Source organism: Carassius auratus, unplaced genomic scaffold (assembly GCF_003368295.1).
Source record: "Carassius auratus strain Wakin unplaced genomic scaffold, ASM336829v1 scaf_tig00013124, whole genome shotgun sequence".
NCBI lineage: Eukaryota > Metazoa > Chordata > Actinopteri > Cypriniformes > Cyprinidae > Carassius > Carassius auratus.
Genome location: NW_020524364.1, coordinates 1 through 72,089, shown reverse-complemented (window position 1 = coordinate 72,089; position 72,089 = coordinate 1). Strand labels below are relative to the sequence as shown.

General features: G+C 35.4%; 4 protein-coding genes, 1 long non-coding RNA gene and 6 pseudogenes across 6 annotated transcripts in view; 5 read left to right on the top strand and 6 right to left on the bottom strand.

Annotated features, from left to right (window-relative positions):
- LOC113073870 (monoacylglycerol lipase ABHD6) overlaps window positions 1–6,036 on the top strand; it is an 8,543-nt gene extending 2,507 nt beyond the window's left edge. Inside the window, exons 3-9 of the mRNA XM_026246615.1 lie at window positions 618–774; window positions 1,075–1,188; window positions 3,061–3,193; window positions 3,931–4,088; window positions 4,172–4,226; window positions 4,309–4,410; window positions 5,168–6,036. Of these exons, the coding sequence (XP_026102400.1) occupies window positions 618–774; window positions 1,075–1,188; window positions 3,061–3,193; window positions 3,931–4,088; window positions 4,172–4,226; window positions 4,309–4,410; window positions 5,168–5,373 (925 nt within the window). The 3' untranslated portion in view covers window positions 5,374–6,036. The remainder of the gene's footprint in view (window positions 1–617; window positions 775–1,074; window positions 1,189–3,060; window positions 3,194–3,930; window positions 4,089–4,171; window positions 4,227–4,308; window positions 4,411–5,167) is intronic.
- A 789-nt stretch (window positions 6,037–6,825) lies between these two features.
- Window positions 6,826–8,152, bottom strand: LOC113073869 (transcription factor HES-5-like; annotated as a pseudogene).
- A 2,715-nt stretch (window positions 8,153–10,867) lies between these two features.
- Window positions 10,868–12,358, bottom strand: LOC113073868 (transcription factor HES-5-like; annotated as a pseudogene).
- A 6,040-nt stretch (window positions 12,359–18,398) lies between these two features.
- Window positions 18,399–20,439, top strand: LOC113073867 (transcription factor HES-5-like; annotated as a pseudogene).
- Window positions 20,440–26,633: 6,194 nt separating this feature from the next.
- LOC113073865 (transcription factor HES-5-like) lies at window positions 26,634–28,373 on the bottom strand (annotated as a pseudogene).
- A 2,294-nt stretch (window positions 28,374–30,667) lies between these two features.
- Window positions 30,668–31,860, bottom strand: LOC113073866 (uncharacterized). Its single transcript, XR_003280556.1, has 2 exons — window positions 31,551–31,860; window positions 30,668–31,437 (listed from the first exon to the last, which is right to left on the bottom strand). It is a non-coding gene; the product is annotated as an uncharacterized LOC113073866 (long non-coding RNA).
- A 3,854-nt stretch (window positions 31,861–35,714) lies between these two features.
- LOC113073863 (transcription factor HES-5-like) lies at window positions 35,715–37,159 on the top strand (annotated as a pseudogene).
- Window positions 37,160–37,282: 123 nt separating this feature from the next.
- LOC113073864 (transcription factor HES-5-like) lies at window positions 37,283–52,127 on the top strand. 2 transcript variants are annotated; one of them, XM_026246611.1, is made up of 4 exons: window positions 37,283–37,980; window positions 46,930–47,100; window positions 51,160–51,336; window positions 51,426–52,127. In XM_026246611.1, exons 3-4 carry the CDS (start codon window positions 51,286–51,288, stop codon window positions 51,792–51,794), a joined length of 420 nt encoding a protein of 139 aa, XP_026102396.1. In that variant the 5' UTR covers window positions 37,283–37,980; window positions 46,930–47,100; window positions 51,160–51,285; the 3' UTR covers window positions 51,795–52,127. The 2 variants fall into 2 exon arrangements, with proteins under 2 accessions (XP_026102396.1, XP_026102397.1); XM_026246612.1 differs by lacking the exons at window positions 37,283–37,980; window positions 46,930–47,100 and having other exon boundaries at window positions 50,752–51,336.
- Window positions 39,446–40,486, top strand: LOC113073862 (transcription factor HES-5-like). The gene is made up of 2 exons (XM_026246610.1): window positions 39,446–39,587; window positions 39,682–40,486. Exons 1-2 carry the CDS (start codon window positions 39,531–39,533, stop codon window positions 40,084–40,086), a joined length of 462 nt encoding a protein of 153 aa, XP_026102395.1. The 5' UTR covers window positions 39,446–39,530; the 3' UTR covers window positions 40,087–40,486.
- LOC113073861 (transcription factor HES-5-like) lies at window positions 43,802–44,813 on the bottom strand. Its single transcript, XM_026246609.1, has 2 exons — window positions 44,672–44,813; window positions 43,802–44,577 (listed from the first exon to the last, which is right to left on the bottom strand). Exons 1-2 carry the CDS (start codon window positions 44,726–44,728, stop codon window positions 44,173–44,175), a joined length of 462 nt encoding a protein of 153 aa, XP_026102394.1. The 5' UTR covers window positions 44,729–44,813; the 3' UTR covers window positions 43,802–44,172.
- Window positions 52,128–56,130: 4,003 nt separating the features above from the next.
- On the bottom strand, window positions 56,131–69,970 carry LOC113073860 (intermediate filament family orphan 2-like; annotated as a pseudogene).
- Between the last annotated feature and the right edge of the window lie 2,119 nt (window positions 69,971–72,089).

Sequence of the window (72,089 nt, the reverse complement as noted above, 5' to 3'; positions counted from 1 at the left end):
AGAGTCCAAACAGCTGATTAAAAACATCACAATAATCCACACCACTCCAGTCCATCAGTTAACATCTGGAGAAGACAAAAGACGCATGTTTATCAGAAATAAGTCTAAACTTTAACGCGTCCACAGTCCATAATAATGCTTCCTCCTGTTGTCTCTCACATCAAAATCCACCCACATATTCGTGTAGGAGTGTTTTGACATGTAAATGGTGCTTGATCTGTGTAGATCTCTCTCCTGATTCAGATTAGATTACCTTTTTCATTGGAGAAAGCAATATCATAGATAGTGGACTCATATTATAGCTGGAAGCTATATTTTATTTGTTTCTTACAAACACACAACTTTTCACTCCACAGATGTTAACTGATGGACTGTGGATTACTTGTGGTTTATTGTGATGTTTTAATCAGCTGTTTGGACTCTCATTCTGACGGCACCCATTCACTGCAGAGCATCCATTGATGAGACACTGATGCAATGCTACATTTCTACAAATCTGATCTGAAGAAACAAACTCATCCTAATCTAGGACAACTCTCATGCTAACATCAAAGCATCAGCATAGTTTTAAAGGTCCTTTATTTGATTTGTTACTCTTTTGGTGGTTTGTTCTTCAGGTATTGGCGCAGAAGGCTGGGAATGCGGGTGGATTATTCCGAATATGAAGGCTATCGCTTCTGTTACTCTCACAGAGGGACTCCAGGCACCCGTCCGTCCGTCCTCTTGTTACACGGCTTCTCCGCACACAAAGACATGTGGCTCGGTGTGGTCAAGGCAAGAAACCACAGTGGAGCAGTTGCTCAACAGTTCAATTCACTATTTAACAAACAAGGATTATTTTTGGTGCATTTAAAGGTCAAATATATAAAATGCTCAAAAATCATTTCACAACAAATCACATGGCCTGGAGAGCACTTTGGGACATGATTTCGAAATCATAAAATACAAGCATAGTTACATAAATCCTGTTGACTCACACTGATACTCAAGAACACATGCTTTTAATATATGAATCAGATCATGCAGTAAAATAATCCTTTGACTGACTGTGCATATTTGTTTTATCTTTTGTAGTTTCTTCCTAAAAATATGCACTTGGTGTGTGTTGACATGCCGGGACATGAGGGTACGACCCGCACCAGTGCTGTGGATTACTCCATCGAGGGCCAAGTCAAACGGATACATCAGGTGGGGGTCATTTCTGGCAAATGTATGTAAATGTAATGCTTATTATTTAAGAATTTTTAATTGCATTTATATTCATGTTAAAATTGCATGTAAAAAAATTTTTTTTACTAAATAATTTACATTTAATTCATTAACTAATTTAACTAATTTGTTAAAAAATTACATGCAATAAGAATAGTAATATAATAGTATTAATCATTTTAATATTCAAATTATAATAACAATTTTCATTTATTACATTTTTCTTTTTCCAAGTAAATGAGAAAAATAACTAATTATATATATTATTATTTTTTAAATTAAATTTAATATTGAAACTGCAATTCAAATTATTTCATTTTAATTTAACAATTAAATTAATTATTAAATTAATTAATTTGTTCATTTGTTCTTTTTATATTTTTATATTTTCTGTTTTTATTTTATTTTAGTTAAAGTTTAACTAATATGTATTTTTTTATATGTATGTTGATAGTTGTTTTTATATATACATTTTTATTTCCATTTTTACTTATTTTAGTATTTTGTTAAATGTTGGGAAATGTTGCCTTGGCATCTGTTTATTTATATTTGATATATATATATATATATATACACGATTATAAACTATTAGAAGTATCAATGGTAATATAACATTAATTTGAATTAATTGTAAAATATTTATTTTTAATTCATACCAAGAAAATCAAGAAAAGCTCCGTTTCTTATCAATCTGACACTTGAGTTGATGTACATCAGCTTGATGAATTCCCAGCCACTGACCCAGTTTTTCTGTTTGGCTAAACCTTTACACGGTGTGTAGACTAATACGTTTCTCTTGATGACACAGTGGATTTATTAGGCTTACATGTTGAGATCTCTCTGAAGCATCTTGAGATCAATGAAAAGCCCTTGTGTCTTCATTTTCTGTATTCTCGGCCCAGAGCTAATCAGCTTTCTTTCAACAGAACAGGCTTGTGCCTAAAATAGATGGCCTTCTTCAAACCCGGGGCACTTTACTCGGTTTCCCAGCCTGAAATACGGCCCTTGTGTGTCAGGTTGATTTTGGCTCAATTAAAGCTGTCTTTCATTTAAAGCAACTTCTGCTAATTGCTGATTTGCTTAGCTGGAGTGATTATGCTGAAAGAGGCGTTTTTGTCATGATGCTGAGAGTGAGCGTTTTGGGGTTTTTAGGTTAAGGATGAATCTGCTTGTTTTGATGGATGCAGATTAAAAATAACTCCCTTTTATCTCTGGAGCACATTAAAGTCTCTGACTTCAGTGTGCATCATCCTTATCTGATGCAACCATTTACAGTCTATCTGAAGACTGATTGTTTGTCCTCACTGAAAACAAAACACTGTATGATGCAGAAGAATTCCAGCCGGATGGACGAACACTGTTAGTGCTGTTTTTCTGGTGCTGGTGTTTGATTCTTAAAACGATCTTTTATGATGTTCATTAATACCCAGCTTACAGGAAAGGCTCTCAACGTTATGAACAAACGGTTTTCCAGTAACGTTTATAGAATGTTCGTTCAATCTTTACAGTATCTGGTCTTTAATCATTCTCAGAACATCAGCACAAAAACATTATTTCATTCATACATCATTCATGGAATGTTTTTTTTTTCTTAAATGTTGCAGATGGATGTACGTCTAATGTGTTTTAAATGTTATAATTTGTTTTAGAATGTTCGGCGAACATTCAAAAGTAACATTTCCTTTTATGTTCCAAAAATGATCAAAAGAAAACACTTTTCAAAACTGGACATTTAGAATGTTCAAAGAAGTAAAGTTTTTTTTTGTAACATTTTCAAAACACTCTCTGAACGTTCTGTATTTTTGTTAGCTGGGGAGCAGATCCAATTTTCTCCATTTTTTCTCTGTTTAGTTTGTGAAGAGTATCGGTTTGACCAGAAAGCCCTTCCACCTGATCGGCACGTCCATGGGAGGAAACGTGGCTGGAGTTTATGCCTCCCGTCACCCGTCTGATCTGTGCGGCGTCACGCTCATCTGTCCAGCTGGTCAGTTCTTGTGTTTCTGATCCTGTAATAGTTCATCAGCAACACTTCAACATTCTCTAGAATCAGTGTATTTCAGAAGGTGATATACAATGTCTGCATTAATATCCCATGACATGTACTTTGTACCAAGGATCAAATGTTGATGAGGCAAGTAAAATACTGATAAAGACGGATGAGGTTATTGTGACTTTCATGATTAGATAAGATGTCAGGTAAATAAAAGCATTATTTAAGTCACAGAACAGGCAATCAGCAACAAGACAAACTCTCTATTTTCCCCTCAAAATACATAAACCATTTTAAAACAAAACTGATAAGAGTTTGCATGACATGACAAAACTATATGACATTGATATATATTGCTGAATAGTGCTTTAAAGGAAATAAAAAGGGTTTTATTCTGTTTATTGCATTAAATGTGCACTTTAGCTAAAATGTGTAAAAAAAACAAAAACAAATTTGACACTAAAAAACTAAAATCTAAAAAATAATCTGTGATTTTATAGATGTTTATTATATCAGTAGTAATCAGTTATTTTAGTATATCTACTATTATACTTTTAATATTTTAAAGTAATCTAATATGAATTTGTAATATTTTAGTAGTAATATTTTGCACTTGTTTTTATTTGTATATCTTTCATTTTAATGTTAGTTTCAGTTTTAGTTAATTTAGTACATCTCCCAGGATGAATAGATGCTTCTGCTGTGTAAAGGAACATTTCTGGGTTTGACAGGTCTCCAGTATCCCACTGAAAGTAAGTTTGTTCAGCGTTTGAGGGAACTGGAGCAAGCTCAGGACAGTGAGGGGATCCCGCTGATACCCTCCACACCAGAAGAGATGGAGGAGATGCTCAAACTGTGCTCATACGTGCGCTTTAAGATCCCTAAACAGGTGTGTTTGCGTGCTTCAATGCTTCTTATGGGAGTCTGAATCGGCTGTGAATGGCTGTTTTGGTTCTTCCTCTGGTTTCCTAGATTCTTCAAGGACTGGTGGACGTTCGTATTCCTAACAATGACTTCTACCGCGAGTGTGAGTGTCTCTGGTGTTGTTCCTACCTCAGTGTCTTCAGAAATAGCAGATCTGTGTTCAGTCTGATCGATATCTTCTGCAGGTTTCATGGAGCTCGTCGGAGAGAAATCCAGACACTCTTTACATGAGAACATGCATCTCATTTCAACTCCTCTTCAGGTTATTTGGGGGAAAAAACGACCAGGTACAGAGACGCTTTATTAGGATTGCAGAATGTGTCTCACAATTGCAAGTTATTCATTGTGAGATTTTTAGAATTCTGAGAAAGTAAAGTCAGAATTCAAATTTTATAGATTTTTTTTTTTCTTAGAATTGGGAGTTATTAATTCTTAGAATTCTGAGAAAAATGTATGACACAATTTATACCTTTTTCCTCAGATTGTGAGTTTTTATCATCAATTTCAGATTTTGTATGACTTTTTCAGCATATTCTCAGAGTTGTATTTCTGTATTTCCTTATTTTTATATTTCTTTATTTGTCAGAATTGTGAGTTTATATTTTGCAGTTGCAAGTCATTAATTGTGAGATTCTCATAGTTCTGAGAAAAAAAAATCAGTATGTGAGATATAAACTTTTTTTTTTTTTTTTTTTTTTTTTCAGAATTTTACATTTTCTGACTGCTTTTCTGACTTTTTCTGACTTCTGATTTTATTTTGCAAATGCAAATTATTGTTTCGGAAAAAGCCAGATTGTGAATTTCTATATCAAAATTCAAACTTTTTTTTTTTTCTTAAAATTGTAAGTTTCTTAAAATCTTGGAATTCTGTCCTTTCCTGACTTCTCCTTGACTTTTTACCCAGCATTTTATTAGTTGTGAGAAAAGAGTCCGTTATAAATCATCATTACAACTTTTCTTCTTTGCAAGAATGTAATGGCATATGTAGAATTCAGCCATTATAAAAAGCGTGCACATTTGACACTTGACCTGAGTAAAGAGCAGATTCTGTGTATTGTGTCCTCCAGGTGTTGGACGTGTCCGGGGCTTCAGTTCTGGCCAAAGCCATCCCAGGATCTCAGGTTCATCTGCTGGACAACTGTGGTCATTCAGTGGTGATGGAGCGGCCCAGGAAATCTGCTCAGCTCATCATGGACTTTATCATCGCACAACAGAACGCAGCGATCAACAGCAACAAGAAACTGTCCTAGAACTGGACTTCATATGGCTTTAATATGTGGCTTGACGGTTAAAGATCTCAGCTGCAAACCTAAAAGTTGCTGGTTTGATCTCTCTCTTGAGAGAAGGAGAAGCAGAGTCCTGCTGTGTAACTGATTACTCTTTATTGTAAGTCAATGCAGTTTGTGCACAGAAAGATGCATTGGATCAAACAACAATATATGATTGGACTATGGAAGCCTGTTTCTGCCTCTGAATAATAAATATAAAAAGGGAATCGAGACTTTTTGTTGCAGGTTTCTATTTCGCAATTCTTTTTTCTTGCAATTCTGTGTTTATATCTCTTGATTCTGACATATTCTCTCAGAGATGTGAGATATAAACTCACAATTGTGCATTAAAGAGTCCAATTCTGAGACCATTTTCTTGTATTTGCAAGTTTATATCTTGCATTTCTGACTTTATTTCTCAGAATTGTTAATTTTTTTGCAGAATTACGAATTTAAATCTCACTCAATTCTGATGTTATTTCTCACAATTGCAACTCTTATTTCTCAAAATTGTGAGTTTATGTAACGCACTTATGAGAAAAAAAGGGAGAATTGTGAGATAAAAATGTGCAATGACATTTTTTATTATTATTCAGTGGCAGAATCTGGCTGCAATATTTAACAGCCTGTAAATGATCCGTAAAAGTAATTTTTTTTAGTGAACGCTCAGGGACGCACACTAACCACTGAGTTGTAAAGCACTTCGATAGCTATGCAGACACAGATCAGTGTCCTGCAGACAGCAATGGTTCCACTTTAACCTGGAACAGACCAAAAACAGTTATTTACTATTAATATATTTCACATTTTCCTCTGATACCATTCCATGTTTGAAGAGACCTACCTAGACAGCTTTTCTGGGCATCACATGCGCTTTCCTTTCCTTTCCTGTTCTTTACCTTTCTATTTTAAGATGATTTAATGTTGGTGGTGAAACGTGCATCATATTCTTTCTTATACTACTGTTCTTACAGTTTAGACCTTGTATAAATAAGACTGTATGTCTTGTAAATGTATCTCGGAAATAATGCAGCTATTTCATGCCTTTGTTAGGATCTGGTTAATAATGCTGTCTTTAGTGAATGCATATTTAGTGAATTCTTACAGTATTTTTGTCAGTTTAGACTCCGTTTACATGGTCTTAAAACACAGGAGACGTAGTGAAGTTTTCATTTTATTTTCATGACTAATATCAACATATATCACAACTTTTGTTTGAAAGATTCTCCAAATCACAAAGGAACTGAACATGGTTCAGATATGACTAAATATCTTTATAAAAGTCATTTAAGTACATTTGCATCATATTACGGCTTGTCCCTTGATGGAAGACAAAATCATAAAGTACTTCATAGTATAGTATAAATATTTTTCCAAGCCGAAAATGTTTATTGTACCTTTTTAATCTAAAAAGAAAAGAAAATAAAACAAATATTTTAAAAGTTGGTTAATTTGTTTTTATTTCCTTCATAGAAGTGGTTTATATTGTATCATTGCTTTTACCAAAGAAGAATTCAGATTACATCTTGATAAGAAAAAGCTAATTAGCATTGATCTAATAATTATTATTACCAATTCATGAGTCAATGACTTTCATAAAATCTTCACTGAAGACAAAATAGAACACATATTCCAGAAAATGGAATTCTAATTCATGTTTGTGGATCAAATCTTGTTACAAAGATAAACAATATTGTTTTGTTTAACCCTGATACAGGACAATAACACAGTTTTTAAAATGCCATGAAAATGTAAAAGTCTAATACAGATGTCAGTAAATGTTCTCATCTGGAACATGAAGTGAAATCTTCACAGAAGATCGAATCATCAGAACACTTAACAGTGCAAATATCTCTTCCAAACTGGAACTCATGAAACACTTTTCTTCGAAAAGAGAAACTAAAAGTATAAAAGTGTCCACTGAATCTAGTGTAGATGTTCAGTCTGAGTCTGTAAGGCTCTCTCAAGGCCTCCAGGTGGCGCTCTTGTTGACATTCATGTCTTTGCTGGAGGTCTTCTGGTCTGGAAGGACACTTTCCCTCCTGTTCTGATCACATGATGTCTGCAGCTTCTGGAAGTGCTTCAGCAGTCTTCTCTGGCTCTGTGTCTTCATCTCATCTTTGGACAGGAAGTGCACAATCTCACAGACACTCCTGAAGAAGCCTTGATTGACAGCATGCGAACTGGAGTTGTGTCGTTGCAGGAAGCTGAGCTTCATCTCCAGGAAATCATCTTGAATCAGTCTGCTGCTCGAGGAACTCTGGAGCCAGAAGACACTTGAGCTGCTCGATGCTGCTGTTGATACCATCTCTGCACATCTTCTCCACCATCGGCTTTCTCAGCTGCAAATGAAGACAGAAAAGCATCAGAGAAGTGTCCTTGGAATAAACCAGTGATTGAGAAGAGCCGTGAAAGCTGCTGCAGTAATGCTGCTGTAAGTAGGATGTGAATGTACCTTGTTGTTGAGAGGGAGAAGCTCCTTTGAGATGATTGTAGCTGTCATGTCTGGATCTCTGTGCTGTAGATCTCTCTGTTCAGACTGAGTCTGGTTTGCACTGGCTGCAGCTCCTCTATTTATACTCCCAAATCTCCATATGAATGTGTGAGGCTTGAGCTTGTTGGAGTTTCTCACCGTTTGGAGCCAATGGAAGAGCTCAGACAGACAATGAGGGATGTGGAGCGCCACATGCTCAATGATCCTCCATCAGGAGCTCAAAGGAGCAGGTGGAGAGTGACTCTGGGAAAGTGCTGAGAGCTCATGTTCACATCAATGACACTGAAGCAATGTCTTAACCAAATCAGGGCCATACTGAGATTTCACTCCTGGATCTGGTGGAGACACAGAGACACACAGCTTCCCACACTTCTGTATCATCATTAAATCACTCACACAATAGAAGTGTGTCGGCCCTCACAGGACTAATTTTGGTTTCCAAACACTGAATCACCTTTGCTGTGAGTCACACAGAAGCTTTAATGGTGATAGGCTGTAATAATAGTTTTTCTGAAGTTAAAAATATACTACTATTCTCTGCAAGATTTTGAATTATAATTCAAGTCTGGAATTAAAAGTTGGTTAAATCCATTATGGGTAGGCTAAATGATTTATTAAATTGATGCACATTTAGTTTGAGTTCAATTAATTTAATAACTGCACAGATGTGCTTCAAGTGACTTCAGTGACATGCATCAGGGAATGCATTTGTAAATTCAACCTTTAGGGTTTAAATAGTAGGCCTATTTGAACATCTGTTTCTCATGTGAATAGACACACTTCTGTTGTTGTGTGTGTGAGAAACTCTGGAGAACAGAGTCACAGTTCTCGTGTCATTAGCATCCTAAACCCCAACACAAGCTCAGGATTTGACAAACACACGAGGGAGAACACACACTTCTGGAGATTTACATACATGCATGAACTTCCTGATAAAAACATCATTGATCCACACCACAAAAGTACTTGTGGATTATTGTGAATTTTTTATCAGCTGTTTGGACTCTCATTCTGACGGAACCCATTCACTGCAGAGCATCCATTGATGAGCATGTGATGCAATGCTACATTTTCAAAAATCTGTTCCAATGAACAAAATAATAATACTATTTCTTTAAGCCTAAACTTAAAATTGCAGATTCGCTTTCTTGCCTTTGCATTTCATGTCTTTGAAATCTAATCATATACTGAATATAGAGACAGAAATTGAATGTAAAACTTTGCTGAAATGTATAATTCTTTACGTTTTTCATTGCTTTAAGACAGATTTCAAGAGCATATGTCCTGTGTCCTGTGCATAGCTGTAACTGCAGAATTCTTGAGCTGACCATCTTGTGGGAACTTGATCTGTCCTGCGTCCCCACATTCATGAAGATGAATATAAGTGACCTTATGGCAGATGGCAGAGAGGAGAACATCCCACCGATTCACTCATCAACACACTGTTGTTCAAGCAGCTCAGGTTTCTGATTGGCTGAGAGGAGAGCGATGCAAGTATAAATGGAAGCTGAAGATGACAGATCCATGAGACATCAGCTCCTGTGAGGAACCTTTAACACCGAAGACACTTCGGTCCAAACTGAGCTTCATCTTCAACACTCGGCCCGACAGGAATCAGCATCAGTCATGACGACCTACATGGACATGTCTTTCCAGAGCAGCATCAAGACTCAACACGTGCAACAAGCAAGGTAGAAGAACTTCACAAACCGGCAGATGCATGAAAAGCTCCAAACCTAAGCGCTATCTTCTAGTATTTGATTCAGTTTTAATATTCTAAATGCACGTGAACTGAGGTGATTGTGTTGTTGTTTTCAGATGCGTTCTTACGTGTTTGGAGAGAAAGTGTGGCAACAGTTTGGAGAAGCTCAGGTGTGCTCTTGGAGAGTATCTTCAGAACGGCATCCACACCTCAGATCTTCTGGAGAGGGCCGTGTCTTTCATCACCCTCAAAAGAGTTTTACTTTCCCATGACGGCTACTCCAAATACTCCCGTGACCTCCTGCGTCTGTTCCCTGATCACACAGAAGATGTAGCAGCGTTGTGCTCTGAAGAATGAACATCACATGAGCACCAAGAACAAATCTCACACAAAAGACTCTTATGAGAAAGAGTGAACAGAAGAAGAAAATCTCTCACTATCATGCCTTTAACTTTGTATATGTAACTTTATGCCTTAATGATTTACATTTGAATGTATTTCTTGCTCGAAAGAAGAATATTTTTATATTTTTGTTTTCACAAATGCTCAGTTTTTATGCATTATATGCATTATTCTTGGCAGATACACTGCAATGCATTTTAACAACTGTGTTTGTAAGTGAATGATAGTTTATGCTGTTTTTTGTTTAGCATGAAAAGATTTAAACCAAAACTCCTTTAATTGGAGTAAATGTTATTCTATTGGGATGCAACAATAACGTCATATAATTGATAATGGCTTGAAAAGATAGAAAATAAAAGTAGGTTTTTAATGCAATTTCCATTCATTGTCTTATTTGATGTGTATTATGAAGGTTTCTTGCTCTATAAGCAGTCAGATTGCTACTTACAAAATATACTAGCCTATGTGTTCACATTTATTTTATCATCTTTAAGGGAGGAGACATAATGCAATCCTAATAAAATGTTCTCAGAGCAACACATTTCTATAAAATCTTGAAATGTTATTGCTTTCTAACATAGTGACTTACATACACTCACATTTTAAAAAATCATTGCAAAAATATCACTCAACAACTATCCCTTCAATTTAGTTTCTTATGCTCAAATAGATTTTTTAAAAAAAGCTTTCATTTCAGGTTGTTAAAACTTTTCGTTTATCGAGTGAAATGTTGGGTGTGAGTGCTGAAGAAATGATTGTGATTGAATGTGTGTCATGAGAGTGTGTCTTTTCAAATTGGATTTTGTGAGAAAAACATGGAAAACAAAGTGAGATGGGGATTTAAGATATATGACAATAATAATCACAGATGACAGACGTTCAGATGATTGTTTTAATTCGCAGCAGAAATACAGTACATTCACCGAACTGTTTTAGTCTTTTCAAATTTCCATAACTTTCACAGAAGGACACAAATGATCACATGAGCAATTAAAATGACAAATTCCAACATGACAGAAATTTGTCGTGAGAATATAAACCTTCACAGAAGGAACAATGACAGCTGTAACCAACCAACACACGTTTACAAGCCCTTAAAACAGAGTGAATCTGAATGTGATCTATTATAGACCAAAGAGAAATGATTAAATATGAATCATAGAGTTTGAATTATCATAATCTCAGATTAAATCAAATATGGGTTTGTTTTGAGCCACTTATGTAAAGAATTAATAATTTAGCAAGATTCTTGCCTTCACATTCATTTAAGTAAATTAGATTATTTCACATAACATATTGTTTAAAAACTCTTTTTTTATCAGCTTTTAGAACAAAGCTTCAGAATCAGAGTAGTTTTCAGATCATAAATGATGTAAAAGTATGTAAAATTCAATGTTGTCTGATACAGACGTCAGTAAATGTTCCCATCTGGAACATGAAGTGAAATCTTCACAGAAGATCGAATCATCGGAGCACTTAACAGTGCAAATATCTCTTCCAAACTGGAACTCATGAAACACTTTTCTTCGAAAAGAGAAACTAAAAGTATAAAAGTGTCCACTGAATCTAGTGTAGATGTTCAGTCTGAATCTGTAAGGCTCTCTCAAGGCCTCCAGGTGGCGCTCTTGTTGACATTCATGTCTTTGCTGGAGGTCTTCTGGTCTGGAAGGACACTTTCCCTCCTGTTCTGATCACATGATGTCTGCAGCTTCTGGAAGTGCTTCATCAGTCTTCTCTGGCTCTGTGTCTTCATCTCATCTTTGGACAGGAAGTGCACAATCTCACAGACACTCCTGAAGAAGCCTTGATTGACAGCATGTGAACTGGAGTTGTGTCGTTGCAGGAAGCTGAGCTTCATCTCCAGGAAATCATCTTGAATCAGTCTGCTGCTCGAGGAACTCTGGAGCCAGAAGACACTTGAGCTGCTCGATGCTGCTGTTGATACCATCTCTGCACATCTTCTCCACCATCGGCTTTCTCAGCTGCAAATGAAGACAGAAAAGCATCAGAGAAGTGTCCTTGGAATAAACCAGTGATTGAGAAGAGCCGTGAAAGCTGCTGCAGTAATGCTGCTGTAAGTAGGATGTGAATGTACCTTGTTGTTGAGAGGGAGAAGCTCCTTTGAGATGATTGTAGCTGTCATGTCTGGATCTCTGTGCTGTAGATCTCTCTGTTCAGACTGAGTCTGGTTTGCACTGGCTGCAGCTCCTCTATTTATACTCCCAAATCTCCATATGAATGTGTGAGGCTTGAGCTTGTTGGAGTTTCTCACCGTTTGGAGCCAATGGCAGTGGCGGCTCTAGACAGATTTTACAAGGGGGGCCAAGGAGGGGCAAGTGTTTAACCAGAGGGGCACATTAAAAATGGCAACATATTTTATTTAAATGTAATGCAAATAAATACAAAAAGTAATTCTTGAAAAAATCTACACTGTAATTTTACACAATCTAAACATGTTAATAAAACAAATTACTATTAGTAGCCACTCTTATAAAGTTAAATCATACATTTTACAATTTAATATTTATATATGAATGTCAATAATTTAGAAGGCCATGTACTTACACTCTGAATTTAACTGACACAATGATCGGAAATGTTTGCTTTTCTGCAGATCAAGAAAAAAATTACTATAAAATTAGAGCTCTCTTTCAGAGAGAGATAATACCAATTCCTTACATAATACCTAATTGGAATAGCATTGTGGAGAATATACCTTGGGTGAAAGTATGGACCTTGCCTCATAGATATCTGCTGACCAACAAAGTAAAAGAAATAACATTTAAGTTAATTCACAAATGTTACCCAACTAAAGTTAGACATTGACGGGAGATGCTGTTTTTGTCATTCTTCTGAAGAAGTCTTCATTCATTTATTTTGGCAATGCTCCTATACAGAAAAATTTCAGACTTTTTGGCATTTATTCAGTGTTATTTTGTAAGTGACTTCTCTTTTTGTTTTCATTTGGATTGTTTGACCATTCAAAAGAGAATACTGGAAAATATTAGCCTACATAATTAATTTATGTTTCCTGTTAGCTAAATTTCACATTTATAAACAAAAGTTTAGCCTGCTGGCTCTAACCCTCTTTTTTCTTTATTCAAATTGGACTTAGACAAGTATGTGGAAACTATACCACATCCCGACTTCAGAGCGGGTTCGCGAATCATTTGCGTCATTTGAGTCAGATCGCGACTTCAAAGCGGGTTCGCGAATCATTTGAGTCGGATCGCGACTTAAGAGCGGGTTCGCGAATCATTTGCGTCATTTGAGTCAGATCGCGACTTCAAAGCGGGTTCGCGAATCATTTGAGTCGGATCGCGACTTAAGAGCGGGTTCGCGAATCATTTGAGTCATTTGAGTCAGATCGGGACTTCAGAGCGGGTTCGCGAATCATTTGCGTCATTTGAGTCAGATCGCGACTTCAAAGCGGGTTCGCGAATCATTTGAGTCATTTGAGTCAGATCGGGACTTCATAGCGGGTTCGCGAATCATTTGAGTCAGATCGCAACTTCATTGCGGGTTCGCGAATCATTTGAGTCATTTGAGTCAGATCGGGACTTCATAGCGGGTTCGCGAATCATTTGAGTCATTTGAGTCAGATCGGGACTTCATAGCGGGTTCGCGAATCATTTGAGTCAGATCGCGACTTAAGAGCGGGTTCGCGAATCATTTGAGTCGGATCGCGACTTAAGAGCGGGTTCGCGAATCATTTGAGTCATTTGAGTCAGATCTGGACTTCATAGCGGGTTCGCGAATCATTTGAGTCAATAGAGCTCAGACAGACAATGGGATGTGGAACGCCACATGCTGCTTTCTAAGAGCTCTTTAAACTGGCTGCTGTCACACACTCCTGGATCTGGTGGAGCCACAGAGACACTCAGAATCACACACATTTATATTCATCCCATTAAATCACTCACACAATAGAAGTGTGTCGGTTCTCACAGGACTTACTGGACTACCAAAGGCTCAATGATCTATGCTATCTGACGCACAGGACCATTTATAATTGTTTTATAACTGAACTGGAGAAAAAAAATGTTATCATAAAATTCCATTCAAGTTTATTTGTATAGCGCTGTACATTTATGCTTTAAAAAACATCTAAAGGTGCATAACATTCTATAACACTATATAGAAATATAGTTTATTTGAATTGACATTGATTAAAAGTGTTGATAAACTTAATATAAACCAAACCTTATATATATATATATATATATTTATATTGCGCAGAGTAACTAAATAATTTGTAATTCCATGGGAAATGCTTGTGCATCAAAACTCCCTAGGGTTTAAATCCCTGGGGTTTTAATAGCAGTTGTCCATCTGCTTCTCATGTGAATAGACACACTTCTGTTGTTGTGTGTGTGAGAAACTCTGGAGAACAGAGTCACAGTTCTCGTGTCATTAGCATCCTAAACCCCAACACAAGCTCAGGATTTGACAAACACACAAGGGAGAACACACACTTTTGTGTATTAAATGTAGTGCTTACTTCAACATTTTTTTTTTTTTGCAAAATCACTTCCATTTGTTATTATCTATGAAAACGTTAATAGAATATGCCATAAAAATATTGCAGTATTGCATCAAAACAGTTCCGAAAATTTAAAAGGATTTTTTTTTTTATTTAAGTTCTCCTGTATTGCCAATATTTTACAAGTTTGTGCAATGGCGTTTAATTTATGAGAATAGAAATGAAAGTTTTTTATTTTTATTTTGCATTATCAGCCAGTCAGGAGGTTTTCCTCCAGATGGTTGGTGACGTCAGGTTGATCTCTGAGTCTTCAGCGTCACTAAAGCTTCATTCAGGACTCGGACGCTTTTGTGCTTCATTGATGTGAACACAGAGAGTCAGTGTGGGAACCTCACATGAGACCAACTCACACTGACCAGCACACACACACACACACACACACACACACACACACACACACACACACACACACACACACACACACAAACACACACACGCGCACACACACACACACACACACACACACACACACACACACACATACACACACACACGCACACACACATGGAGTCTCAGACAATGGAGACAATGACGTCTGAATTCCAGTGCACAACTCTAAAGCTTTAGATACAAATATATTCACATCTATACACCTAGTGAAACACATTTTGTAATCACACTTTTCATTTAAAATTCCAAGAGCTCTTTTTTCAGTCAAGTCGTGTGATTTCAGTAAAGATAATGGTTTCTAAAAATTTTGATATTTCAATGGTTCTCCCCTAAAGGGCGATCACAGTGCATCCATGAAGCAGCGTATGTGGTTTTCTCTATGGTCCCTGAACTTCAGTCAGTTTTGTAATGTAGACATTTAATAATCAAGTTACAAATTAATAAATGACCTCATATTATACAAATACGTCTTGTTTGATGACATTTGATAATTTGCCGTTTGCATTTACGTAACTGACTACATTTTCAAGGAATTATTTGCAAGTGGTTTGTAAAAGTGTGTTTTATGCATGTTTGGGATGAGTTTTCATTGCATTCATACAGTTTTGCCAGCTTGTGGTGTTTCAAGGGTTTCAAAACAATGAATCATTTTGTGAAGCAATTGTTTCAGTTGATTCAGTTGAATAAAATCTGAGTTCAAAACTCTGAGTTCCCTCAGACTCAATTAATTCAAATGACATAAACACTGACATCTGTGATTATTAATCAGTTCACATCATCATCTCTTGATGCCATGGTGATATAAATTTGATCATAATTCTGAACTTTACATTCATCAGATGTATTCATTGCTTCCAATCTAAAAAATGGCAATCAAAAAGTTATTTTTTGGACCAGCCACGGAGCAAGAAACCCTCACCAAACAGAAGACAATGCAATGTAAATTGTAGTAAATAGCTTATTTTATTTTGGACAAAATCATCCATTTGTATGGCCTGAGATCCTCATCATGAATAATCAGATTGTTGTTGAATCACAACATTAATATAGAACAACATTTACTCCCATTAAAGGAGTTCTGGTTTAAATCTCTTCATGCATTTTAAACGGAAAGCAGCATAAAGTATAATTCACTTACAAACAATAAAATATATTTTTAATGAATAATGCATATAATGCATAAAATGTGCATTTGTGAAAACAAAAATATAAAACTATTCTTTTGAGCAAGAAATATAAATTCACAGGAGAACAAAATGAAGTTATAATTTACATTTAAGCCATTATAGCTTAAACTTTATGTGTTTATGTTCAGTCTTTTGTGTGAGTTTTGTTCTTGGTGCTCATGTGATGTTCATTCTTCAGAGCACAACGCTGCTACATCTTCTGTGTGATCAGGGAACAGACGCAGGAGGTCACGGGAGTATTTGGAGTAGCCGTCATGGGAAAGTAAAACTCTTTTGAGGGTGATGAAAGACACGGCCCTCTCCAGAAGATCTGAGGTGTGGATGCCGTTCTGAAGATACTCTCCAAGAGCACACCTGAGCTTCTCCAAACTGTTGCCACACTTTCTCTCCAAACACGTAAGAACGCATCTGAAAACAACAACACAATCACCTCAGTTCACGTGCATTTAGAATATTAAAACTGAATCAAATACTAGAAGATAGCGCTTAGGTTTGGAGCTTTTCATGCATCTGCCGGTTTGTGAAGTTCTTCTACCTTGCTTGTTGCACGTGTTGAGTCTTGATGCTGCTCTGGAAAGACATGTCCATGTAGGTCGTCATGACTGATGCTGATTCCTGTCGGGCCGAGTGTTGAAGATGAAGCTCAGTTTGGACCGAAGTGTCTTCGGTGTTAAAGGTTCCTCACAGGAGCTGATGTCTCATGGATCTGTCATCTTCAGCTTCCATTTATACTTGCATCGCTCTCCTCTCAGCCAATCAGAAGCCTGAGCTGCTTGAACAACAGTGTGTTGATGAGTGAGTCGGTGGGATGTTCTCCTCTCTGCCATCTGCCATAAGGTCACTTATATTCATCTTTATGAATGTGGGGACGCAGGACAGATCAAGTTCCCACAAGATGGTCAACTCAAAATATGAAAGTCAGAGACGACTGTAAGATACAAGTACATACATACGAGTGTGTGACAGCAGCCAGTTTAAAGAGCTGTTAGAAAGCTGCATGTGACGGCCCTCATCCCTCGTTGCATTTATAAGTTTTTACTAGAGGGAAAATTGCACAGTATGGTCAGAGGTCAGAGGTCCCCATCAATGGATATATTTGAACTTCATTCACTGATATGTATTATAAGTCCAAAATGAAAAAAAAAGAAGAATCTTAAAGTCAACAAATCTTCAGCATCAGCGGCGTGAGAAAGCTTGTAGGGAGTCTGTCCTGTATTGAGGCTCATTATCATGTGAATAGACACACTTCTGTTGTTGTGTGTGTGAGAAACTCTGGAGAACAGAGTCACAGTTCTCGTGTCATTAGCATCCTAAACCCCAACACAAGCTCAGGATTTGACAAACACACAAGGGAGAACACACACTTCTGGAGATTTACATACATGAGCTTGACGAGCTGGTTTAATGATGTCACTGATGATGTCATCAGCAGCGGGAACAGAATTCCTGCACTAACACGGTTTATTTTCCTTTATGCATCATGAGCTTTTAAAATGACTAAACTTTTGCATCAGGTGCTCAAGACACTTTTGTAATCTACACAAAGATAGCTCACAAATGTAACAAATGTTATTTGCTGAAATTTTTTTTTTTGCATTGAACAATAAATTTAATATGCAGGAAAATGACGTATATTTGCATATTCTCCTTGCATGAGACTATTTCTGATCAGAAGGTGTGTGATGACATGTTGCTGTTCATCAGCAGGTTTTCCTCCAGATGGTTGGTGATGTCAGGTTTATCTCTGAGTCTTCAGCGTCACTAAAGCTCCATTCAGGACTCGGACGCTTTTGTGCTTCATTGATGTGAACACAGAGAGTCAGTGTGGGAACCTCACATGAGACCAACTCACACTGACCAGCACACACACACACACACACACACACACACACACACACACACACATCTGGAGTCCTGGAGTCTCAGACACTGGAGACAATGACGTCTGAATTCCAGCGCACAACTCTAAAGCTTTAGATATAAATGCAATCATCTGTAAACATCTGAAAAAATGAATTTTATGTGATTGCATACATGAGTATAAGTACAACACACATATGGTTAACTAAAACCAGATGACCGTATTTATTCATTCACAAATTAATAATTTTTTTAATCATATTTGACAAATTTTTATAATTACAATACTTAATTTTTAAATAATATTAAATATTGTAATTTTTTTCATTTAATATGATGAATAAGAATAGAGCTGTGATGCTCTGCAAAAGCTTCTCCACGTGTGTTTGTAGTAATGATGAGCGTGTGCTGCTTCAGTGTCATTGATGTGAACATGAGCTCTCAGCACTTTCCCAGAGTCACTCTCCACCTGCTCCTTTGAGCTCCTGATGGAGGATCATTGAGCATGTGGCGCTCCACATCCCTCATTGTCTGTCTGAGCTCTTCCATTGGCTCCAAACGGTGAGAAACTCCAACAAGCTCAAGCCTCACACATTCATATGGAGATTTGGGAGTATAAATAGAGGAGCTGCAGCCAGTGCAAACCAGACTCAGTCTGAACAGAGAGATCTACAGCACAGAGATCCAGACATGACAGCTACAATCATCTCAAAGGAGCTTCTCCCTCTCAACAACAAGGTACATTCACATCCTACTTACAGCAGCATTACTGCAGCAGCTTTCACGGCTCTTCTCAATCACTGGTTTATTCCAAGGACACTTCTCTGATGCTTTTCTGTCTTCATTTGCAGCTGAGAAAGCCGATGGTGGAGAAGATGTGCAGAGATGGTATCAACAGCAGCATCGAGCAGCTCAAGTGTCTTCTGGCTCCAGAGTTCCTCGAGCAGCAGACTGATTCAAGATGATTTCCTGGAGATGAAGCTCAGCTTCCTGCAACGACACAACTCCAGTTCACATGCTGTCAATCAAGGCTTCTTCAGGAGAGTCTGTGAGATTGTGCACTTCCTGTCCAAAGATGAGATGAAGACACAGAGCCAGAGAAGACTGCTGAAGCACTTCCAGAAGCTGCAGACATCATGTGATCAGAACAGGAGGGAAAGTGTCCTTCCAGACCAGAAGACCTCCAGCAAAGACATGAATGTCAACAAGAGCGCCACCTGGAGGCCTTGAGAGAGCCTTACAGACTCAGACTGAACATCTACACTAGATTCAGTGGACACTTTTATACTTTTAGTTTCTCTTTTCGAAGAAAAGTGTTTCATGAGTTCCAGTTTGGAAGAGATATTTGCACTGTTAAGTGCTCCGATGATTCGATCTTCTGTGAAGATTTCACTTCATGTTCCAGATGAGAACATTTACTGACGTCTGTATCAGACAACATTGACTTTTACATTCTTCATGTGATGTGAAGGAAACTTTTTCTTCATTACTTTAAAGGACATTTATAATCACAGACTCAAGCTTTGTTCTAAGAGCTGATAAAGACTGTTTACACAGCAAATGTTAGATGAAATGTTATAATTTCTTGATATTAATTGATGGCAAGAATCTTGCTTCATTATTAATTCTGTGCTGTTTGTATGAAGTGGCTCAGATTGGGCTCATATTCGATTTCCTCTGATCATCACACAGAGGCGTCATGATTCATATTTAATCTTTTATTCTGATGGGAATATTTAATTATATCTATATTAGACAACACTGAATCTTCTTCATGTGATGTGAAGGAAAAACTTTCTTTACTTTTATTATTGTCCTGTTTCAGCACTGGCAGACTAAATTAATTTATCTAAACAGCTTTCTCTGAAAGCCGCATATGCTGGATATTTATACAATAATTTGACCACATACAATATATAAACAAAATATGATTTTCCTGTTTTGGGGAAATTCTTTAATGTATTGTTAAATACTCGTTTTCATCTTCAGTGAAGACTTTCTATGAATGAACCTGATTGATTGATTTATTAAATCTTGATTTGTTTGATTAACATCTTTAATCTGAACTTGCTTTTATAGAAACAAGTTTTGCTGTTTTTATTTCACATCTCAGAAATATTTTTCATTCTTTGAAAAGTTCTGTGGTTGTTAAAGTTCGGTCCTGTTTGATATTGTACTTTAGATGTTCTACAGTCACTATGTGACTCTTCTGAAAAGCAGTGATTTCTAAATAATCATGATTCTCATTGTGAGAAATGTATGTTTAATCATAAACAATGCTTATGTTTTGTGTTGAATATCTAGTTGTGTCTTTTGAAAAGACTGTTATGATGTTTAAACTCTGTTCTGTTGAGAGCACAAATGTATTTTGGAGAATCCTCAAGCACATGTTGTGATATATTATCACTGAATGATGTCATTTCCTCAATGACAAAACAATTGTTTGTGAAAATAAAATAATTTGACCTCATTTTTGTCTGTGCATTTTGCCATTTTTACTTTATGTGTAGACAAGAATGTACATTAACTTAAAGTACTGTGTAACTTACTTTTTAATGCATAATCTGCATTAGTGGCAGAAGAACATTGTTTTGGTCTTTATGTGAGTCGTGATTGTTTGGTCAACAGCATCATCCAGCGGTTTGATATTTCTAAAGCTGCATCCCAATTCACAATTTCTCTCTGCAATGATCACTGCTGCCTAGTGAGGCTTATATAAAGTTCATTTCACTTGAAAAAAAAATGTGTTTGTATAGGACGCAATGAAATACAGACGAAACTTGAGTTTGGAGTGTGATTGCATACTATACTTAGTGTTTTATAAAGTTAAAATTGACCATACTTACATTTGTATACATGTGTATATTACGTCCATGTGTATTTCTTTAAAATATTTTTCATTATAAATATTAATTCACATACTTTACACCAAAAATTTAGAGTGATTTAAATATCTAAATATATATTGTATGCAATCTGTTCGATGGAAGGGCGTGACGTCACGGGCGGGGTGACGTAGCGACCAGGAAGCTATAAAGACACCTGCAACGCAGCTGACTTCAGCTTCGCGTCTTTCAGCAAGCGCTCTGTGTGTACATGTCTAAAGTCTGTCTTGTGAGTCTTATTTATTGTTGTCTGTCCCAATACACAACATAATGCCTAAGAGCAAAGCAAAGACACAACATTTGAAGGGCGATTCCAGATCGCGCTATGGATTGTTTGTTCCTCCCTGCCCACGCTACATCACGGGTGGGGATACAAACAGTCTATGTGTGGTTTGCCTGGGATCGAAGCACCCTGTGTCGACTATCGAGGGAGCCGACTGCCCGGCCGTTGTGTACGCTTCGATCCCGGAGGGCTCTCTTCGAGGAGGGAGCCTTCGCCGGCGTTCCTAACGATACCGGTCCCGCTTTCGCCGAGGCGCCGGTTTAGCAGTCGATTCTGTTCCCCTCGGAATGTCTGTTTCCCCTCGGGTTGCCAGGTCCGTGTAATAAACCCAACCATATAGTTAATCAAACACTTTCCAAAAGTAGCCTAAATTCCGCGGATTTGGCAACATTCCCGCATGCAAATACACCAAACAGACCTGGATGTAAGGAAAGCAAAAAGGGACAAAATTCTTGCTACACTGTAGCATAGAAAAATGATTCTTACACTCCCGTTTATGTTCTTTTTTTTTTTATTATTATTCATCTCGCAGTTGTTCCGTTATTTTTGTCTTATGTTTTTACATTTCAAGTTGAAAAACCTCTCGTCTTAATTTTATTTTCAAGTTTAAGATTTAGGATGGTATTTTGAACCATTTGCTTGTCGTACATCCAGTCAAGCTTCTTGCACACGCTAGTTCTGATCGTACCTATAGTAACTCGGCATTTACGCAATAATTGTAGTATGTTTGCGTAAAGGGAAACAGACATATCAAGGGGAACAGAATCGACTGCTACACCGGCATTCGTTGGGTTCGCAGGTCGATCTGATGGAGGGAATGGAGACGGGCACGTCCTTATCTGTTACCTTACCCATCAGATCTGCCCCCCCCCCCCCCCCAAATAAACAGTGTTATGCCTAAATCTATAGGAGCAGCTATTTAATCTCCGAGGGGGATTAATATTGATTGTGTGACTAAGCTATTGCGCTGTCGAGGCAACGCGTCTATAACATCATTTTCAGTTTTCAATTTTCAGATTTTACAATCTCGATGTGCCAGCCGCTCCTGGTTCTTCTGTCCTCTTGCTTTAGCTATGCTCTTCGGATACACACTAGGCAGGGGAATTGTAGTCTGGCAGCGTATGACTCAAATGATTCGCGAACCCGCTCTTCAATCGCGATCCGACTCAAATGATTCACGAACCCGCTCTGAAGTCGCGATCTGAATCAAATGACGCAAATGATTCGCGAACCCGCTCTGAAGTCGCGATCCGACTCAAATGATTCACGAACCCGCTCTGAAGTCGCGATCTGAATCGAATGACGCAAATGATTCGCGAACCCGCTCTGAAGTCGCGATCTGAATCAAATGACGCAAATGATTCGCGAACCCGCTCTGAAGTCGCGATCCGACTCAAATGATTCACGAACCCGCTCTGAAGTCGCGATCTGAATCGAATGACGCAAATGATTCGCGAACCCGCTCTGAAGTCGCGATCCGACTCAAATGATTCACGAACCCGCTCTGAAGTCGCGATCTGAATCAAATGAGACAAATGATTCGCGAACCCGCTCTGAAGTCGCGATTTGACTCAAATGACTCAAATGATTCACGAACCCGCTCTGAAGTCGCGATCTGAATCGAATGACGCAAATGATTCGCGAACCCGCTCTGAAGTCGCGATCTGAATCGAATGACGCAAATGATTCGCGAACCCGCTCTGAAGTCGCGATTTGACTCAAATGACTCAAATGATTCGCGAACCCGCTCTGAAGTCGCGATCTGAATCGAATGACGCAAATGATTCGCGAACCCGCTCTGAAGTCGCGATCTGAATCGAATGACGCAAATGATTCGCGAACCCGCTCTGAAGTCGCGATTTGACTCAAATGACGCAAATGATTCGCGAACTGGCTCTGAAGTCGCGATCTGACTCAAATGATTCGCGAACCCGCTCTGAAGTAGCAATCTGACTCAAATGATTCAAATGATTCATAAACCCGCTCTGAAGTAGCGATCTGACTCAAATGATTCGCGAACCCGCTCATAAGTCGGGATGTGGTATAGTTTCCACATACTTGTCGAAGTCCAATTTGAATAAAGAAAAAAGAGGTTTAGAGCCAGTAAACTTTTGTTTATAAATGTGAAATTTAGCTAACAGGAAACATAAATTATGTAATATTTTCCAGTATTCTCTTTTGAATGGTCAAACAATCCAATTGAAAACAAAAAGAGAAGTCACTTACAAAATAACACTGAATAAATGGCAATAAGTCTGACCAATTTTTCAGTGTAGGAGCATTGCCAAAATAAATGAATGAAGACTTCTTCAGAAGACGTCAATGTCTAACTTTAGTTGGGTAACATTTGTGAATTAACTTAAATGTTATTTCTTTTACTTTGTTGGTCAGCAGATATCTATGAGGCAAGGTCCATACTTTCTCCCAAGGTATATTCTCCACAATGCTATTGCAATTAGGTATTATGTAAGGAATTGGTATTATCTCTCTCTGAAAGAGCTCTAATTTTATAGTAATTTTTTTCTTGATCTGCAGAAAAGCAAACATTTCCGATCATTGTGTCAGTTAAATTCAGAGTGTAAGTACATGGCCATGTACTTACAATACCTTGTTTGGTGTGTGGTTCACATTTGTCTGCTGTGCTGTAAATAAACAGTCGTGGAGCAAAAAGCCCAACTCATCTGGTTCAATGTGTCGAGGACTTTGTTTTTGCATCTTTTTTTGTTTTACTGGAAAGACACACTGCAACAAAAATCCATTGAACACTTCAACATGGATTTGACTATGAATGCTTAAAATCACTTTGTGAGCTCAGTTTTGAAGCATTTCATATTATCATGGTTTTGCGCACTGAAAGATTATTAAAAGCTTATTATATTTTTAGCCTGCACAATACATTTAAAATAAGCATAATTTAATTGTATATTTCTGTGTAGTGTAAGCATTATAAAAATATACACTTCTGAATTCTTGACCTTCATATATAAATATCAAATTGTGAAATGTATGATTGCCTGATTGAATTTTATTTATTTGTTTTTATTAACATGTTTAGATTGTGTAAAATTACTGTGTAGATTTTTTCAAGAATTACTTTTTATATTTATTTGCATTACATTTAAATAAATTTTTAATGTGCCCCTCTGGTTAAACACTGGCCCCTCCTTGGCCCCCCTAGAAAAATCTGTTTAGAGCCGCCACTGAAAATGATACCTTTCAGTGCGTCACTGTCCTCTACGAGGATTTTCTACAAATGAAATTTCATTTTTCTAATTCTGAAACGAATGTGAAATCCCTCCATGATGGTTAATGTACTATTGTGTATGTGTTGGTTAAGTATAGAGATCTTACTCTTTATATGCACGCTCTGTATACATGACTATTTACATTATTGTAAATCTGCTGTGCTGATATTATGTGTTTTGCACACATTATTGTCACTTTTGTCCTCCAGAGTGCGTTTCTCTGCTTTGAGTTTCAGTTTAATGAAGCAACTTGAATTTAAACAAATTCTTTCAACAGTGAAAGTAATGTGTATGAGAAATATTTTCCATACATACAAAAAAATTAACAAAGCTCAACTCTACTACTGTACGTGGTTTCATTTATTTTAGCATCAGTGAATAAAATCATGTTTTGAGGTAGAAACTAAAATTCCTTAAATTGTTTAAACACCGAATTTACACTAAATGTTTGAATGACATTGCATCAGAAAACAAAATTTCAAGTGTTTCTATCTGAAATTCATACTGTAAGTGTGACATAAGGGTTCAAATACTGTTAGTAGCTACTGAATGATTAATAAATCATTCATGTGAAAAAACAGCCCTTATTTACATATTTACATCTTTACAAGTACATAATAAATGTGATGTTCAGTAGACAGACATCTATTGTGTAATTAGAGTGTGAGAAACAAACCCTCCGAGACAATAGAGCTCAACAGGAGAACAGGGGTCAAAGGTCAGTGACCTCATTTTAAACTTTGATAGTTCCATCGTTGTGCTCTATTCCTTCAACTTTCATTCACATGCACAGATTTGCAACATGTTGGCATTATTAGGAGGCTGTCAAAAAAGTTACTCCTTGATATTTTTATTTAAATTAAAGCACACTTTGTCAAATTAACTCTAATATTTGTAAACTGATAGTTCTAATGAAAAACAATTTATATTTGTACAAGTTATCTAGCATTATGCACTTAAAAATTAAATTGATCACCAAATGTGACAAAACTTACTATTCTGTTAATTATATAACAATAATATGTTATTGTGAAATGCAAACATGCAAAGATAAAAACTGCTTTTAACTTCAGTTCTGTTAGTGTCACTTAAAGATTCACAAATGTCTCTGTATTCGCAAATACATACGTCACATACATCAACCTGTAGTCAATGGTTTTTATCTGGTATTAGATGAGAAGCATTCAGCAGCGTCCCGAGGGAATTTTTGTTATAGGATCAAGCTGTTATTAGCATCTGAATAGGCACATGTCTATTGTTCAGTGTGGGAAAGCTCTGGTACCCAGAATCACAGCTCAATGTCATTAGCATCCCAAAAACTGCAATTCAACGCAATGTTTTGTGACTCTGAAACGAGAGAAAACAGCCCTGCTCTCATCCATTTCAAAGGTTTTTTCAGTTTTTAAAATTTAAGTTAAATGTTTTTTAAATTGACCAGTCAGTCTGGAGCTTTAAAACACTTCACAACACATTTCACTGTTTAATATCCACAACCTACAAAGTCGCAAATAGAAGTGTATTTAAAAATGTCTATCAGTTTAACGTAAGCAAAACATTAGAAAAATCTCTCAAATTCCACAATCAAGTCAAAGCCACATTCAAAAGGATTTTTATTTTATATGTAATAAACAAATACATCAAGGAATTCATTATAACTTTAAACTGTCGCTTTCTTTTAAAATTTGAGTCCATAATCCATAAATATGTTTCACCAGTGAAATCAAAATCCACAGACATATTTGTCTTTTAAACAGTGATTGATCTGTGCAGATCTTTCTCCTGATTCAGACCCGATGACTCATATTTTACCTGGAAGCAACAGTTTGAAGTATTTTGATGGATTTGTTTCTTACTAACACGCAGCTCTTTACTTCACAAGAAATTGATATTAATTAATGGACTGGAGTCTTGTGGATTATTGGGATGTTTTAATCAGTTTTTTTGGACTCTGACAGCACCCATTCACTGCAGAGCATCCATGGCTGAGCAAGTGATGCAATGCTACGTTTCTACCAGTTTGTTCACATGAAGATACAAACTCGTCTACGGCCTGAAGATGAGTACATTTCAGCAAAAACAATATGTTTTCAGAAATATTACAAAAGGAGCTATTTTAACTCTTTACCCATAAAAAAAAACATCTCATGATTAGCTTCATAAACAAACCCCAGGAATATTTAATGCTGGTTGATAACTGAATCGTTCATGCATAATGAAAACCATCTGAAGGACTCTAAATGATTAGACAAAGTCACTTTTTTTTGATTGTTTTATTTCGCCTCAGACTGATTGAAATACATTCAATGGCCTTTACGTTTCTTAATTTTAAAACAAATTCCTTCACAGAAGGAAACAACATTTCACTTACACAGTGAAAAGGTTTTTACAATGCAACCCTTGCAAAAGGCAGTTCAGAAGCACAGTACATGGTACTGACAGAAAGATGAGGAATAACCTCTTGAAAAATAAATCCATGATCTTTTCAGATCTACATATTATTTTCTCAGAAACACAAATATGAGCCCAGCTGGGCTTCAAATAAATCTCAATAAGATTAAAAACAACCATAAATATTAATTCCAAATATTGGACACTGACCAACTCTTGGCCAAACTTATAAAACATGAGTAACATGTTGTCCAGATTAGATCATTTTGATCAAATTTGAATGAAATTTAAAGACTTATTATAAGCCCAAGTTAAGGCACCCTAATACAGGACAGTGATACACTGATACATCATATCATCATCATAAAAAAACAAATATGATCAAAAAGATCAATAAATGATTTCCGCCAGTTGCAAAAAATGAAGAGTATTTCAAAATGAAACAAAGATAAAGCTGATTTGACTGCATGGTCACATAAAGTATCACCTCAAATGTGAAAATTATACCCAAAGGATATGAAAAATGCATTTTAATACACTTTTAGACTAATAAGTCCAATTAAACCTGCAGAGGCACAGTGTGCCAAGATGGGATTCAAACTAAAAACAGTTAAAGAACATTTTCTCAAACAGAGAAAAATCTTCACAGAAGATCAAATCATCAGAGCACTTAACAGTGCAAATATCTCTTCCAAACTGGAACTCATGAAACACTTTTCTTCGAAAAGAGAAACTAAAAGTATAAAAGTGTCCACTGAATCTAGTGTAGATGTTCAGTCTGAGTCTGTATGGCTCTCTCAAGGCCTCCAGGTGGCGCTCTTGTTGACATTCATGTCTTTGCTGGAGGTCTTCTGGTCTGGAAGGACACTTTCCCTCCTGTTCTGATCACATGATGTCTGCAGCTTCTGGAAGTGCTTCAGCAGTCTTCTCTGGCTCTGTGTCTTCATCTCATCTTTGGACAGGAAGTGCACAATCTCACAGACACTCCTGAAGAAGCCTTGATTGACAGCATGCGAACTGGAGTTGTGTCGTTGCAGGAAGCTGAGCTTCATCTCCAGGAAATCATCTTGAATCAGTCTGCTGCTCGAGGAACTCTGGAGCCAGAAGACACTTGAGCTGCTCGATGCTGCTGTTGATACCATCTCTGCACATCTTCTCCACCATCGGCTTTCTCAGCTGCAAATGAAGACAGAAAAGCATCAGAGAAGTGTCCTTGGAATAAACCAGTGATTGAGAAGAGCCGTGAAAGCTGCTGCAGTAATGCTGCTGTAAGTAGGATGTGAATGTACCTTGTTGTTGAGAGGGAGAAGCTCCTTTGAGATGATTGTAGCTGTCATGTCTGGATCTCTGTGCTGTAGATCTCTCTGTTCAGACTGAGTCTGGTTTGCACTGGCTGCAGCTCCTCTATTTATACTCCCAAATCTCCATATGAATGTGTGAGGCTTGAGCTTGTTGGAGTTTCTCACCGTTTGGAGCCAATGGAAGAGCTCAGACAGACAATGAGGGATGTGGAGCGCCACATGCTCAATGATCCTCCATCAGGAGCTCAAAGGAGCAGGTGGAGAGTGACTCTGGGAAAGTGCTGAGAGCTCATGTTCACATCAATGACACTGAAGCAGCACACGCTCATCATTACTACAAACACACGTGGAGAAGCTTTTGCAGAGCATCAGACAGCTCTATTCTTATTCATCATATTAAATGAAAAAAAATTACAATATTTAATATTATTTAAAAATGAAGTATTAAGTGTTAAAAATGTATCAAATATGATTAAAAACATTTATTAATTTGTGAATGAATAAATACGGTCACCTGGTTTTAGTTAACCATATGTGTGTTGTACTTATACTCATGTATGCAGTGCCATGAAATTCATTTTTTCAGATGTTTACAGATGATTGCATTTATATCTAAAGCTTTAGAGTTGTGCGCTGGAATTCAGACTTCATTGTCTCCAGTGTCTGAGACTCCAGGACTCCAGATGTGTGTATGTGTGTGTGTGTGTGTGTGTGTGTGTGTGTGTGTTTGTGCTGGTCAGTGTGAGTTGGTCTCATGTGAGGTTCCCACACTGACTCTCTGTGTTCACATCAATGAAGCACAAAAGCGTCCGAGTCCTGAATGGAGCTTTAGTGACGCTGAAGACTCAGAGATCAACCTGACGTCACCAACCATCTGGTGGAAAACCTGCTGATGAACAGCAACATGTCATCACACACCTTCTGATCAGAAATAGTCTCATGCAGTGAGAATATGCAAAAATATGTATTTTTTTCCTGCATATTAAATTTATCATGGCATATGCAAAACTGTTTTTTATCAAAGCTGTTTTTTTTTAAGATTTTAGTAACATTTATGAGTCATGTTTGTATTTAAATGACAAAAGTGTCTTGAGCATCTGATGCAAAAGTTTAGTCATTTTAAAAGCTCATGATGCATAAAGGAAAATAAACCGTGTTAGTGCAGGAATTCTGTTCCCGCTGCTGATGACATCTTCAGTGACATCATTAAACCAGCTCGTCAAGCTCATGTATGTAAATCTCCAGAAGTGTGTGTTCTCCCTCGTGTGTTTGTCAAATCCTGAGCTTGTGTTGGGGTTTAGGATGCTAATGACACGAGAACTGTGACTCTGTTCTCCAGAGTTTCTCACACACACAACAACAGAAGTGTGTCTATTCACATGATAATGAGCCTCAATACAGGACAGACTCCCTACAAGCTTTCTCACGCCGCTGATGCTGAAGATTTGTTGAAATAAACATACATTTTCACATCAATCTGAAGATTAATTTCTTAAAATAAAACATGATTCAGTTGTTTTCATTTTGCACTGATACAATAAGTGTACGAAGTTAAAATAGTATAAAGTCCAATCAACTGATCAAGTCTGTTAGTTGAGTTCTGTTGTCTCTGAGGGTCTTTGAGTGAGTTCAGTTTCTCACGCTCTGGTCCTTCACTAAATTCAGTTACACAACAATAGACATGTGTCCTACTGAAACCCAAAGCAGACACACGTCTCCAAATGATTACTGCTTTAAACTGGTCAAACTGGCTGCTAGTTGCTTCTCTGACACAAGTAATATGAATCAATCTGAAACACTTGCAACCTGATTTAAACAGCTGGCAATCCTTTCTGTCTCTTTATATTTTGAAGATAAATGAATCCATATTTACTAAGAATAAAACTGCATTTCAAATATCTGGTCATTTATGGTTTCCTTGGATTAAAACAATTCAGATTATTAATACCTGAGAAATGAGAAAAATATATTTTTGTCACTTCAAGCAGTTTACTGTAGAATTACTTTTCAATATTGCTGGACTTAATTGGCATAATTTCCCTGAGGGATCTAATTTAAAAATCAAATAATCACAGTATCTGACCTAATCTAATTTTTAGAACTTTTTTGATGAGAATTGCCACAAAAAAAATAAAAAATAAAACAAAAATAAATAAGTGCAAGAGAGAGTATAATCAGAAAAATTTACAAAAAAAAAAAAAAAATCCAAGATTTTCGCTCCTTTTTTAATTCTTGCTGCACATATAATTATTCCATTAAGAGCTTTTTTGTGGCAATTAAGTTTTGTTTGTGTAAGAATTATTTAAAAAATACTGACGTACTATTGCAAAATATTAACTGGAAAATACTAGAAAAACTTTATTGCTCAAATATTAACAATCTAAATCATTTTAATTGTACAAAATATTCCTTTCTTTTCATGATCGTGTTTAAAATATGACATTTTATGACAAAACAGAATGCAACAGCAGAAAGTACATTTGAACTTGTTTTTATTATTTTGTGATGACATGATTTCATTATGAAAGCAAATAAATCGGTGATAACATATCACAACATTTGCATTAAAAGGTCTCCAAAAAACATAAAACACATATTGGAATTCACATCAAAATACATTTTATTAAACTTTACAAAAGTCATGTGACATATTAACATTCCTCCACATGAGGGGTGAATGTAAAGCATAACAGAAAGAGTAGTGCTTAATGTGAAGGTAATTAAAAGTTAATCACAATTTTATGATGACATATACATCCACAGGTGTCAAACTCAACAAAAGTGAGTTATTTGCATGGCAGAAAAAACACTGAACCACATTTAGATGTGATTCTATGATATGATTTAATGTCCTATGAGGACAACTGAGTGTTTATCATACTGACAAAATATTCAAAACCAGCTCCCAATGTGGGATATTTGTACTTCACATAAAGCAAAGGTTTACAATTGTGTAATAAGAAATGTAATTGTCCTTCACTGAAGGTGTACACAAATGCATTCAACAATGCACAACACATCCAGCAAAACTGGATTCATAAAATCAAATCCAATTAAACTAAGTTGCACCTAACATAGATGTGAATTATAAAATCTGAGACAGATTAACAGTCTTTGCATATCAGAAAGAAATATTGTGAACTAAAATGTGGTTCACATCCTCTGTGTCTGATAAAGATTTGTTTTCCTTGTTTGCTTTCCTTCAGGTGTCAGGTGTTAAAATCAATGCATTTGCTGTTACTGTGAAGTGCAGCTGATAGAGGAACCGCCACTTTTACTTCATCAGATGTTTCAGAAACCACTGGTGTTTCAGTAGATGCTGTTGATACCATCTCTGCACATCTTCTCCACCATCGGCTTTCTCAGCTGCAAATGAAGACAGAAAAGCATCAGAGAAGTGTCCTTGGAATAAACCAGTGATTGAGAAGAGCCGTGAAAGCTGCTGCAGTAATGCTGCTGTAAGTAGGATGTGAATGTACCTTGTTGTTGAGAGGGAGAAGCTCCTTTGAGATGATTGTAGCTGTCATGTCTGGATCTCTGTGCTGTAGATCTCTCTGTTCAGACTGAGTCTGGTTTGCACTGGCTGCAGCTCCTCTATTTATACTCCCAAATCTCCATATGAATGTGTGAGGCTTGAGCTTGTTGGAGTTTCTCACCGTTTGGAGCCAATGGAAGAGCTCAGACAGACAATGAGGGATGTGGAGCGCCACATGCTCAATGATCCTCCATCAGGAGCTCAAAGGAGCAGGTGGAGAGTGACTCTGGGAAAGTGCTGAGAGCTCATGTTCACATCAATGACACTGAAGCAATGTCTTAACCAAATCAGGGCCATACTGAGATTTCATTTCCTCTAAAATAACCACACAGTATCATAAAAATGAGCAGAGCAATGACATTTTTAAAAGAATTTAAATGCATTATGTGTGCATTTACACAAACACATGTTTCTCCTGGAGTTTAATCGTTTGTGAATGAAATCAACACAGTTTATAATCAGTTAAAATGCTGTAATTAAACGCACTATTTTAGGTCAGTGTAACAGGATATTCTGGTGAAGCAGCTGCTCTATGAGTTCTGTGGTTGTACCTGTTCTCAGGATCGTGTTCCACACACACACACACACACACACACAGCTGGTTCATGGCACAATGTGGACCCCGATCACACGCCCCAGCGCTCCTGGATCTGGTGGAGCCACAGAGACACACAGCTTCCCACACTTCTGTATCATCATTAAATCACTCACACAATAGAAGTGTGTCGTTTCCCACAGGACTGGACTAACTGGGTTTCTGGAGGGAAGCCTGAAGCATGCTCACCAACTTTTTGTTGATTTATTTACGTACTTAATGTGTTGCGAGCATTTCAGTGATCCATTTTTATAAATTTTTGTGTTGTGATTTCATTCTGTAAAGCACATGAGTGACCTTTTAAAAACACTATCTATTAATAGTTACAAAAAATTCTTTATCTACAAATATTAACACTGTATTTTGTTCTTGATTGCAAGTGAATATTGATTAAAAAAAAGAATAATCTAGAAAAATACACATAACATTTATTTAAACTCATTAAATCAACTGCATTTCTATTTTAAATTATAAGAATACAGCAAACATTTTCAATAAATCCCCAATTCTACATATTGAATGCAATATTTTTTTATAACTTTCAAAAAATATTCTGTGTTTTCGAAGTTATAACTAAAAAATGTAATCTATTTTAAATTAAAACTGATATTTAACACTGGCGGCAGATATTAAGTGAAAACTGATTAAAAATGAAACCACTTTACATCCAACTATAAATTCAGTTTGCCATTGAATCATCAAATGCAGTAAATACTTCCACAAATCCCCATTGCTAATCAAACTGTGAGAACAGTGAAATCCCGAGTGCTCATGCCCTCAATTATTCTCCCACAGCTGACCCTCCAGATGGCACTATTGAAAATACAACCCCACCCGTCCACTAAAGAGCTCAATTAAAAGCCCACGGACCAGTGACTCTCACGACAAGCCTATTGTTCCATTTTCCTCTGATTGGCTGGCTATGGATATGTTTTGGTATAAAAGTGGGCTAGATAGAGGGTCTTGTGTGAGATTTGGTTTAGCCACTGAGAAAGAGCCACACAGATCTCTCAACCACCGAAACTCAACATCAGCACCAAACATGCCTTCCTACATAGACATCACCCCTCAAGACAACGTTCATCATGCTAGGTAAGAAAGGCATTGAAAGGAACCTGCAATAGTTTAATTTTCCTGCTTGATATTATTTCTATATACTTACAATGACACTAAAGATGCTTTCTTCTGGATTGCAGGTGCAAACTCTACAGCTTGGAGAGAAAATGTTTCAGCAAAGTGGAGAAACTGAAATCTTCTTTTGAAGACCACCTCCAACACGGTATTCCCACATCTGACATTTTGGAGAAGACCGTGTCCTTCTTCAGCTCAAAGAAGGCCTTAATCTTCCCCAGCGGCTACTCCAGGTGTTCTCGTGAAATTCTGCGTCTTTCTCCCACTCCAGATCAGGACGTTACGCCATTGTTTTAAAGTCAACGTCCATCACAGACTGACCTGTACATTAAAGGGTCATCAAGACAAGCACTTGATCGGATCTCATGTGCTCGCACATCTACCTCAGAGGAAAAAAGCACTTTGCATGTTCTCTCTGGACTTTTTATTCCCTCTAAAGGACTGATTATGTCTTTGTAAAGTACACATAAAGGAATGTGCATTGAGTGTAATGAAACCACCAAGCTGAGGATGCATTTTGTGCGATTAGATATAAGATTCTGCTGTATTTTTCTGTTGAAGAGACATTCCCTGAATGTTTTTAAAACCATTTGACCATGCTCTCTTTTTGAGGACATGCAAAAACTTTTTAAAGATACAGTGTATCATTTGATTATTTTTGTGATGATGTTTTGAATCATTTGTATAATGCTCTAGTTTGTTTTTATAAAATAAATGATTGAATTGCATCGATGTCTTCCTTTAATTTAATTATTGGAATGTGGGCAGATTCATAAGAAAGAACTTGCTATATCTACTAAAACAGCTTAGAAAACCATCTTCTTAAATGCCTAATCATTTTGGTGCAAGAGCCTTTTAGGTTTTCAGTGTGTCTGAATTACCTGTAAATGACATGGGTTGACCAAACCACTATTTTACCTGATTACAATTATATGGACACAGATAACATGTCACAGATAACATGCACATTTATATAAACTTTTTCCAAACAAGCCTGCGTTATAAGATATGGGGACATTTCCGGTTTTGTTAAGTTCTCTGACTTCCACAACAGGTTTTAAAACTTATTTTTCTAATAACTGTTAGCATTTTCTGTCCATCAAAATTATGGAAAGTAGTTTTAAATCCTGGAAAATAACTGGTAATCGCAACTAGGATATAGACATTCATCTGCTGTCAGTAACACAACCGTTACTTTATAACTTTTGGGGCTATCTATGGTCACTAATATGCTTTAAATTGTGACCCTTTTATATTTTCTTTTGGTCTCCAATAGTTATGAGATTGTAAAAATAGTAAGTAATATATATACAGAGTGAAATGTCCTGAGGACACAGGTGTGTGGGTGGATAAAACACAGATAAAGAGAAACTTTTGTTGTTCAGTCAACATCCATTTAGAGCCAAGTTTGTGAAAACCCCAAGAGCTGCAGCTCTCAAAGCACTTTTATATATAATGAGCTTCTGAACGATTTGATGTATACAGAAGCCTTTTAGGTTTTATTTGCAATGCAGAAATAATTTTACTAGTTTATGCAATGGCATGAAATTTTAAATGTGAAATAAAGTAAATTTCTTTTTTTTTTTCAGCCCGTCAGGAGGTTTTCCTCCAGATGGTTGGTGACGTCAGGTTGATCTCTGAGTCTTCAGCGTCACTAAAGCTCCATTCAGGACTCGGACGCTTTTGTGCTTCATTGATGTGAACACAGAGAGTCAGTGTGGGAACCTCACATGAGAACAACTCACACTGACCAACACACACACACACACACACACACACACACATCTGCTTCATCTGGAGTGTGACATCACCGCAGCAATGATAATGCTGAATAAATTATGACATGTTTTATTAATTACAACATTCTAAATCTTAAATCTGGAAATGTATGCACTTAAATCTAGTCAATAATGTAAGAAATAAGTTATACATCGAACATTTTCTTACATAAATAAATTCATCCTTTGACAAACAAACACACACATAAAAATGTGACCCTGGAGCACGAAACCAGTCTTAAGTTGCTGGGGTACATTTGTAGCAAATTATTTGATTAGTAATATGTATTGCTTAGAACTTCATTTGGACAACTTTAAAGACAATTATCTCAATATTTAGATTTTTTTGCACCCTCAGATTCCAGATTTTCAAATAGTTGGATCTCGGCCAGATATTGTTCAATCCTAACAAACAATACATGAATAGAAAACGTATTTAATCAGCTTTCATGTGAAGTATAAATCATCAATTTCAAAAACTTTACCCTTATGACTGGTTTTGTAGACCATAGTCATATATTTATATATATGTACAAACATGTATGCATATGTGGAGAGTAAAAATGTGTGTGCTCACCGTCTCCATGTGTGTTTGTAGTAATGATGAGCGTGTGCTGCTTCAGTGTCATTGATGTGAACATGAGCTCTCAGCACTTTCCCAGAGTCACTCTCCACCTGCTCCTTTGAGCTCCTGATGGAGGATCATTGAGCATGTGGCGCTCCACATCCCTCATTGTCTGTCTGAGCTCTTCCATTGGCTCCAAACGGTGAGAAACTCCAACAAGCTCAAGCCTCACACATTCATATGGAGATTTGGGAGTATAAATAGAGGAGCTGCAGCCAGTGCAAACCAGACTCAGTCTGAACAGAGAGATCTACAGCACAGAGATCCAGACATGACAGCTACAATCATCTCAAAGGAGCTTCTCCCTCTCAACAACAAGGTACATTCACATCCTACTTACAGCAGCATTACTGCAGCAGCTTTCACGGCTCTTCTCAATCACTGGTTTATTCCAAGGACACTTCTCTGATGCTTTTCTGTCTTCATTTGCAGCTGAGAAAGCCGATGGTGGAGAAGATGTGCAGAGATGGTATCAACAGCAGCATCGAGCAGCTCAAGTGTCTTCTGGCTCCAGAGTTCCTCGAGCAGCAGACTGATTCAAGATGATTTCCTGGAGATGAAGCTCAACTTCCTGCAACGACACAACTCCAGTTCACATGCTGTCAATCAAGGCTTCTTCAGGAGAGTCTGTGAGATTGTGCACTTCCTGTTCAGAGATGAGATGAAGACACAGAGCCAGAGAAGACTGCTGAAGCACTTCCAGAAGCTGCAGACATCATGTGATCAGAACAGGAGGGAAAGTGTCCTTCCAGACCAGAAGATCTCCAGCAAAGACATGAATGTCAACAAGAGCGCCACCTGGAGGCCTTGAGAGAGCCTTACAGACTCAGACTGAACGTCTATATTAGACTCAGTGGACTATTGTTTTCTTTTTTGAGGAAAGTGTTTATTAAATTCTAATTTGGATTTTTTTATATATAAAGTATGTTATTATACATTAATAAATTTGCTTCACTTTGCTTTGAATTAGAAATTATGCATATTGATGTATAATGTGCAAGGCATGTATTCAGGTGTTTGAATACTTCCAACTTCATGTGATTCAACATTTCTGTTATAGAAAGAATTACATTTCCCATCTATTTTGATGAACTGTCTGTTACTTATTTAAAGTATTATCAATTTGTGCTTCACAATGAAGCTCACATACGAAGCCTTTGAGTAAATAGATATTTCTTATTGTTTTGAGGATATTTGGACAAATCTTGTCAGTTTACAAAGTTTTAAACAGTTCCTTTTTTTGAACAAGTTCTGTTTTATGTACCCTTTCCTTTCATTAAGGCATGCATTGTGATGAAAACTACGTTTTCAATGACTCACTTGTATTGTATCAATGTACATGTGTATTTGACATTGCATGTGTGATGTGCAAAACATCTGTTTTCTCATTAGAGATCTAATAAATCAAACTGCTTTTCAATCCACTTTAAATTTTCACTGGTATTCACATTTATGAGCACAACATTTTTTAATACAAAATTTTTTTAATAAGTGATATCAGCTACAACATGTTAAAACAATTCTCAAACTCTATGGTTTTCAATTCCGTCTTTGCGTACTATCACTCTGCACATTGTCATGATTTTAGTTCAAAAGGAGCATAGGTTTTATTCAAAGGGCAATAGACATGCATTTAAGTTGTATTTATTTACAGAGGTATATTATGTCACATTTCACACATCTCTTGTAAATTTAATCCATGTGAAAAGAAGCTGCAGGCCATGAATTAATTTCCAGGGATTAGGGAGCATGTCAATCGTTCATACATGGATATACAGTTCATACATGGATCTCTCTTCTAAAGAGCTGATCTGAATCAGGTGTGTTAAGAGACATGCAAAATATACAGAGCAGTGGTATTTGAGGACTAGAATTGAGAACCCCTGTTCTAACTAGATTAAATCCAAAGGAGCATGCATGGCTCTCTTGAGTCTTGAAAGTCTATGAAAGTGTAGGTGATCTTTGCACCAATCTAAGTGGCGTCGATGGCATAAGTGCATCTGATTGGTCCTTTGCAACAGGTGTGCGCGTGCAGAGACATGTGACGCAGATGACGCAAGCACGGCGCTGTTTTAAAAAATGAACGGTCAACTCCAAAATAACGGCTTTGTCGAGTTTGACAAGCCGTCTCTCGGATATCCACGTTGTAAATATCTCAGATGTTCGACTGCGTCTCTCAGCGTCTTTACCACAAGAAACGTTCGAAACTGCGTAGAAAGAGGAAGAAAGTTTTAATGGAAATGAGGTAACGTTAACTAAGATCTGAAAGGTCATATTGCACTTAATTTGTGGTTCTCAGGACCCTATATGCTCTCACAGCCTTGGTTTTGATTGACCGGTGCCATTATGTGAATATTTAAAGACAAAAAGTGTGTGACTGGGAAATTGAGCAGTTCACTGTAATTTTACCAGAGCTAACGGTCATTACTCATTAGCTCAGGTTACGCGCATAGACTGTAGGTTACGCGCTATACTGGCAGCCAATCAGAGACCAGCACGAGCTGCGGGCTTTAAAGTCGAGACGTCGCTTTTAAAATCGGCCCGAGCTTCCTTCCTCTCCCGCTGTGGGTAAACACTGTCACGGGCCACTAAAAGTGTGCCTGACACCTGCGAGTATGTCCAGTAGTCCTGACAAGACCAACAAGTTGGTGTGAGGCAATAAAAAGACTCAGACACGCGCTTCAAACAGAGAGAGAGTCTTGATCCTTGAGGGATTACTCCCAGCCTCAGGTTCCAGTTTATTGCATCTGTCTGTTACTGAGGTCTTTTACAGAAATGCTGATTTCTGGATGTGATTTTAACGATTTAATCTGGAAATGCATGGATTAATTTAATTTAAACATTTAATTTGATCATAAAAAATATCAAATTTAATTTGACTTCTTGATAGAAATCAGTTAAATAATATGATAAAATGCCACATCAAAAGATTTATCAGTAACAGACATTATTATTATTATTGCTAAATGTACAGTTTAAGAATATTCCTGAGATAATTTAAAATATCTAATTGGTTGTTAGTTTTACTAAAAATGAAATATTGTGAATATTTACAAAAAAATATAGTAAAATTAAAATATTTTAGCACTTTAAAAAGTTTTTAAACCAATTAAATCAAGATTTTGTCAATTATACACACACACACACACACACACACACACACACACACACACACACACACACACACACACACACACACACACACACACACACACACATATATATATATATATATATATATATATATATATATATATATATATATATATATATATATATTCTTTTTTTTTTTTTTTTTTTTTTTTTTTTTTAAGTTATATTTAAGTTACTTTTGAATAATTAAACCTGGGTCTCATCTGAATATAGCCATAGAGGCTGACTGGTGCTAAAAAGAACAAAGAAAGAAAATATATTTAATTCCCAGCACTGGATTGTGTTAGTTAAAAATAAAAGTTTGCATCAAAAATAAATGTAAATGCATGTACATCTTCAGTATAATAACGTATTTAGAGCATTAAACATTCAATTTGGTTATCAAACGACTGATTGACTAGTTGATTAATTGGAAGGAACTAGATAAGGTAAATGTAAGTCCTGTAGGATTTGTACAGCCAGTGTTTGATTTGATTTGTGGAGGACGCCTCAGCCACTGGCCTCTGAGTGTGGGAAAGCTAATCCTGACTGGGACTCATGGCTTTGTAATGCTAATGAGCTCCTATAAATAGAGGAGCACGACCCTCATTCCCAACACAACTGACTCGCTCTCCTCAGAGAAACATCTCTCCGTCTGAAAGAATGGCTCCGAGCTACATGACTGACTACTCCAAACTCTCCACCAAACAGAAGCATAAAGTAAGTATTTCTCACATTTGAATCAGTTATTTCTCTTTAGTTCTGCTATGAATTCTAAAAGACAGAACTAACCGAATCTCGTCTTCTCCAACAGTTGAGGAAACCAGTGGTGGAGAAGATGCGCAGAGATCGTATCAACAGCTGCATCGAGCAGCTCAAATCCATGCTGGAGAAGGAGTTCCACCAGCAGGATCCAAACACCAAGCTGGAGAAAGCCGACATCCTGGAGATGACGGTGGTTTTTCTGAAACAGCAGCTGCAGCCCGAGACCTCGGCTCCACAGAAAGCCCACTTTGACGGCTATTCCCAGTGCTGCAGGGAGACCGTGAGCTTCTTATCTGGAAACTACGAGGTGGACGCTGTGCGTCAGCATCTGAACCACTGCCAGGAAGCCCAGAGATCATCTAAAGACCTCGCTCACGTGTCTCCAGCTTCCCATCAGATCATCAAGGTGAAGCAGGAACCGAGCACTCGCAGACCTCTCTGGAGACCCTGGTAGATGATGACAGACTTTGACAGAAGAACTAGATGGTGGTTTTACCATCTCTTATGTAATAGGAGACACCTCCTTTTCGCTTCTACCTAGTTTGTAGAAGAAAATAGGTTTCACAATGTGAAAGTATAATCTTATACAGAGGATTATATTCTGATAAGAAGTTTATTGTAAAACGCCTCTGTAGTTTTCCTCATGGATGGACAATAATTTGTATAAATCTTCACAATGAAGAGTCGATAAGCATCTGTTTAACTCCTGTGGAGTCTAAGTAATTATTTGCAATGTTTGATTTGCAAATGTAATGGTTTCTTCTTATGAAAGATGTGAATTTTCCTTATTTCCAATTTGTAGTCATACATATCATACTGTTACATACCAATAAACAACTTGAAAACCAAAAACATTCCTGCTCTCCTTTTTATTTTATTTATCGGAACAAATGCTTTGTGTTGCACATGATTAATGGACTTTTGACATTTAAGAAATTATTTTAACAAACCATCACCACATTTAAAGTTGTCAAGTGGTGCCCATTTCAGCTAATAGGATTCCATTTACACTTAATAGTCAAAGAATTTTCCAAAATGACAGTAAAAAGTTAGCATTTACATTTATGCATTTGGCATGCACTTTTATCCAAAATGATAGGCATTCAAGGTACACTCTCAGGGGAAAAAGGCACTAAACCTGATAGTGTGGTACTTTCACCTTTCAAAAGGTATTAATATGCACCATTTAAGTAGTAATATGTAAATTTTAAGTACTAATACGTACCTTTAAGGTACTAATATACAAACGTTAGGGGTAAAAACAAACATTTTTACCTTTTTTTTTTCTGAATGCATGAATTTTATCAGCCTTTTTGCACAACATTTTATGTGTAAAAAGCCTGATATTATCCATTAGCCAGTGATTGTTGCAAACTACACTCCTTTTCATTATTATCCAATAATCAAAAATGTTTTATCCCTTAACCTACATTGACCCATTAAATGAGTATAAAACCGCATGCCAGATTTAGCAATATCTGTATTCGTCCCATGTGTCCTCAGTTTTAATATCTTCATGCCTCTTGAGCATTTTTTGAATCGTCTAATAAGTAGCATGCATTAAACTAGACTTGGCTGAGTTTGTGAGAAAACTGCGCAGGGGCTTAATGTTGGTGTTCGTTCTTTGAAACGCTTGATAATAGGTGCTGTGTGCTGTCAGCTCTGGTTTCATCAGACAGCTGGTGTGGCCGATGGAGGGGGGCTGTGTCGCCCATCGAGTGTGGGGCTGGCTTCTCCCAGGATTTCCCACACCCGTGACTCTGGCTCCCGTTTCAGATCCGACATTAAGGAAGTGTGCCGTGCTAAATCATCCATTAGGTATGGTGGTGTGAACCCTGACCCGTCCCTGCTACTGCCCCTGATTCAAACCCGAGCCCCCTGGGAAACAGCTATTCACTTGTTGTTTGAGTCTACTTGTTGCAAACTTGAAGTGGCGTATTGTTATGGGTCATGTGAGTTAAAAAAGTTCTTTGTGCTTTAGAAACTATTTTCTACAATGTTTTATTGTGACTTTAGAACAACCAACAATGACAAATATTAAAAAGGATATAATAATGAAAAATAAAAAAATGAATAAAAATACAACAAAATAAATAACCATGATAGGTTAGCTATGCATTTAGTATTCCATCTGAAGTATTTAATTCAAATAAAATATTATAATAATAAATGCAACTGGTGTAGAAACAAATTTCACTCAGAACTTGCTGGTAGTTTTCACAATTACAAAGTAAAAGCAATTAAGGCATTGAATTAAACAATTAATTTTTTAAGAAAGGTATAAAGACTTAAATTTTCTTGTAAAATGTACTTCAGTAATCTTTTTATGTTTTATTTAAAAATACTTTAAATAACTTTAAAAATAAATATATATTTTTTACATTGTATTATATATATATATATATATATATATATATATATATATATATATATATATATATATATATATAATATAACAATTAAAATCAAATTAAAAATATAAAAACGTTTAAAAATAAATATTATTTATAAATAAATTATAAATGATATATAATATATATATAATATATAATTTTAATGGCCATTTCAATTAAAAGAAAAACATAATTATGTTCAGATTACTTGTACAAATCTGACAAAAAATTTATTTCACCTAGTTCAGAACAGAATTATTTGGTGAGACTTGGGTAGTAGTATATCAAATGTTGACACACTTTTATTTGAAACACATGCCGCATTTTATTGGACTGTAAGGTAAATACAGTAGACGTCAGGGTGGCCATGTGCCTCTGCTGAATTTACAGAAGCGGGAGGCTTTTGGTCTCTGAGGATGTGAGGCGGTGTAATCAGGAGACGACACACCTCTAGTGAACACACACACACACACACACACGTATAAACACAAATAGTGGCTGTTAGATCCCCTCTCAGGATCCCCCTCCTCCTCCCGTCCAGGTCCAAGCTGCTGATGTTATCAAGTGTTACAGACAGCCTCGTGATTGGCCCATGAGTGTGGGAAAGCATCAGACGCTTCAGACCCATGCAGACAAAGCATTGTAAATGGAACGTGCTTGTGTGTCATCACTCCACACTCCAGCATGATGTTTCTCAGCGATTAAATAATATTAGTAGAAAAAAAAAAAATGTCTGGTGTGCTAACCTAGAATTTTTTTAATGACACACAAGTAATACGTCTAGGTATATTCATTGCTTTCTAAAGCATATTTATTACATATGATTATAAAACAAATTTTGTACTAGAATATAAAACAGAATGTTGAGTAAAAGTTTCAGCATTCTTGCATAATTAAAAAGTTTTACTTTTAAATGCATAATACTTAAATTGTGTTTCTGAGTTTGGAGATCAGCAACTAAAAATATTACTAAATTAGTTACCACATTAGACCTTCGATATAAAACTATTAATCTGATAAGTTAAACTCACCGTACCTCAAAGTTAATACTTGTTATTTTAGTATTATTTATACTCTATACTAATACTTTTGTAGTTTCTTTTAATATTTTGAATTGGTTAATATTTTTAGTATTTTGCATTGTAATTTTATATAGGCAAATTGTTAGTTATTTTGTTGTTTTTGTCATTATTATTATTCATATCTGTAAGTCGCTTTGGATAAAAGCATCTGCTAAATTAATAAATGTAAATGTAATTTAAATGTAAATAACAATAATAAATATGACTATATAGTTTTTATTCAATTTATTTCAGTTTTATTTATTTATTTATTTATTTATTTATTTACATCAAGTTAAAACTAAATGAAGATGAGAAATGTTGCCTTGGCAACTAGCTTAAATAAAATTTTTGAATTTTTTTTTTTTAAATGTTTATTTCAAGTATTTTTTTTTTTATTTTTTTTTTTACTGTAGTTAACTATAATACGCCCGATATGCAATGGTTTGCATATGAAATATATTTGAAACATTTCACATTTCAAGTACTGATAACTCTTGATTATTATGTAAGATTAATAATCTTTCTAAAGGATTTATTAATTTTTGTGTGTTCAACTATGACCTGATATACATCTGATGCATCTAAATATTTGCATTCCTACATTTGCTGTGTTTTTAGCATAATATCTCTGGTGAATGTTTATGTGGTGAATTTTTATCATTGCTATCTATTAAGTACAATATAGACATCAATGAAAGAATGAATTCAAATGCTTTTTTAGTAATTATTTGCTTTTATTAAAAGCAGTACCAGACACACAGTGTCCACAGTGTTTCAATGCACCAAAAGGCCATCATAAGAACAAATATTGTTTTTCTGTAGCCTTTACAAAAGGCCGTATCAAATGAACATCCATCAGGACCAGACAAACTCACTGTTTGCAAGCCAAACAACATTAGGATTAGAAACAATAGCCTTTAGAGAGATTCAAGGCAAACGTCTTACAGATCTTATTAAGAATAAAACAGTTGAAACTTCAATATGAAGCATTTGAAATCAACATAGAAATGGAAATGTGTATCTCCTACAATAAAAGAGATGGTAAAACCACCATCTAGTTCTTCTGTCAAAGTCTGTCATCATCTACCAGGGTCTCCAGAGAGGTCTGCGAGTGCTCGGTTCCTGCTTCACCTTGATGATCTGATGGGAAGCTGGAGACACGTGAGCGAGGTCTTTAGATGATCTCTGGGCTTCCTGGCAGTGGTTCAGATGCTGACGCACAGCGTCCACCTCGTAGTTTCCAGATAAGAAGCTCACGGTCTCCCTGCAGCACTGGGAATAGCCATCAAAGTGGGCTTTCTGTGGAGCCGAAGTCTCGGGCTGCAGCTGCTGTTTCAGAAAAACCACCGTCATCTCCAGGATGTCGGCTTTCTCCAGCTTGGTGTTTGGATCCTGCTGGTGGAACTCCTTCTCCAGCATGGATTTGAGCTGCTCGATGCAGCTGTTGATGCGATCTCTGCGCATCTTCTCCACCACTGGTTTCCTCAACTGTTGGAGAAGACGAGATTCGGTTAGTTCTGTCTTTTAGAATTCATAGCAGAACTAAAGAGAAATAACTGATTCAAATGTGAGAAATACTTACTTTATGCTTCTGTTTGGTGGAGAGTTTGGAGTAGTCAGTCATGTAGCTCGGAGCCATTCTTTCAGACGGAGAGATGTTTCTCTGAGGAGAGCGAGTCAGTTGTGTTGGGAATGAGGGTCGTGCTCCTCTATTTATAGGAGCTCATTAGCATTACAAAGCCATGAGTCCCAGTCAGGATTAGCTTTCCCACACTCAGAGGCCAGTGGCTGAGGCGTCCTCCACAATAGAAGAGGCATCAATTATTTCATGGTTAACTGGCCTCAGGGCTCCCACGGCTTCCACACACCCAACACAACACACACAGCCAGGTTTCTGTACTTTTATTACCTGGGAACATCAGCACTCACTGATAAGGCTTCTGCAGACATATGATCATTTCCCAAGGGATGTAAAGATTAGACGCAGTACACCTTATCAGGCAAAGACAGATGCTGGAAAACAGCTGGCTGGCAGGAAAAAAGATTATTATTATTGATTGATTTATTTTTAGCCAATGATAATGAGCAAATAATATGTAATAGGAAAAAGGAGCAAAAATATTTATCTAAATATAAAATGTTTAATTGTGTTTTAATATTATATGCATACAAATGCACACAATATTATAATGTCAATTGTAAGATTTAATAAAAATATGCAATAAAAGGTTACAATCCTTGCTTTTTTAGCGCTTATTTTTTAATTATTGTAAAGTAAAAGGAATAGTACATATACACTACAAAATACAATAAAAATGACAAATATATCCTGTAAAACTTCTGTCTGGAAGAATTTTATTATTTAGGATTTTCTACTTTAAAATGTCATATGTGTTACTTTAAAAAAATATATTTTTTGTAATCTACTATAATATTTTTCCAAAGTGAACATTTCTCAAAGTTTATCCAACATAATGTGTTTATCAGGACAAAATATAAAATTTGTAATATTTTATACATACATGCACATTTATATACATATACGCACAACTATACAATATATTTTCATAATTCATATTTATAATACATATTTTTATTATACATTTTTTGTTTAATAAATGATATATATAAGCTGATGTTTCCCATATTGTTTGTGATGGGTCTAACGAACTCTAAAGCGTTTCTTCAGTCTTCACACACTCTGACTGGAATGCATTCACTGTGAATGTCGATTAAGCACAATTATCCCGTGCTCTCAAGGATGGCACACTTCTATTGTTCCGGCCCCCCTCCCACCCTGACAGAGTTTTGGGTAATAAATGGACAGATAGTGTGGGAACTCCAGGCTGGATCCTGCTCACACGTTCTTGAGTCAATAGATGGAGCCCCTCCTCTGTCAGGCTTTGAACCCGCTGCTCAGATCAGACGCGTGTGTGTTCTCACCGCTCGCTCACATCACCTGCTCCTCCACCTCACATCTACACCACCCATCCAGCACACGTCTCCATCAGTGCTTGAGCATGTGCCCTGACATTGACCATTTGATTGCGAAGAATTCTGGAAAATTTGCATAGTAATGTCATTTAAATAACCCAAGTGGCACATTTTCATAATAATAATAATAATAATTTATTGAATAAAAATACAATGATTAAATTGAATAAAAATATGAATTGAATAAAATTTTAAAAATCCTTGCCTTCTGTAAAAATACTGATAAAAGATACCTTAATAAAATACAATTATAAAAATCAGGGAATACAATTTGAGAACCCTTGCTTTTGGAAAATTCTATTTATTTAAAAAATATAATATTTTGTTGTGAACTAAAATTAATAGATAATAAAAATTACAAATATAATTACTGTAAGATAATTAAATTAATAAAATACAATGATAAAATAGTATAAAATTTGAATTCAATAAAAAAAAATCATGCTTCATTTTTGGAAACAATACAGGTACTGCTGAATTTACTTAGAATTTAAATTTATTTTTAACTTTATTTCACTTATTTTTTTACTGCATTTTATAAACCCATATATATATATATATATATATATATATATATATACACACACACATACATTTAAAAAAAAATTTTGGTTCTCAGATCATCAATGATATCAATGGCCACCCAACGCCAGATGTTTTTTGGAGGGAAACTTGCTCTTATATTCTTCTGTTGTTTTCTGCCTTCTTTAAGACTCACATTTCCAAACAGTGACCCATACTGACAGATGACACTGGTAGTTTAATGACTAGCCTGCATTCCACCGTAGAGCCTCTCATCATTCAGAGGAATATAATAAGACTCTCTCTCTCTCTCTCTCTGTCCAGCTGCAGGTCTCTCCAGAGTGGAATGTGTGAGAGCTCTGGTCTGTGTCTGCTTCCCACACTTCAGGCCGCTGATCCAGCACGCTTCATTATTCCCGCTCTCAATAGGCCATCTGGTGCTCTGCCTGCGCACACAAAGCTTCCCGCTCTCCCTCACGCACCTCAAAGCCACAGGTACGCTTTCACTCCTGAGGAGAGATTGATCTGCACACAATCCCACCAACACAAACAAACACGGAGGCATGTGTGCAAAACACGTTTCTGCATGCCACAGTGTATTTATACATGCAGATAGACATGCACTGATAGCCTCTCATACACAACAGGCTGAACTCCAAATGCAGGAAGACTACAAGATGTTTTCAATTAAGAGGGGAGAATTTCTGTCAATATTTAAATAATAATAATTGTTAAAAAAAATTAAATTTTTTTTTGAAATACATGTTTTAATAGTTGTTATTAAACTGACATTTTTATAAATATTTTATTTATAGATTTTTATTTAAAGTTGTTCAGTTTATTAAAACAGTTAAAATAAATTATTATTATTTTTGAATAGTTTTAATATTCAAATATTTAAGATTATGTTTTTTCAGTTTAATTTGCTGAATATTTTTATTGATTAAAAACAGCTTAAAAGGTTCGAATTATTTTTCTTATACATATACGTTTTTAAAAGTTTTAATAAATATATATTTTTTTAAATAATACATATTTTTATTAAATATTTGTATTCATTAAAAATTGTTAAATATTATGTTTCATTTATTAAAAATAAATAATTGAACACTGTCTTGCTTTTGAAGAAGAGACCAATTCACCAATTGTTTTCTGACAGTATAAAAGGGTTGCTTTCCTGTTTTTCCCTCTCTTTTTAAGTTTTAATGACCACAAACACACTGGCGAACTCAAGGGGTTTCAGCGGGGCAGAAGGTATCAGACAATGTCACAGTTTCACACTCTAACTGCTTCTTTTCATGCGTCTGAGCTGTGAATGCCAGAGCATGTGACGCTGGAATGTGATCGAGACCTGAGTTCCTGTCCGGAGAGGAGAGGGGAGGTTTATATGAAGAGAGGGACACTTCACACTGGGCACACAGCACTGAGCATCTGCTTCCCTCGCTGTGTGTGTGTGTGTGTGTGTGAGAATGAGAAGAGTGTTGGACAAGGGGGCGCCCACATTCAAAGACCCTTTTGCAGAGCAGGATGAATGTATTGTGGCTTTACCAGTCAATTTTGGCGGGAGATGGGAATTGGTGTGGGAACAGAACTCGGGGTTAACTAACCCAAGGCACCTCCTGATAGACACAGAGAACAAGAGGTGCACTTGTTCATTGATCAGTTGCTGCACTGAAGAATAACATTTTGCATTTTGAAAAAAGATTCTGGCATCGAAGGTTCTATGAAGAACTTTTAACATCCATGAAACCTTTCCAATAGACGAAAGGTTCTGTATAGTTGGAAATGGTCCTTTAGATTATTAAAATGCTCTTTACACTTTACATACTTTTAAGGATTAATGTTTACTGAAAGGTTCTTTGGGACTGTTGGAGTCTTTATTTTTAAGAGTTCCATTTTACTAAAAGTTCTTTGTAGTGGAATTTTTATTTATTTATTTAATTTTTTTTTTTTTTTTTTTTTAATGCTGAATAACTGTTCATGAATGATTCTTTGGGAAACCAAAGATGGTAATTTTTCCATTTCACTTTCTGTTAACACCTTCTCTGTCAATATTTTTTTTTTTTTAAAAAGGTGCCAGCCACCACCAAGATTTTTGATAATTTTCACAAAACTTTTATGAATATCTGAACATGCAAAATGTCAAAATAAAGAACAGAGCCTCTGCTTTTTCAGCTTGCAGTCATCAGTTCTTATAAAACACTAACTTTTTAATAATCTAAAGAATGTTTTTTCCACTATAAAGAACCATTTGTGCCTCATCATGGATGCATCGATACTAATAAAGACCCTTTTTTATTTTCAGAATCAGAATGAGTTTTATTGCAAGGTATTTTCACACATACGAGGAATTTGTTATTGTGACAGAATGACAGCGACAGAACAAAAACACATAAAAGAATAAAAAATACAAATAAGTCGGTAAGGAATGACAATATACAAATTGACAATTGTAGGCAGGTATATTACAAAAAGCAGTTGTGTAACAACAAGCAAAATTTAAGTATACACTAAGTATGTGTGTTAGATAAATAAATGTATGTGTATATAAATATAAATAGTGTAGTGCGTTCCACAGTTATTAATAATGCCATCTCTGCAAATTTTTAAGAATTTGTGTGCAGCAAACCAATTCAAGTGGCATTTTGCAATATTATTTTAATGGGCATTTAATCTGTGTAAAACATATGTGCAATAAGTCAACAGACTGTTTGCTCGCTAATTGCTTTAAAATAACATTATAGGAACCCGAAGCAATTTACAACTGCACAAGTGAGCCAAGTGAACCTCACATGAACCTCGCATGTGAAAAGCTGGACAAAACGCCTGTCAGCGCTGGGCTTTGCTGAGCACACTTTCCCGCGCACAGGAGCCAGCTGCGCCTTTGAGCTCTTCAAAGTCTAATCCTGGAGCCTGTGTTGTCCCAACTTTCCCACAGCAGCTCTTCAATGGGGCCCAATAGAAGTGTGCCGCTCTCCCCAGCGCATTAGTAATGAGCTCTCAATGAGACAGCCTGTCCCGCTGGGGTACATCCTAAAGAGCCACACTTAACCATCCTAAAATACTCCTTCATCTCAAATATCAAGTGGGTACAGAACAAATGTATACATAATATAAACAGAAATATGCACATATCCAACTTACAGCATGAAACAATTGTATAAAACAAGAAAAAACTAAAAAATACTAAGTATGGCTACACATTTGGTCAGCTGTAAAACAATCATTTAAAATCTGGAAAATAAAAAAACGTGCATTACAATTTTACATTTTCATATGTAAAATGACATTCCAACACACAATTAAAAAGAATAAATATCAGTGTTTAAAGCCAACATTTATATATTCTCAATATGTAAATTGTCAGTGCAACATAAAAGAATGATATTAAATAAATACTATGAATGGCTAAACATGTGGACACCTGTTAAATAATTATTTTAATAATGATTAAAATAAACATTTACTAATGTATTATTGCAATCAAAAGTTGAGCTTGTTTAACATTATTAATGCACTAAATTAACATGAACTAACAATGGAAAACTGTATTTTCATTAACTAACATTAGCATAAATATATAATAAATACTGTAATAAATTTACTGTTCATGTTAGTTAATACATTAACATTAACTAATGGAACCTTGTTTTAAAGTGTTACCAGCAGCTTTAATATTCTTATATGTAAATTGACATTTTAACAAATAAAATAAAAATTAATATACAGAAATATGGCAAATGTGGTAAATAAATATAGCCTTAATATACTCTCAATATGTACAACATAAACACTTGATATACAACAATCTAAAACTATACAGGAATGGCTAATGGTAAAACGTGGTCACTGTTAATCTGTAAAAAATGTTCTGCATCTGGAAAATATACTAATTTGTAGAATGACAACAGAAAACGAAATTTTTAATAATATGCAAAAATGAACATACATGTAATAGAAAGTATGTGGTAAATAAATATATATCAAACATCCATTTACTCAAGATATGTAAAAGAACAAAAAAAAATATTTATATTAAATATTTAATTATTTAGAAAAACAAAAATAAGTATTGTGTTTATATTTTGCACTTCCTATCTTTTCTGAAAAACCAATTCATTTCAATTAAATTCATCAACCATTCATCAACTTTTTTTTTGGAGGGAAAGCATGTGGTAAAAAAAAAAAAAAAACCGTATAGCAAGCATTAAAACACTACTGATATATATGCACTGACGTGTGTTGATTAAGAGCTAAACATCTACTCATTGTTAGCCTTTCATATAATTGTTCAGAATCTCGTCTGAAAGAGATTTTGAGCGGGAAGCGTCTGAAAGTTCTCTAATCTCTATTCACTGCATTGATCCTCTAGTTTCCCGCCAGAACAGCCATGCATGCTGCCAAAGGCTCGTGCACTCCCGCAATTTCACGCTTCCCATTTACAGCGTGCATGCACACACACACACACACACACACACATGCTCCAGCTGCTTGAGCGCGCACCTCTATTGTTTCCCAGCAATCTAATTTAAACTTTCCCTATTGAACTTTGAGCCGCGTTCTGATTGGCTCAAAAGTGTGAGAAACAGAAGAGCACGGATCAGGACATATATAACGGGGTCCTTCAGCAGAAGACACACACTCGATAAAGTGACAGCAAACATACTGCAGAATGCAAGAATGGCTCCCACTGTCTGCAAACTATTTCAGACTGGAAAAGAAAAAAGTAAAGTAAGTATTGAACTTTTTTAAGAACTCCGTTCCATTCCAAAGCAAGATTGTTTACTTCACAATCCATTCTTTTTTCTTTTTTTTTCCAGGTGAGGAAACCAGTGGTGGAAAAGATGCGCAGAGATCGTATTAACAGATGCATCGAACAGCTTAAGGTTCTCCTGAAAGCCGAGATAAAGGCCAGCCAGCCCTGTGCTAAACTAGAGAAGGCTGATGTTCTGGAAATGGCTGTGTTTTACCTGAAGAGCAACACCTGTCCGAGCGTGCATGCGCAGAGCTACACGCACGGGTTCTCCAGGTGTACAGAGGAGACCGGGAGATTTATGGTGCAACAGAACGCCAAGCCAGTTTTAAAGGGACAGTGTGACACAACACAGCGAGCCAGAGTAAGTGTGGAAGACAGCTGTCAGATCACATCAAAGAGCAGCAGAGAAGATGCGCTCTGGAGACCCTGGTGATCTTCACAGCATCCTGACGAAGACATACAGAGAACAGACTGTTTCTCAAAATAAGTCAAACACTTTGTTTTTATAAAACGTGGATGTAGACAGCAGCTGTCACGACGCAGAGAATGTACCAGTCTACCCCATACCTGAGTCTGAGAGCACGCATCTATTGCTTTACTTCACCTGTGTGGAGATGAACTTCATTTACATATTGTAAACATGAGGACTACGACTCCTCAGTAGGTTTCTGTTGAAAATGATCTTTTTAATGAGGTCTGTAACCGTTAGAGGTGTTAAATGCATCATACTGATGACAGTCTCAAAAATAAACTAAAGTTACACACATTTCTGTTTATGGTTTAACTATTATCATAAGTTTTTTTTCATAACTTGAAATACTTTTTTATGAAAGTTGAAGTTTTTATGAAGTTATACAAGTCTATGGATTTTTTTAATTAAAAAAAAAAAAATTATGAGTCATAACTTGAATGCCTTAAACCTTTAATTAATATTAAAAGCTCTAAATTTAATAGTTTTCTTAACGTTTTCTTAACGTTATAACTCATACTTAAAGCTAATAATACATGGTTTATTTATTTTTTAAACGAGGCTATAAACTTGAGTAGGCTACTTTAAAAAAAAAAAAAGTGTGTATATATATATATATATATATATATATATATATATATATATATATATATATATATATAAAAATAGAAAAACCCTAAAGATTTAATTTACAAACGTTTCTGTTTATAGTTTATTCTTAGATGAGGTCATAACTCGAATGACATGAAAACCTCAAAAATAATGTGAATTGCAATTGATATCAAATGCACTAAATTTAAAAGTGTGCTGGTCTTAATGAACAATTATTCAGCAACATTTAAATAATAAAACATTTTATTTATGAAAAGATAACTATGGAAGTCAATGTCTACTCCCAATATCTTAGTTTGAATTCAATGGAAGAAACAAACTCATCCAGGTCTGGAACATCGTGAAGGTGAGTAAATGATGACAGTATTGTAATTTTTGGGTGAGCTATCCCTTCAGTTCTTCTGATTACACTGAGATGAGGAGAAGTGTGTGTGAACCACAGCCTAGTGAGATCTGAGCAATAAGAACAGTTTGTTCTGTAAATATGTTTACATCTTTGCTATATTTGTACAGAATTATTCTGGAACTCAGTTTTTTCTTCCTCTTTTTTTCTGTAAAAAACTAAACAAAAACACCGTTTTCTGTTTAACTGAAACGGACTTATTTAAAAATCGTTCCTTGAAATGAATGTTAACAAATTAAATAAAGTAAACTTGTTTTATTTCAGCTTGGCAATATTTCCCATGTACCAAAATAATTAACTAAAATAAAGATAGATCAATAAAATGATAAACAGAACAAACATAGGACAAAAACTAATAAAACAAACACACACACAAAAAAAAAAATCACACAAACTTTACACTAAAATTAAAATAAAATCAAAATATTAAAAATAAAACTCACAAAAATTCTAATTTATAACTGCAACTATAAATATGAAAAAAAACCTTTAATTATTATTATTAAGTGAAGGATATAGTAAAAAAAAAAAAAAAAAAAAAACTATGCAGACTTGTGTTGTTAATTGTTTAGTTTTTTATTGAAATAAATCTAAATAACGAATATTTATTAAAAACTAATCAGAATGATGAATGTTGCCTCTACAAATAATTAAAATAAAACAAGTCAAACTAATAAAATTACTAACACTAAACTGAAACTAATATAAAAATGACAAAAGCATAAACTTAAAATGAAATCAGAAAATACAAAAGTAACATCTAATTCAGAATAAACTTAGATTTAAAACTTAAACTTAAAAAAATAACATGGAAATTTGAAATGTTGCCTTTAGTTAAAAATGTCAAATAAAATAAATATTTAAAAACATTAAAAATTGACCAATAAGTAATTTAAAAGTTATTTTTTTTAATCAAAATAATTGTTTCTTTCTAATTTTAAGCAGTCATTTACAGCAGGTAAGAGATGTGAATTTTATTTTAAGCAAAGAATATATTTTGAGATGCGTATTTACTGATTTTGACTTGTTGATGGGTTTGGGTTTACCTGATGCTCTGGCGCCACCGAATGGTGCTTGAGCGTTTCTCAAGGCCTTTCCTGCCTCATCAATAACCTGAAACAAGCAACTAAATGTTTTTTAATGATGTATGATTCCAGCGCATCTTCCAAAACATTTCTTTTGAATTGCGAAAAAAAACAATGCATTTATCTTAATACGTTTTTTAAAAAATAATTGCTTTTATTTTTTTGAAAAAAATAAAATAAAATAATAAAATGTAAATTCAAAATAATAAAACTCAGAATTGAGAGATATAAACTCACAATTACAAGTTTAGATCTGCAATAGTGAAATATAAATTCTAAATTCTGACAAAAACAAACAAAAAAAAAACAATTTACCATTAAGGAAATTCTATAAGTTTTCAGCTGTCAGTTAAAACAATGCACTATCTTCACCAATTGTTAAAAATGTATTTAAGAAATATTAATGCACAAGTCAACATTTTGTGTAAAATTATAAAAATTAATTGTAGCCCCCCCCCCCCCCAGGCTACATAAGAATGTTTTAACATTTCTGTATCACAATGTATAGACATAAAAATTTTACATAATGAGAATGCATTATAATTTAATATATGCATTTGAGAATGTTAACTTTAACATAAAGTTGGGTTTTTATGAAAGGTATATTTAGGGCTGGTGTAGATCGAGTCCATACTATAAGGAATTTTAACATTTATAAAACATTCTTTATTATAATTTTTAAGATGTTGTTTTTATGGGGTCCAACTAAAGTAGTCTGTCTGCAGCCGAGCAGCAGTGAACACAGTTGTTGTGTGAGCAGGAGTAAGATGAGTATGACACACTGTATCAAACAGAATTACTGAAGAACTTCTGGAGGCTGGAGAAAGATGTTATTGTTGTTCTTTCTTCTCTCAGGACGCCCATGAGTTCCTGATGGTTTTCTCTGCCCGTCTTAAAGAGGAGGGTGAGCTTCTGGCCTCAGTACACCTGTCCTGTAGCTTCCAGAGTAGCTAAAGGAGTCCAACTACCTCTCTCCAGTCATCAGTCCTCAAGGATGCCTCGTCGACAGACACCTGAGCGAGGTAATAACTTGTGTTCTGGTACTTCTGGTCATGGGCTTTGACATCACATCCTCAATGCTCAAGATGAAGAAGCGACTGGACGCTCCAGAAGAGTCTTCAGTGTCCTGCGACACAGGTGCAGGTCAGTCCATCAAACATCTGCCCTCTGCTGGACACTAACATGAATACATATTAAAAAAACATCTGCCCCCTGCTGGACACTAACATGTATACATATAAATAAAAAACATCTGCCCCCTGCTGGACACTAACATGAATACATATTAAAAAAACATCTGCCCCCTGCTGGACACTAACATGTATACATATAAATAAAAAACATCTGCCCCCTGCTGGACACTAACATGAATACATATTAAAAAAACATCTGCCCCCTGCTGGACACTAACATGTATACATATAAATAAAAAACATCTGCCCCCTGCTGGACACTAACATGTATACATATAAATAAAAAACATCTGCCCCCTGCTGGACACTAACATGAATACATATTAAAAAAACATCTGCCCCCTGCTGGACACTAACATGAATACATATTAATAAAAAAACATAGATAGATAGATGGATAGATAGATACTTGATCATACTTGATGAACGTTCCAGGAAACATTTAATAAAATAGTAATTACGAAACGAAAATTGGACAATTTTACATTAAAAATAAATGTTCAAATAACATTATATTTTGAGTGAAAATAAAGTTAGTAGAATGCTGTGCAAAACGTTTTTGTAACGTTCAAATAATGTTATAAATAGGACAATATGATATTATTATTAAGTAATTAAATATTTGTATTACTTTATCCTTATTTATTTTTAATAAAATGTTTATAATTTTTTGGCTGTGCTTATTTAATGATTTAAAATATTTTTATTATTATTTTTAAATATTATTTAAATATTACCAATGTTCATGAAATGTGTATGAAACTTTCCTTGCCTCGCCTACAAAAATCTAATAAACTAATATTTTTTTTATAGTAAATAAAAATGTAAATCATGAAATTCATAAATTACAAAATACAAATTAAAAATACAGATAATTATGTTCTCTGTGATTATTACATGTTAACACACGCTGTACATTTATGGCTTTAAAAATAAACACTAATTAAATATGGTTTTCTCAAACAGAATCATTACAAACAAAATAAAAAGGACGTCGACAAAGCAAATGAATCAATTCAGTTTATTTATTTTTTTGACCCCAGCACCAAATACATTCATTATTTTGAAACATACACCAGTAGCTCACACACCAGGAAAATTCATTAGCAGCAAAAACAATAATAAAGACAACATAAAAATGTTCTCATGTACCTATACTGATCATTTCTGATGTCATTATCATCAAATAAAAAGAGAAGGATTGAGGCCACAGATCTTGTTAAAATCAGAAACGGAAACCCTTTCTTCTTTCAGTAAAACCGGCTGATGCTGGTATGATGATGATGGGGGTCTAATGAACTGGTGTTGCTTTATAAGAAATTACAGATTCAATTCAAAAGTAATTGTGCAAAGTAATTGCACTCAGCTTGGCATTTGGGCAAAACCCGGCTTTGCAGATCAAAATCTGAGCTCATACGGTCAAAACCCAAGAGGATGAAAACATCTGACTTGTTTCATCTTCTGTCTGATGAACTAAATATTTTTTTTTTACTAATGACCGCATCTGATATTCTGTACATTCACTGATAAAGGCAAATCTTGATGTGAATGCAATTCATTAACCGTTCTTAACTCTTTGTGTGTTCCGCTCATTTTAACCCAGAGAGGATTTTCTTTTTCCTGAAAATCCTAGGTATTGATTTCGAATTGGACTAAAATTGACTGACCTTATCTCACAGAGATGGTGTCACAACTTAAAATCTACTATAACAAAAATTTTTATGTTAAATTTTGTAGTTTTATGCTTGTAGTCTTCTTCAAAAATTACCGTCTTACAAAAAAAAAAAAAAAATCCTTAGAAATTTCCTCTCGTTATGCTATGTTATTACCAAATATTGTATTCAGTCTTTTAATTAACTTGTTTTGCTTGAATTAGAACAGGTTTGAGCTAATGTACTTGTTTTGGAGCAAACATTGACAGAATTACCCACAAATAATACTTTTTTACTTAAAAACTGAGGTGAATAAACTCAGATGACCAGTCGGTTCCTAAAAAGAAACACAAAACCTGATTCCATGATTCAGTAAGACTGGGTTACATTAAATCTGGATTACTTAATCAGATTCCAGAAATTATGTATAATGCAGTCAGGTGACTGTAATTATACAGGCCACACAATTTGTTTAATTTGACAATTTTATGATTTAATTAATTCACCTCAAGAACCTTGGTTTGTAAGTAATCTACGCAGCGCTGGAGATTAAAGCTTAATGAGAGATTTACAAGCAATTTTTAAAATGCTTTTCATTTTTAAACGGGAACGCCAATTAAGGTAAGAAAACAGCATATTTGATTTAAAGACAAAGTGTTAGGCCTGAAACTATACTCTATGCAAATATGAGAAGTCAAATGCTACACAAACTCAATTTTGTGTTGTTGTGTTTTGAAATGTATCAGGTATGTTTCTGGCTTTATGCTTATGATAGTTTGCACTATATGACCCCATCATTGCAGAAATTGTAACCTACATTTGTTGCCATTTTGTGCTTTCCTTTAATTTACAAAAACACAAATATGATGACGGCATTACTTTCTCATCCAGTTTCAGTTCATTCTGAATAGAAGCACTTCTAAAAGATGTTGACCAACTCATACTTTTGCTTAGGATACTTTACAGAGATAATTCTCACTTTTTTCTATAAAACGCCATGAACACAATGGAATTAAATAATAATAATAAAAATAACATAACACTTTTTTTCAGCATATTATTTTGTGTGATAATTCACCTTGTGATGCTGGCATTTTCCCATTTGTTTGTTCAAAAACCATTCAATTGGTTTTGAAAAGAGACATCTGACCCATGTTATGGATTCAGATTCAGACAAACAAAATAGCTTGATTTTCACCATAAGCATGAAAAAGTAGGCCAACATTGTTTCAAAAGGCAAAGACTTGTATAAGTGCATGTTTAATTTTGCCGGGAAAAGCATCCAAATTAACCCCAGATATCCAGAACATTATAAAATCAGATGAATTTTATATATTATAAAATTCAAAAGCCAGATTTTCCAATCTTTGATAAATTAGGAAATCAAGTACACAAACTAAATTGCAAAATTTACAGATGATTTGATCATATATGATACCAACTCGAGCTAAATTAATATATTGTAAAATTAATAAACACAAATGATACCCACCAACTTATATACTATAAAATATATATTTTTTAAAACCCATATTTTGACCTTATAATAACATCATAGAGCTTATAATTAAATCACTGATTAATTTAATAAAAACAATTTTCCCATATTTCAGAATAATAAGGAATGTACACTACAGGTCAAACTTTTGGAATAATTCATTCTCTTCTGCTCACCAAAGCTGCATTTATTTGAGCAAATATCGTGAAATATTATTAAAATTTAAAATAATAATTTTATGTTGTAATATATTTTGAAATATAATTTATATCTGTGATCAAAAGCTGAGTTTCCAGCATCACTCCTCCAGTCTTCAGTGTCACATGATCTTCAGAAATCAGTCTAATATGCTGATTTACTGCACAAGAAACATTTCTGATTATCATCAATGTTGAAAACACTTGTGCTGCTTCATATGTTTGTGTTTTGATGAAATACGGAGCAGGAGAGACTCTCAAAAACATTTTAAAAATCTCAATTCTTCCAAACATTTGACCAGTAGTGTATAAAATGCTAAAATATAAGCAGCCAGAAAAGACCATTATATGAACAAACCATATCCATTAAAACAAACCTGAATCTGTATGGAACAGTGGCCATTGTGAGGGCTTAATGCCAAAATTAAAATTTCGTAATTTTTGCATCTACATATATTTATAGAAATGGGTATAATTTCAGATACACCCAACATGGTCTATATACAATCAAAACCTCCACCTGAAAACTCTTCTAATGATATAACCTAACAAAGAAACTGCTTAGACATCAAGAAAGTCCTCATACAATCAACAAAATATATATCTGATCATTTCCCCCATGATCATGATGAGTGCTTTAGAAAGAAGTGGAAATGCAGTAAGGCCATTCAAAATGAACCTGCGATGTATATATAGGCACATAGTTCTTTAATATTTGAGATATTGATGTGTGTAACCCTTTAAAAAGCTGCAATCATCATTGGTTGGTGTTTAAAATGATGGGACACTGTTCCACAGATTCTGCCATTCAGTGTGTAAACATTAAAACATGTGAACGTAGTACATAACACATCAAATCAAACCCAGCTAACAGGGAACGTTTTGCTAATGTTCTGCCAAGGTTCTTTCAGTAAAACAGACATTCTTTTTTTTTCTGAAATGTTTCAGTTTTTTAAAATGTTACTATTTGTTTCGGAAGGTTCAGAGAACATTCAAAAGTAACATTTCCATAATGTTTGCAAAATCAGAAAATGGAATGTTCTTTTAACATTCGCACATCCAGAAAAAAAAGAAAAAAAGGTTTTAACCATCTGGAGCTCTTCTTTGGACAGGTAAAAAAAGATCTAATTATTATTATTTTTTATTTCAATTAAATTAATGGACTATATTTTAATCAAATAATGTTTTTATTTCATATTTTGTATTTTTAGGGGATTTTATTGTGCTCAATTATATGGTATTATATTTATGCAGTAATTATAATCAATTTATTTACCTGTTAGCCAGTTATTGACCAAAGACCTGAAAATTACATTACATACGTAAATCTTGAACGCGTAGGAGCACAAATTTTGGTCTCTTTCTAAAAAAAAAGGCACTCCATAGATATTTCTGAAGTGAAAAACAATGAAAAATGTTAGACTTTATTCTTACAACACATATTTTCCGAAACATGTTTTACTTTAAAAATGCAATTTAATTAAAACTATAATTTTAAAGAGGTTATGTTCCATTTTTGAAGTTGATCTTACAAAAAAAGAGCTTTTAGTAAGATTTTCTTTGAGCGCAGTACCAAACGTCTCCACTAGATGAATTTCGCTTCACATTCATTTCCAATGTGGACATTTTTGACCACAAAAAGTACAGGTCAGACTATATTTTTTGGATGATGTACATTATTTATTTATTTATTTCACATAGCAAGTGCCAAAACCTTTACCAAGATTCATTCCATTCTGATGAAGTAAAAAAAATCTTAAAAGACAATTTTTGGGTGAAAAAATGACTGAAGAGCACCAGAGGGTTAAAAAATTTAGTTGAAAACTTGACATTTTGATGATTAGAGAACATTCAGAAATAACTGGGAATGTCAGCAAAACATTCATAGAGTGTATTTTTGTTAGCGGGGAAAACACAGATCACAAAATAAGGCTGATTGCATAGAACACAAGCTTTTTCCACATTCACCAACTGGATCGGGGCTTAAAGGCCAAAATACTTCTGCAGTAAACTGTTGATTTCTCAAATAGTTTTTAGAAAAATAAAAAGCCACTAATATTAAGGAACTCATTCTGATGTGTTCAGTCCGTTTTGGGCTGATTGGCTTTCAGTCTTGTGTATCACTCACACTGTGTGAACGTTTTCCGGTTTCTTATCGAGATTTGGGGTTTGATCAAGTGTATTGTGTTATGTATTTTAGCTGGGATCGATCTGATTTGTAGTCAGGCCGTCCCGTGACAGCTGTGGCACCGTGTGACGCATCGATATTGATGTCTAAGCACAAAAACAACCCTCATTATCTCCGCCCCACTCTGACACGGAGACGTTAAAGCACCTACAGGATTTGTGGGAGTGGGCTCTGTCCCTCAGTGTAATACCATTGGTCGATTGCTGGGAGGCCCGAGAGCTGATTGGAGCTCGGTGGGAGGAAGAGGGCGGGGCCAGACTGGGCAGGTATCAGCTGATTGGCCCCTCCGTCTCTCCGTCCTTGTCCGACTCCTCTTGTATCTCGTCAGTGTTCCCTGAGTCACTGCTCGCGGATGAGCTGATGGAAAGAGAATTTCTGAAAGAGAAGGAGAAGATGATTAAAATAATTTGGATCTTAGATCAGCACTATAAGCTGTTTTTCTTAGCAGACAGCCCTTTAGTGATGCTGTGAAATCACCTGCCACCCTTGATCATTCTCCTGCAGGTCTCCATCTGTACGTCCAGCCCTCGCTTCATGCTGCACATCTCCATATACTCATGCAGATGTCTGTTCATGTCACTCTTAGCCGTGGCCAACTCCATCTGTGTGATCACAGACACATTCAACCTCAGTAAGAGGTCAAACACAATCACAACCAGTCTCGCTAGCACAGTCTAACCTCGATTTGTCCGATCGTCTTCTGATATTCCTGCTCTCTGGTCTTGAAAAGAGACTCGGTCTCATCGATGAGATTTCCCAGACTGCAATCCTGAGACATGTGACACACAACGGCTTATTTCACTTATCTGTACAAATGTGCTGAGAACAACACTGAAGAAATTAGAAGAAATTCATACATTTATTATGCAACGTTGCATTACAGTGATCCAGTAAAGACTTTTATAATTTTTCAAAATATTTCTATTTTAAGTTAATGCAGTTCTTTTGAACTTTCCTTCTCAAGCAGTTTTTAAAATTAGTTTGCACAAAAATATGAAACAGCAAAACTGTTTTAAACATTGATAATAATCAGAAATGTTTCTTGAGCAGCAAATCAGCATATTAGATTGATTGCTGGAAATTCAGCTTTTGATCACAGAAATAAATTACATTTTAAAATATATTCATATAGAAAACAGTTATTTTAAATTAATATATTATTTCACATTTTTACAGTTTTTCCTGTATTTTTAATCAGAAGAATGCAGCCTTGGTGAGCCGAAGAGTCTTCTTTGGAAACCAGTCGAGTCATTTGAACAGCAGTGTATAGAGCTGATAAATGTAAGCTCACAGTGTCGTGTGCGTCTCCGTTGGAGTCCGGGGCAGCGCTGCTGTTGGTGAGGCTGTAGGGCATGTTGTAATTGTTGAAATCCTCCCATAGCAGCAGCGTATCATCGTTCTCTTCCCATGTCAAACTGTCACAGTCATCATCCATCTCAGACGTCTCCCGCCTAGCAACAAATGAGTTATCTGAACAATGTCTGCGTGTGAGGAAAGAGAATGGGACAGAAAGAGAGGAGAGAGAAAGAGCAGGCAGTGAAGACAGTCACAGGACCAGAATGAAGACAAGCAAACACATACTGACGTACATGACTCCCAAATCTGATTTTTTCCCCCTCACTGTTAACAGCAAAAATTGCACTTAAATTTTCAAGTGGAAATTGGGTATGCATTTATTGTTTTGCAATGTTGATGTTTTTTATTAATTATTTTAAAGCATAATTTTACCCTGAAAAGCCTGATATGAAAAATAGGTCAGAAAAAAGTGTGCTTGTGTCTTTTTGTTTGATGAGTATCATCTTCAAGACATCAGGATTATATAGCTCATATAATATTATTAAGTAAGAATACAGAGGAAAAAACAACTTAGTTTTACTCAAAGGCAATAAATATGCCATTTGGTCAAATGCTGATATTTATATGGTCAAAAAGTACGATGAAGTTCAGAAAGCTTGTAATGTAAATCAATGAGAACAGAATACTTACATAAAATGATATAAATATCAGTTGTTACTTTGTATCTCCCAATAACATGTCTTTTATTATCAATGCTCTGTAGTTTTAAAACATATAATTCAATGCCATGTTGATTGGGAGATGAACAAATAAATGTTGCTCAAAAACCAGATGATCTAATAACTTTATGAATAAAACATAACTAACTGTATGGATAATCGAGTAAATCGAAGTTTCTTCAGTACAGTAAGTGTTCATCTTGAAATATTACTAATAATATAAAGTTTTTCTTACATTTACTTAATACAAATCTGTAAAGATCTCACAGCAAAAAGACAAAAGACCCATAACCTGAAGGTGGATGTTTTTACAATTACATTAAAAGGACTTTCTAAAAATAATACATATTACAATACATGTGCAGTCTTTACCATGGTAAAGCCTCTATATACCACATCACATGGCATAATGTAATGCAAAATGCTGTATTTGATGCTATCTGTCTTTATAAAACATCTCAATCATAAATATGTTACCAACTAACATGATCTGACATTATTCAACATGCAACACTGTTTTTTTTTGTTTTTTTTGAGTGAAATATTTATTGAAGTTTTGACTTCTTATTTATTTTTTATTTTTTACATTTATTTATTTTATTTTTTTGCATGCATGTCAAATTAGATGTCTTGCAATTAATAACGGCGTACAATATGAGCCATTTTTCTGCATGTGCAGAACCTTAAAAATATCAGATTTGGGGGAGAAAATCGTAGTCAGGCACTTTGGCTTGTACTACAATAGCTAGGTGAAAGTGTGAAAGTGAGAATCAGAAAAACACAGAAATATCAGCTTTACGTGATCATGACATCAAAGTGGAGAAAGATTAACATTCATATCAAACACATGGAGAAAGAGCAGCCTGTACGTTTCCCCCAAAATTGCTCAAGCGTGCCTGCAGTTGTTTGCTTCACCACTAGGAGCCTCCAGAGTAATCATGAGATGATCTCAAATCTCAGACGGAAACCTGAATGTGTTTTGGTTGTGGGGACTCACAGATGGTTGATCATGCGCTTCATCTCATCGGTGATGTTAACGGGACGTCCTCCTCCGAGGAGCTGGGATCTGCATCCATCTCTGAGCTTTCCTCATCTGAGACTGGCTTCTTCTCCTTCTTTTTGCACACCACAGCCGTCTGAAATACACAGATATATTACAGGCTAGGGGTGTGTGATACGGACATAAAATGTTAAAATGTAAGGAGAGCTGTTTTTATGCTGGTAAATATGACACAAAAACTGCATATAGGTTTTCTGAATAAATCATTGATTCAAATGATTTGTTCAAAGACAGATTCATTCAGAAAGACAAACACCACAGTGTTGCTCTGAGACACGCAAATGTTCTGCTCCAGCTTTATTTGGAATTATTTGTTGTTGGTGAAACAGAGAAAACATATTTAGTTTTCATAACTTGAATTATAGTTGCGTTCTATTCTAATAGGCTATTCTAACATGTCTCAAGATGTGTTTTATAGTTATTTTTGGTTTGTTCTTCCCACCCTGTCTGCTGGTGCTCTGGATGGACTGATGTTGAACATCTTGGACATGTCCTCTGAGTTCCTCTGCTGGGCCACGTCACACAGTTTGGCCGTGATGTCGATTCTCCTGCAGATGTCCATGTCTACCTTCATGGCTTTCTCCTGAATCTTGGTGTCGAGGTCGGACATTTGCTAAACAAAGATTCAAGCAGAAAAAAAAACGATTTCTGTACAAACAATGAGTTTATGATGCAGAAGAAACCACATTTGCAGTTGCAGTGTCAGTTTTGTGCTTAGTCATGATGCATGTTTGTCTTCAAAGTCTGGTTTATGAACATCAGCAGTTTTTTAAAAAGCAATAGTCACTGTATTATTTCGCTCATGCCTCCAGATTTACATGAATGCAATGTACACACTGTAAAATCCTGGGCTATGTCAATATTTGATTTGGACAGCCATATTTATTAACAGGCATGTTTATATATATATATATATATATATATATATATATATATATATATATTTTTTTTTTTTTTTTTTTTTTTTTTACATAAAAAAAATGTATGTTCATATTTTTAAATAATAATAAAAAATAATAATATAAAAATGAAATTGTAATTATTATTTTTTTTTAATAAGTATAGATCACTTACTTAAAAATACACCATACTGTACATAAACTAATTGTTCAGTTTGGTTCATAAAAAATAAATTCAAAAGAAAAATAATTTTTCAGGAGTGAATTGGTTTGGAAAATGTAGTTGTCACATGTAAATAATTTAATGGAGTGTTTCAACAGCGTCACTGAAAAGTGTATTTAACTGCAGTGTGTGTGTGGCCATAATGTATTTAGTTATGCAGATTAAAACCCGAGAAACTCTAATTCTCTTAACAAAAACTAACAATGCTACAAGATCATGCTAAATCATTATAATCTCTACTAAAACATCAATTAAAATCTACAAACAAGTCATCAATCAATGTCATTGCACACAGACGCTCAGACCAACAAGTTAGTCTTGTGGTAAATCCACAGGCACGCAACAAACATGAGCGGTTCATTTCACCTGAAGGCCACATGAGAAACAGTTGCTCTGATTTATTTGTTCTGCATGGAGAAGAGGAGGAGCCCGAGCAACAGAAACATTGAGGTACAAATTAATAATAATAATAATAAAGAACAGAATAAAAAAAGAAACTCGCAATTCTGACTTTCCTCACACTTCTGAGAAAATAAAGTTTGAAGTTTATGTCTCACAATTCAGAAAACATAATTTGTATTCCAGGTTTATAACTTGCAAATACCAGATATAAAAATGCAATTCTGAGAAGAAAAGCCCAAAATTTTCATGAAAAATGGTAGAATTGTGAGACAGTCACAATTACCTTTTTTTAATAAGATATAAACTCGCAATTGTGAGAAAAAAAAACTGAATTGTGAGATTCATTTTAAGTTTCATTTTATATATGTTATTCTTTGACAGAATCAAGCTTGCCGCAGTTCTACACAAATTATATATATTTTTTCAAGTTCATTTCTCACAATTTAGACTTTTCTTCTAAGAATCGCTAATTTATATCTTTCAAATGCAAGTTATATACTTGTAATAAGATTTGCAAAAAGAGTTTATATCTCTCAATTCTGACTTTTTCCTCAGAGTTACAAGAAAGTCTGAATTGACCGTTCGCCGAGAGTTTGATTGACAGGTGATCTGACCAATCATAACACTGAATCTGCCATATTGTCCGACGAATAAACCAGACGTAGATTTACATTGGTGGACTTGAACTTGAAAAATGGTGTGTTTTGACATCTTTCTGCGGTTGAGATGACACTTCTGATGTTCATTCATGTTTATTTTGTGCTATAACTAGTAGTAAAGAGGAAGAGATGATCGCTCTTGCTTGTCGTCCTCTTTGCTATGCGATGTATTTTTAACTATGTGAGAACATGATGTGTGTGGCGTGAACGCACCATGGTTGTTGGACATAGCTGCAGTAACTAATGGGTATTAAATTGTGAGATAAAAGTCATGATTCCTGTTTTCATTTTTTATTCAATGGCGGAAATACGCTTCCATCGAAACCGATGCATATGAAACAAATCAGGGCAATTGTTTTTCCTCATTAAAATTCAGTCCACTCAGTGCTTTCACAGATCACATCTTGCATTCTCTCTTACTTTCAGGTCCAGGATTTTCCTCCGGTTTTCTACGGCTCTAGAGTGGCTCCGTCCGCCAGCCTTTATGAATAATAGCGATTTCAGTTAACAGCTTTTATTGTTCCTAAACTCTGACACTCGAGTGAGTGACTGGCTGACAGATGAAGAGAAGGTGAGTAACTCTAATCATTAAGCTGTCAATTCGGGTGACATGTGGATAAACGGTTTATTCATTCCTCACCGTCTAGATCAGCCGGTTCAAATCGAAGGCGTGTATGCGTGAGATAATGATATTACGACACAATGAGACTCAAAACAGAGCTCTGTTTGTCTGTGTATTGTCTCTGTGTTTCTGCAGAGGGGAAAAGAGCAAATAAAGCGGAGCGAGTTTCACGGAAAACAACCAGTCACAGAGATTAAAACCTGATTAAAAAAACTCAGATCCTTATCAAATGTGGTAAAACATCATCCATCATCCGTGGACTGAAAACACTGTGATCTGAAGGTGTGATAAAACAATACAATTACACTGATCTTCAAGTGTCTGTGATATTTTGGGCTCTAGATATGGAAATACTCACATCGCTCATAAGGCTCTTGAACACCACCAGTTCAGCTTTCAGTCTTTCGACCTTCTCGTTCAACTCGTCCTGAATGGCTTCGGATTCGTTTACGTTCTGAACAAACACGCACATGAGAAACGTGAACACACAAAGCAACAGAGGAATACATGAAATATAATGTAAGACGACACGTCACTCAAGCGCTCAGGGTTTAACCGGTTAGTTTATTCTAGTTAGTTGGTACGTTAGTAGTATCTAGCAGCCAAAACATCTCCACTGACAAGCATTGAAAGTAGTCATCTACATACTGGTCAAAACAAGTCTCTTCTGCTCACCAAGGCTGCATTTATTTGATCAAAAATGTAATAAAAAAAACAGTAATATTATTCAATTTAAAATAAGTGTTTATATTAAAATATATTTCAAATGTAATTATTCCTGTGATCAAAACTGACTTTTCTAAATTTGATTATATTTGATTGTTTATTCAATAATAAAATATGTGCATTTATTTTAATTGGTGATGCTCCTTTTTTCCATTTAGTGCACTATATATATTATATATATATATATATATATATATATATTACAGACAGATCTTCATGTTAAAATGCCATGAGCACACACTTTCTGAAAAAAAAAGGTACGAAAACTGTCTACAATGGTACATGGTACAAATATTAATACCATTGAGGTACCAATATGTACATTTTAGGTTCTCATATGTATCTTTAAGGTACTTATATCCCCCATTAGGGTTAAATAAGGTACAAAAGTGTAGCTTTTGAAAGATACCACCTCAGAGACAGCTTTTGTACCTTTTTTTTTGGAGTGCATGACGACATGAACACAACACACTCTCTCCCGTCTAATGAAAAAGGTTGGAGAGGAAATCCATATAAGTGAGGGCAGTTTTGGGATTCTCTCCTCTGCAGTTTGCTGACCCATAATCCAACACAAACACAGATGCAGCCGTGTATTGATTTTCCCGCTGCATCAGCAGAGGATGGATCTTGTTTCTTGGGGAATGTGGTGAGTTTGAGACTGACATGGATGCAGCACTGGGCCACGTGGGCATATTTAAACACTCAAACTCTTAAATGCATCCCATTTACAGCCTTGACCCAGATTGTTTGAGTACACACACACACACACACACACACACACACACACACAGTCATTTATATTTGCTCAGATCACATGAGAAGATAGTCATTGTGTATTTTAGCATGCACACACTCACATACTCTATAGGGGTCATTTCAAGGAGCTCCAGATTTAATTTGATCATTTGCGGTTTAGGATGTTCTGGGTGGTTGCTTATTTTTGCAACTTTAACATTTCTCAGATCTCTGACTTTTTATTGCAGGCTTGAATCAATCTGAGCACAAACTGAGACATTGTTTGGAGGAGAAACATGTAAGAATCCATACAGCAAAATTAGTTGTTACATTAAACAAAAAATGACCAAACTTTAATTTTTTAAAATACATTAATATATTTTGACACATTTTTACTTATATTTTCTCATATACTTTCTGACTATTTTAATATATATATTTCAATATATATATACTTTGGACATGCATTGACTCTGGCCCCTTTGAAGTATGTTTGCTAATATTTTCTAATGCATTTAATTTAAATATATGTACAATGATAATACAAATACCTTTTGCATTGACCCAACAATTAATTTTAAGACTGGAAATGTTTTAAAATATTTTTCCTGTCCTCTGAAATGTTTTTAAATATATTTCCTCAGAGAGTTTATATGTACTGTACATTTTAGTTTTTTATTTACATTTATTTTATGTAGATTAAGCATTCAAAACGTATTTTAAATGTTTTTTTTCTTCAATATATTATCTCATATAGTGTTTGTCCATTTTATATAAACAAAATTCAGTGTAAATATATGCACATACTCAAAATACATAAATACATTGCATCACTTTTTTTTCTTAGATGGAAATGCATTTTGGCATTTAAAGGTTTAAACTACAAATATTTTACATTTGGAAAATATATTTTCTCAAAGGGACAGTTCATCCAAAAATGAAAAATTCTGTCATCATTTACTCACCAGCACAAACCTTTCTTTAAATCTGCTGAATACAAAACAGTTGATGGGAGCCACTGACTTCCATAATATTTATTTCCATAAGTCAACGGGGACCAGAAACTGTTTAGTAACCAACACTCGTCAAAACATCTTTTGTGTTTAACACATAAAGGTTTGGAACAGAATGACAGAATTTTCAGTAAAACAATCTCTTTAGGAAAATATTCTACATATATTTTGACCAGATAAATATATATATTTTGCCTGAAAAGAATCCAGTTATTGTGAATAGGAGAAAGCTTGAGAAGATCTTATTTGTGCTTTACATTTGGGGAAAAACATGTTGAATTCTGCCTTTTTAAGTGTATAATGTCAGCATGTTCTCCTGCATCATGGATCTGGATGTGGACACTCATGTCGTAGGTTTCAGCTACAAGGTCGTCAAGTGAGAAACCCACGTCATATAAAGTCATTAGTGTCACAGTGAGAGAGTCTAGACGGCTGGAGCGAAGGTGAGCTCACCTCCTGAAGCGTCTGCACCATCGACTCCATCTGTTCTCTTCTCGACAGCTCCTCCTCCCATCTGCAACACAGCACACACCTCTGATGAGTCTGAACATTACACTATCAGTCATTTTATATCACAGTTATCTTATAAAATCACAACTTTGCCTCAAAACTAGTCTTAAGTCACTGGGGTATATTTGTATATTTGCAATAGGCAAAAATACATTGTATAGCTGCTTCACAGTAACAAACAGGACATTAACAGAATCAGTGATGCAACCTTCAGCTCTAAAAAGACAACAGTGTCATTATTCAGCTCACAGTGTATATTAACAGAAAGCAGTCCTGCCCAATGATAGCTATGCAGATGGTTCATATTGTGTTCATATATCGGTTCCCCTTTGGTCTCATTGATCGTCGAGCTCAGGAATCCTCCGGTAAACCCTGGGCTGTGCTCCGCTGGCGTCTGTGGTCTGTGTGCCCATCCCAAGGTGTCTGGGACGGGCCGGATCTGAAACCCAATACTGCACTCTGACAGACAGAGGAAAACCAGCACAACCAGACCAAAGGGGAGACTTATGGGTTGATTCTTTATACCTAATTCATCACCTGAGATACAGCAAAAATTTACTTATTCTTATGTGATGCCATTAGGAATTTGTTAAATTAAATCAATAAATTATATTTAAATTAAATTAATTTATTTAAATATAATTACTAATTAAATAAATTAATTGTATATATATATATATATATATATATATATATATATATATATATATATATATATATATATATATATATATATATATATATATATAAAAATTTAATTTAATAAATTATTATGGAAGCTTGTTTCTGCCACTGAATAAAACTTTTTATTATAACTTTTTATCTTTTTCCTCAGCAATGTGAGTTTATATCTCGCAAAAACTGTTAATTTTTTTTTTTTTTTTTATCTCAAAAGACAGTATTGGTATAAAATTGTGATATAAAACGTTGCAATAAGCTATCTTTTTTTATCTTATATTCAGTGGCGGAAACAAGCCTTCCATATATTATTTCATTTGGGATCAGTAGTATTTATTTTTAAGACATTTTATACCTAGAATACACTTTTATACTTTGAATAATTTTATTTAGTGAGGATGCATAAGTCACTACTTTCAAAAATATGCTGTGATTGGCTATTTGATTATTATTATTAAATTAAATGTATTATAAATCACTATATAACAAGGTTAGGTTATTGTGTATTCTGTGGTCTCTGTTTGGGTTAGGGTAGGAAATGACAAACCACAACCCCGAGAAATGCTCCTGAAAGCACTCAAAGCATTACTTAAATTCATACATCTGTTTCTTAAAGCCTGGAAACTATGAGTGACAGCTGTAAAGAGGCAGTTAATCAAGCGTGGAGACAGAACTGCAGAACAGCTCTGTGTGCCGGAGGGACTCTTTCTACAGACCATCAAATCATTTCTGAGGCATCACTCCCTGTGACTACAGCAACGCTCGAGCCCAGCACTAAAACAGCGTATTGAGCAGATGAAGCACTCGATCACATTTACTGCCGGCTCTGAGCCGCTTCACTGTTACTACGAGGAGGTAAACAGTACACACTCACACACTCACACCGCAGACGCAGAGCTGCTGGAGGACACTCAGCCATGTGATGTCAGCTTACTCATTAGGGTGAGGGAAGTGGAAACTTTCCCTCAAGACACACACACACACACACACACGTGCGCTATCAAACACACATAAAAGACACTTCAGGAAATCACATGCCGTCACAAAACACACCACAACGCACACCTTTCCTGTTGTGGCAGAAAACACATTTAAAACCAAGGAAACCGCAGAAAAGATCATAAACTACAAACACTATAGTCTATCCATCCATCCATCCGTCTATCCATCCAATCCATCCATCTATCTATCTATCTATCTATCTATCTATCTATCTATCTATCTATCTATCTATCTATCTATCTATCTATCTATCTATCTATCGTGTGTTCGTTTTATCATTCCTAATCATCCATCCATCCATCCATCCATCCATCATACTATCATATATCTATCCATTTATGCCATTCTATCTATTCTTCCATCATTCTATTCATTTAACTACGGTTTTATTCATCCATCCATCATTTCATCATCTATCTATCCATCTGTCATTCTATCTATTGTTCAGTCCATCCATCCATCCATCATTTTATCTATCCATCTACCTATCATTCTATCCATTCTTCCATCATTCTATTAATTTAACTATCGTTTTATTCATCCATCCATCATTTCAACATCTATCTATCCATATGTCATTCTATCTATTGTTCTGTCCATCTATCCATAACTTTATCTATTCATCCATCCATTTATCCTTCATTTTATCTTCCCATTGCACATCTATATATGGCTTTTATCCATCTAATTCATCCATCCATTGCTCTATCCATCTATAGTTCTATCAATGTATTGCTCCATCCATCCTTCATTCATTGTTCTATCATTCTATTAATCCATCAATCCATCCAGCATCCTATCATCTACCTATCCATCTATCTGTCATTCTATCTATTGTTCTGTCCATCCATCATTTTGTCTACTGGAGTTCACTGGAGTTCATCAGC

Coding starts and splice junctions, on each gene's coding strand:
- LOC113073862 (XM_026246610.1), top strand. CDS start 39,531: ATGGCTCCGAGCTACATGACTGACTACTCCAAACTCTCCACCAAACAG. Junction 39,588..39,681: donor CCACCAAACAGAAGCATAAA/GTAAGTATTTCT, acceptor CTTCTCCAACAG/TTGAGGAAACCAGTGGTGGA.
- LOC113073864 (XM_026246611.1), top strand. CDS start 51,286: ATGGCTCCCACTGTCTGCAAACTATTTCAGACTGGAAAAGAAAAAAGT. Junction 51,337..51,425: donor CTGGAAAAGAAAAAAGTAAA/GTAAGTATTGAA, acceptor TTTTTTTTCCAG/GTGAGGAAACCAGTGGTGGA.
- LOC113073861 (XM_026246609.1), bottom strand. CDS start 44,728: ATGGCTCCGAGCTACATGACTGACTACTCCAAACTCTCCACCAAACAG. Junction 44,578..44,671: donor CCACCAAACAGAAGCATAAA/GTAAGTATTTCT, acceptor CTTCTCCAACAG/TTGAGGAAACCAGTGGTGGA.